Genomic DNA, 68,193 nt, shown 5'->3' on the forward strand with positions numbered 1-68,193 from the left:
TCTTCTCCAGGAATATCAACTTGGCCACCTGCATCTTGCAGCTCATGTCAGGGGAAGTACTGGGAAGTTGGACATCTCATAGACTCAAAACTCACCTCATATGTTTGCCGTGTCCTTCAGTAAAGAATGTCTTCTTACCAGAAGAACTTGAAGACATTCGACACCTAAGCCAAAGTAAAAGAAAAGAAAGAAATTAAAGCATCCGTTGTCAGTATTTAGGATCAAGAAAATGCAAATATTTGCAAAAGGCTCAAGTGAAGAAATGAAGAAACAAAGCAGGGTTTACTCTATTAAAGCTAGGGATATAAGTCTGCCTGCTTATGCACCCAACTGCTTTCCAGGTGTGCACCTGCCAGGGATTTTACCTTTCTGTATGCTGTAGGTCTCAGGCTAAAACCATCAACAGGCAAACCCAACCAAACCAAACTAACCAACCAACCAAAAAAACTCCACAAAAATCCCCAACTCAGAACTAATCTGAACTAAACTGAACTAAACTAACAAAAAAACCCCCCCAAACACCAATCCCCCACCAAACGAAATAAAAAGTAGGTGGAGAAACTTGTTCCCATAATGTCACTCCTTTGACACAAGACAGTTTAGACCTCTTTTTGAATGTGAAAGAAAACTATACGTTCTAGGTAGCAAGATTCAATTATCACTGAATAAATAAGAAGGACATTTTAGTGTCGGGAGAATTTGACCCTTACTCTTAAGTGATGTTTCCTAGAAACATCACTTCTTTTTATGGTATTACAGTCCCTTCTGACCGGGCCAAATAACAGCTCCTTGTCTGCCGACAAATACAGCCATGATTCTCAGGTATTTCGGTGTGTGGAGATGAGCAGCGGGTGAAAAGGAGCACAAGCCATCTCCTCTGAGCTCCTGCTGTTTATGGGAACAGATACGGGCCTTGGGGATGTTTGCTAAAACACTGCACTCCAGCAATCAAACTCCACACATTCAGAGTGCTGAGTGCTGAGGCACACTCAGCACTCGCTGGCACCAGCTGAGGACTGTGTGCTTCTGTGAAGCCAACACACAAAATTAACCCCTGTTAAGGTCAAAGCAATGGCATTGTTTAAGAATTAGACAAGTTTATCGGACAAAATTATTTTGATGACAGAATGTAAATTTATTTTTTGCAGGCAGCACAGCAGATGATGGAAATTGCAATCAAAGATGTCTGTTGTAGGCAAACTAGAATGCAAGGCTGATTGTTTCATTCTGAGATTTCGATCTGAACTGTATTTGTGCTGGACAAACAATAGGATATACCATTACAAGGAGAAAGAGGTGGAAATGCTTTGAGAAAGGAGGAGCATGAGCCATCTTAGCATGAAAAGCAGGGGTCTGTGCTTGCTGGGCTTTCCCACAGGCCCAGCTTTGTGCCACATGGCCAGTCTGATTCTAGTTATGAACCCTGTGGAGAGCAATAACTGTCCTGACTTAAGCAGTGGAAAAGGGAATGTGCTTGCTGGGGTAAATTGGTAGTTTTCTAGTAAATCTTTGTCTGAACGTGAAAGAATAAGGGAAGAGACAAGAATTTTATAACACCATTTGAAGGAACTGGGAAAAAACTGTGGAGTTGTTCTCTTCCTCTGGTCTGAAATCAACAACAGTTTTTAAAGTCTGATGCCCAAAACCTGGGCAAGAGAGCAGTCCTCCGTAGTATAAGGCCTATAGAGCAGGTATTTGTTTATTGGACACCAGGAGGGAGGGAGGGAGGGGAGTAACTCCACCACAAACTCACTCCATTCTTCACACAGTAGTAGATTTTATACTTTTTTTCCTTAATGTGCACATTATACTTTCCTAACCTTCATATTGCAAGACATTTTCTAATCACACGTTTATGTCAGCCCTTGGAGCACATGCACAGTCTCTGCACGCGGTGGTCGTCAGCCTCCTGGTGGTCATTTCTGATGAAGGCTCCTAAGTCTTCCTGAACTTCTCACCCCTGCTTCCTGCACGTGCTCTCTAAGATTGCCGGCTCAAATAGCCAGTGGTTAGCTTTTGCAGTTAGCCTGTCCTGCTAAATGTGCTGGTTTCTAAAAAGGGCTTCATTCACATACCCTGTTACAAAGGAACTACTTCTTTCTGCATAGCTACAGCTTTTTGCAGAGCTCAAGCATTATCTTGTTGCCTAGGCAGCAGTAGCCTGGCTTTGATAGTGCTGAACAACCAGTCTGACAGAACTTGTATTGCAGGGACATCTGATTTCATTCTACTGTTTCCTTCCAAAGCCCAGCCATGGCTGGAGGAGGAACCGAGGGAGTTGTCTTGGATCCTACACCCCAAACAGGGCCACACGTGGTCTTGTCCGCATTCTAAATACTGAAAGGTAAAGACACGTTCCACCAATGAAGGGCTGCACAGATCCCATTGATGGTAATGCCTGGTTAAGGAGCAGACCCGTAGAACATTTGGTCAGAAGGGTCATCTAGAGGGCAACTTTGGCTCAGGGCCTGTTGCTGAGGCCTCAGTCCTTCCGTGTTTTGTGGTGCAAATGAATGCCCTGGAGGGCTGGAAAGGAACAAGTCCCTCTTTAGCAGGTTGCAGACAGGGAACGGGATTAGCCCTGCCAGGCCGGGCTGGGGCCAAGAGCAGAAGGCCGGCACGCTGCGTTTGCCCACGGGCAGCCGTGCAGAGCAAGGAGGCCGCTCCTGCCCAGGGGCTGAGGTGCCCGAAGCTGCCTCCCTGCTGCGCAGCTCTGCGGGGCCCGTGGTGCGCAGCGTCCTGGGCAGCCAGGGCAGCCCAGCTGCCTTGGAGCACGAGGAGCGTCCCAGAGAAGCTGCGGCCCTTTGCTTTGGAGCTCTTTCTCCCAGTAGTTCTTCCGAGTTCTTCTTTGGACTATTTCTCCGAGTCTTGTCATTAATCCATAGACTCTGACGTGTTTTCCTTTCTCCTTGCAAATTTAAGACATCTTTTTGAGAGAAGTGACTGACGTAGCTTCTGCTGCGGGTGTTGCTTTAGTCTGCAGGTCAAGGCAGGTGATTTTAACCAAGGATGGAGTCCAAAGGTAACGTTCCAGTTTTGCCAAGTCAATAAAACCATTTACAATGGGGGTGCTGATGCTGAGCAGCTTTCCTAGTTTTTGGAAAGCTGCAACCTTAAAAAACCTAACAGGTTTTCCTACCTGAGGATACCAGCAGTAGCATGATGCCAATTCTTTGCACCTCTTTTCTGTATCTTTGGTGCTTTTAAGAGTTCCTCAGTCCCCAGCAGGAAAGAAAGCACGTGTGATAATGTAAGTGATTTGAGAGCTGTGTGTTGTGCCTTGCCCCATCAGCGTTCATGCCAAGCTGGGTACCCCACTGGTAGGTCTGTCGAGTTGAATTCACCCTAATTGTGTGCAAACAGCAGCCCAGAGATGCCGAGAAGAGCAAGGACGGTGGGTGGGTGTGCACGGACACACCCGTGGGCTGATGGCTGTGTGGGCAGAAGGCTTTGGACAGCAGTACATCTTCACTCTCCCAAGTTGGAAGAATATTTCAAATCTACATGAAATGAAAATATTTCTCAACATGTATCAAATAATACATATTAATTTATCATCTCTTCAATTTATCCTATATAGTATGATATACAATATATTTTAATAGATATAATAAATAGAATATGTCAAATTTCTACTTGATCTTTTCCTAAGCCATAGCCTGTGGGGCTTATAGACCATCTCCTAGCAGTGCTACATTTTTGCCTTCTGGTCCTACTTATTACAGCAGCGTTTCCCCTGCGAGTTCCTTCAGGGAACTTCACAAAAAGGGCTTCCATCATTTCAGCGCTTGTGAGAACTTGTTGCTTCCCAGTTGTCCAGCATCCTTCTGGATTTTGGAGCATTTCAGCACTTGGGTCAATGGCCCTTCCCTCATCCCTGCCCTGCAGCAGTTACAGTCACTGTTCCCTCGCCCTGGCTCCAGACCTTTTGCCAAAGTGCTGCCAAAGGCAGCGCAGCTGGCTCAGGATCCCTGGTTGCTGCTGCTCTCCAGGATGACCTTCAGAGGGACACTTGGAGCGCTCCCTAAAGAGCTTCCGGTGGGATGGGGGTGGATTTCTCCTCCCCGGGTGGCTCCTGGTTACAGTTCTACGCTCAGGGTGATGCCTTTTCCTGGTCTTAAAATCAAGAGTCAAACACGGTTAGAAGGGGAAAAGGGATTTTACCTTGGGATTTATTTTAAGGATCCTTAGGTGCACATGTCCAGGTCATCTGCATGGAGAATGACAGCAGTGGAAAAACTCAATTGGGAAGTACAGGGACCACCCAGAGAGAGTAGCTATGTGTGTAGAAATGGGACCCTCTAAACCCAGATTTGCAAGATTTGTCAAGAGACATCCATGACGTGGGTTCAAGCCCTGCCTGTAGCCTTGCTGAGAGTCCGCATACAGCCAAGGAGAAGGGACAACATCAGTCCCTATGAAATATTATATGGCAGGCCATAGCAGGTTCCACATATCCCAGGGGAAATTCATATGAGAAGTAAAAATGATTTGCAAAAGTGTTTAATGGCTCTGAGTTCCACTTTGCAGAAGCTCCAGAGATTCGTCGTGTTATCCAAACCAATAGGATTGGACACAGCTGCTCATCCATTCCAGCCTGGAGACTGAGTCTACATCAAGTGGTGGGACAGCGACCCCTTGCAAGCCAAGTGGAAGGGACCATTCCAAGTTTTGCTGACCACTTTTACTGGGGTCAAGGTTGCTGGCAAGGGACCGTGGATCCACTACTCCAGGGTGAAGAAAGCTTCTGCTCCCAAAATCACCGAGATTTGATACAGAGACTGATACAAATCAGAAAGATGCAGTTTAAACTGTTTTTGACGTGTTTCCTGTTTGTCCAACTGGTAACCATGGTTCAAGGTTCACCCCATGATTTGCATAAGACTGTGGTCCAAAATGTGTCCAAAATTCTTAATAAGAGCGATTGCTAGATCTGTACTCAGTTACCACCCCTAGATGGGAAGGGTCAGTGGCCATTGATTGGCATTTTAATGGAAGAGAACCGCACTGAAATGTGGGAACCAATGAATAGCACCCTTCTGCCCCCCATTACCCTGAGTAGCCTGGTAGAGCATGCCAACTATAAGGTTCCTTGTGCAATTGTAAACGCCACAGGAAAAGCCGTTCTTCCTTCATATTGTCATCAGACCCATTTCAGGGAAATAATAGACCCAAGAATTGCAGCAAAGATGAAACTGACAGGGTGGAGACTGGCTCAGTCGTTTGGGATGGGGTTGTATTGGATATGTGGTAATAAGGCCTGGAAAGTTATGCCTGTGAACAAAGACCAGGCTTGTGCTATTGGGGCTGTGGTCTCAAATATAACAATATTTGACCATCTTGAAAAACCAAATGAGAAGAAAAAAAGGTCTCTTAATCCCCTCATTGAACGTCCCACACTTTTTCATAGCATAATCAGAGCCCTTGTACCCGCTTACGGAGTAGTTGAACTGGAAAGAACAGTTGTAAACATCTCGGCTGTCATTGAACGTATTGAGCAGCATACTGCAGATGCAATTTCAGCCTTACAGGAGGAAGTTGACAGTCTGTCCCGTGCAGTTATGCAAAACAGGGTAGCTCTCAATTTCAAACTTGCTGCACAAGGAGGTGTATGTGCTATTGTCAATACCACTTGTTGTTCTTATGTGGACCAAAGTGGAAGAATTAAGAAAGATTTAGATGACATTTGGAAGAGAACTCAAATTCTACATGAAGTAGCTTCTAGAAATAACACCTTAAAATTTGATCATGTTTTTGATACCCTCACCTCCTGATTACCAAACTGAGCCCAGGTAAAAGAAATATTCATAACAGCTGTAATTGTAGTTATTATCTGTGTAATTTGCTGTGGAGCAGCTGGTTGTGTAAACAGGTTCTGCGGGTAAAGAATAGAGACCAGACAAGACAAAGTTTTGTTAGTCTCTAAAACGGGGGCAATGATGCCATGAAGATTTTTGCCTTTTCTTTTATAGCCATTATACCTTTTTACAACTTCTGTATTCTTCGTGCTTTTTGCCGACATTCTTAGACTTGTTTGTCAAACTGAGAGACGAAACATTTTAGAAGCTTGGTAGCTAGGGATCAGTGTGCCCCAGAGCCCAAGGTCCTCTCCAGAACACATTCTGTAAAGCAAGATAGAACCATGGCAGGGGAAGGTTCCTTAGAGAAGGGGGCTCACTTGAGCCTCTCCTTGGGGAACCTTTGATAGATCTGCTAATTAGTAAAACCTATAATGTTATACCCGATGTTGGGGAGACACACACATACTCAGCGGGGTGCATCTCAATGCATACGACCTGGACGTGTGCGCCTAAGGATCCTTAAAATAAATCCCCAGGTAAAATCCCTTTTCCCCTTCTAACCATGTTTGACTCTCGATTTTAAGACCAGGAAAAGGCATCAAGGGGAGTCCCGCTTTCTCAGCAGGCCTCTGCAGCGAGTCTGTAGCCAACGTGTGGCTCTGCTGGCAGCCCAAATGTGCCGTTCCCTTGCCCAGCCTGGCTGCAGCTGGGGGATCTGCTGGGCACGGCTGGGGATTTTCATGGCCAAAATCCTCCAGCACCATCCTGTTTACATCTGCCCAGTCCTTTGTACAGCACAAATCTACCCTTCTTGCAGTTTAAACATGGAAATTATGGCAGATTGCCACCCTTGCACTGCTAATGTACAAATACACAAAAAGCAACTTCAGTTTAAAAATGACATTTGTTTTAAATTGCTACACCCACGCTGCTAATACATGAACATAAAACTATCAACTGAAGTTTACAAAACTAATTTATTGTTACAGTCATGCTATGTACATATATACAAATACCCACTTCAGTTAAAAAAAATTAATTTACTGGAACCCTCTACTACCACTACACACAAATATCAACTGAAGTTTAACAATTTAATTTATGACATAATTCTACAACTGTACGGCCCATATATGAATACAGAAATACAGATATCCCTCTCTAAAGAATCCCAGATCCAGAACTAAATAAATAGAATTCTAGAACTATACAATTCCATAAATCTGAAATGTAAGTAAATACATATCAAATACAAATACATATAAAAACACACAGATGTAAATATCTATTAAATATTTCATGTGAGATATAACGAGACATCTATAATACACACATATCAAATCCCTCTATAAATATGCAAATATCAATGTACTAATATAAAAATCATTCCAACCCCATCAATCGATCTCTAGAGGTACCCAACTGAACAAGTATGTAAATATAACTACAGATGTAAACAGATCGATATACATGCATCAATATACCCATACAAATAGATATACAGGTGTCAATATCCCCATTTTTCTAACGCTCTTAGTCATACTCCACACATTTATAACTAGAATTATATCAGGAGGGATTGCAGCCGCCGATATTCCCAGCCTCTCCCTTGGTCTCTTCCTCTTGTGCAGAGCAGCTCTCCTGGACGGGGACAGCAGATGGGACACCTGGGAAGCAAAGGGAACACTGAGTCAGGATCAGGACGTTTCCCTTGGCAGCAGCTGCACTTCCATCAGGGAAGAGAAATCTCAGAGCCTCCCCAGGAGGCTTAGAAAGCAAAACCAGGCCCAGCGGGCCGGGCTGTGGCGAGCGCAGCCCCGGCGGGACCGTCCCGCAGCCCCCGGCAGCGCGGCACAGCCGGCACCGCTCCCGGGCCCTGCCGGCGCAGCTGCCTTGCCCAAGGACAGCCCCTGTGCCGCCCGGGGCAGCCGCGCTGAGCGGCCCCAGCACGGGCAGGGCCCGCTCCTGCCCAGCCGGCCAGTGCCCGCGGCCAAAGCCCACGCCACCGTTTGTGCCTGCAGCTCCCACCCTGGTTTTTGCTTTGCCACCAGCGGTTCCTGCTGCTCCCGTCAGGTGTGGGCAGCCAAGACCGGGGGCTGAAAGTGCTGCTCAGCTGGGCCTGGCCGCCAGCCCAGCCCCCAGCATGGCCACAGGGCACAGAGCTGGCACAGCAGACAAGGCAATGGGGACAGAGGCAGCAGAGTGGGGATAGATGTGGCAGAGCAGCAGATGCCTTGACAGGTACCAAGAGACGTACCTAATTATCCATTGACATAAAACATGTGAAAGAGCGGCCTCTAGAATGAAAACCTTAGCTTGATAGGTGTCACTATAAACATCTAGAAGCAGAACTAGAGGGAGAGGGGTTCCAGCTGCCCCACCTTCACAGCTTCTCCCTCAGCCCCTTCGTCCCGCCCAGAGCCATCCTCCTGCAGAGGTTCAGCACGTGGGCGTGGAGGAAGCCAAGGGCTGCAGAGCCCCTGCACAGCTGCCATGGAGCTCTTGCCAAGCCCTGCCCAGCACCAGCCCCTGCCGGCCCTTGCCAGTGCCTTGGGCTGACTCAGGGCAGTGTGGAGAGGAGGGTGGGCAGCAGAGCCTGGCACATCCATACCTGGGCTTCTTGGGCTGGCAGAGCTTCCTGCATTTCTCCAGTCTTCTTTGGTGTGTCCTCCTCCTTTCCCTTTCTGGCTGCTATTCCCTGTCTTCTGGCCAGGCCTCTGCTCGCTGTCTTTTCCTTCTCTTTTTCTCTTCCTGGGGCTAGCAGCCTACAAGCCTTTAGCCACAAAGTTGGATTAGAGAGGCAAAGGTGGGAGGCACAAGCTCAGTCCCTTCTTGTTGGAACCAATGTGGGCTCCTTTTACCTTCCTGACACAGAAAGGCTCGTCAGGGCTTCGGCCTTGGCCAGCGACTCTGGGGAGCTCTGGTGGGTGTTTGGAGACAAAGCTGGAGGTGCCTGAAGCAGAAATTCTGGAGGTGGGGGGATGGAGGGATGAGGGGGATAAGGAGGGAGGGAGGAGAGAGTGGGAAAGGGAGGGAGGGAGGGAGGGAGGGAGGGAGGGAGGGAGGGAGGGAGGGAGGGAGGGAGGGAGGGAGGGAGGGAGGGAGGGAGGGAGGGAGGGAGGGAGGGAGGAAAGCAGGGAGGAAGGGAGGCCAGAGGCTGCAGAGCTGTGCTGTCAGGAGGAGGCACAGCAGCTCCTTGGCCCCATGACAAACTGCCTGTCTCCCTGGGACACATTGTTCCAGGATTTGTGCAGCTGCCATACCTCTGCTCTTTGGACCTCCAGCACCGTGGCCTCTTCTCCATCTCCCTGCCGGGTCTCAGGCAGGGAAGGGGATGCATCCAGATTGCTTTCTGCCTGGGGCTTGTTGTCTTCTCTTCCTGCAGGGCCACTTTGCTCTTCCCTGTGCATCTCTAGAAAGCAAAAGCATGTGCAGCAAAGTGACGACTTGGAAGACAAGAACAAAGAAACCAAAACCCACAGGCAAGCCCTACACTGCTTGGCCTCTTGATGCTGAGATTTCTGGGGCCCTGAGTCCCAGGCTGGGACAAGGCTCTGTTCCTGCTCCTACCTGTGCATAGCTCTGTGGGTGCTGGTGACTCGTTGGGGCCAGCTACCTGTTCCCCAAAGATGTCACCTGAGTTCTCCAGCGGGATGTCCACCAGAGCATTCGCCTGCACACAGGAAAGCCTTGCTCTCAGCTCAGAGGCCCGAGAGCGTGCCAAGCAGCCCTGGCCATCACGGCTGAGCCTTGCCTCTGCACAGGAGGAAGGCGCTGGCTGGGGGGCAGCTCTTGCAGGCAGCTCCCGCAGCAGCCTTGGCTGGACACAGGGGGCCGCCAGGCACAGGCACCTCTGGGCAGCCAAGTTGCCTTTGGCCAGCAAGGCTGCAGCCGGCTGCTGAAGCCAGCCTTACCTGCTTGTTCTCGGCCAGCATGGCCTCGAGCTCCAGCTGCTGCTCCTGCGGTGGGCTCAGCAGCTTTGGCCCCAGGCAGACGGCCAGGCTGCTGCAGGTCATTCTGCTGCTGGACACGTGCTGGCCGATGAGTCGCAGCAGTGCCAGCAGCTGCCTGAGGAGGAGCAGCTTTGCTGCGGGCAACTTCTTGGCCCCCCGAGGGAACAGGAAGGCAGCGTCCATCAGCAGGCCCACGTTGCCCACGGCCGTCCCCAGAGCTGGCCCCAGGCAGGGAGCAGCCAGCGGCTGCTGCGCAGCTCCGCAGGCGCTCTCGGCCAGCGCTCAGGGCTCCAGCGCTCCCGCGGGAAGGATGCAGGGCGTTGCTGCCCAGCTCCTGATTTCCCCCGAGCTCACGCAAGGGAACGCTCCCCGTGCATTGCCCCAAAATCAGACTGCCAGCCAGCAAGAGCAAGCTGTCCAAAAACACAGCCCCTTCAGGAGAGTGTCCCCTTTCAGGAGAGTGCCAGGCTTCCAGCAGTGCCTGCTGTGGAGCTGGAAGCTGCTGCCCACGTTTACTCTTTGAGCTGACAGATCTTGTCCTCCCTGCTGGCCATCTGCATCGCAGCCGTCCAGTCCTCGTAGAGGTCGGTGACGAGGAGCTTGCCGGGGATGCTTCCCAGGAAGTCCTGCCATGCCAAGGGCTGCCGGTGAGCCTTGGAGCACGGTGGCCCAGGCAGGAGCCTTTGCAGCTGCAGCTCAGGAGGACTCACCTTGAGGAGCATGGCCAGCAGCAGCACTGGCTGGCTTGCCATGTCGACGTGCAGGCCGTGGTCCAGGGCCTGCCGCAGCTCCTGTCAGGCTTTGGCGCTCTCTGCTTTCTGGAAGATGCCTTCTGTTGTGGGCCCTTCCTGGTGCAGGACAGCCAGCAGCTCCTGCAGGAGAGGCGGGAGGGCAGGGGCTTGTGTGAGGAGCTGCCCTGTTCGCAGAGCTCTGCCCCAGCCTGGGCTCGCTGCCTCCTGCTGCAAAGGGGCTGGGAGCAGGAGCCTGAGGCACGGCTGAAGAGCCCAGTGCCCCATGGCTGGGGGACATGCGTGGGGACACTGGCTGTGCAGCATCCAGAGGGAGGGACGGGCAGCCCTGTGCGGCCGCCTCACCTGGATGGGCCGGGGCAGCGTGCCGTCCTCCGCGCAGACGGCTGCCAGGGGCTGCCCGAAGAGCGCCCTGCTGCAGCCGGAGCCCTCCTGCCCTGGCGCCCGCGCAGCCCTGGCTGGGCCCCGCCGCAGAGCAAAGGGCCAGGGCAGCCACCTCCTCCTCGTCCTGCCGCTGCTGCTGCTGCTGCCGCTGCTGCCGGTCCCTGCTGCTGCAGAGGAAAAGAGAACCAAAGGCATCAGTGGAGACAGCCAGGCCAGCGCTGCCACAGCCTGCCCTGCCCTGCCCTCAGCACCGTGTGGAGCCATGCAGAACCCCAAGCAGTGAGCAGGCAACTGCAAGTGTGGCTGCACCTTGGAGGCTTCTGAGAGCTGGAGTGTCACTGGGAGAAGCTGCCCCGGGCCTGAGCCTGCCCTTCTCCAAGCTGTGGGCAGCACTGCAGGCTCTCTGTCCATGCACAACCATCTCCAGTGGTCACAGTCCAGCAGGTGCCCTTGCCCATGTCCAGGGGATGCCCTCCTCAGGGTGCCACAGCTGCATGGCCACACTTGGGGCACAAGTGAGGGCAGCTCGGCCAGAAGAAGAGATCGTCTTTGCTTTTACTTGGTCTCTAGTGAGGTGGAACATTCGGATGAGAGCTGGAGCATTCTGATGGAACACTGCATGGCTCAGCTGGGCTTGCTGGAATCTGTTAGGCACATTCGCTAACTCGATGGGCATTGCTAGGGCATCTGCTCTCCTGTTCCCTTTGGCATTAAATCCTGGCAGGTCAGTGTGTGATCTCACACACTATGCATGACATAGAATGGTTGCTTTCAGTGGGAGATCAGTTGAATCAATTTCGAAAGCAAGTTATGAAGTTTTGGGTTTGCAACCTCCTTTAGTAAGGCTCTCTCTGCCCTGGAAACTACACCTGCAACATAGGCTGAGTCAGTTATCAAATTAAATGGTTCACTGAACCACTCAAATGCCCTGACCATGGCTGCAAGTTCTGCCACTTCAGGATCCTTCAACTACCTGTACATCAGACTCCCACTTCTGAGTGCAGGGATACTTCCATGTGATGACAGACTTGCAGGAATGACCGCAGGCATCTGAAAAGATTGTCAAGGCATTTAATGGTTTTCTGCTTTGAATTTCTTTTGGAATCAGTTTGAAAAGGCAGACCTGGGGCTCAGTGGTGTGCCTGCTGGGACGACAGTGCTTCCTGTACCTTACAGATGGACTGTCTCACCTCCTCTGTTAGATGCCTGGGTGATGGGAGGTCATCTTTCCCTCACAGGAGGTTGAACAGAGGAGCGAGATCTTCTGTTGTCAGCTCTAGGAGAGGCCTCACCCAATTGATGGACCCGCAGAGCTGATGGAGTTCCTGCAAGGTCTTAGGGTTATCAATTATTTTGACTTGTTGGGGAACCACAGTCTGCTCATGGATTTTTAGTCCAAGGTATTTAAATGGAGAGGTTTTCTGGACCTTTTTGGCCTGGATTTCAAATCCATTTGCCTCTAAGGCCTCAATTACCTTCCCCAATGTCCAGTCTAAATAGGATTGGTTAGGAGCACACACCAAAACATCGTCCATATAGTGGAGCACTATTGCCTTTGCTGCTAACTTTCTGACAGGGGACAGAATGCGAGCTACATACCACTGGCAGATGGTGGGTGAGTTCTTCATGCCTTGTGGCAAAACTCACCACTGCTAGCGCTGCACGGGAGCCTTTCGGTCGATGGAAGGGACCGAGAAGGCAAACCAGGGCACATTGTCTGAGCGTAGTGGGATCTGGAAGAAACACTCTTTAATATCAATGACTGCTACCTTCCACTGCCTGGGGAGCATGGAGGGTGAAGGCATTCCGGGCTGCAGGGGTCCCATGTCCTCTATGACTGCATTTATTTTCCGCAAGTCCTGGAGGAGGCGCCACTGGTCTTTCCCCAGCTTTTTGATTCCAAATACCAGAGAATTCCAAGGGCTCTTACATGGTTCGATATTTCCTCTTTTCAATTGCTCCTCCATGAGTGTGCTGAGTGCCTTTAATCTGTCATTTTTCAAAGGCCATTGATCCATCCAGATGTGTTTGTCAGAGATCCAATTTAATTTCTGGAAGGGGCACTCCGCAGTGGCCTGTACAAAAAATGTTGGGGTTGAGATGGAATTTCGACTCGAGCCCCCCACTGGGACATGAGATCTCTGCCCCGCAATGGAAATCCAGAGTCAATTACAAAAGGACGGACTGATGCTATCTGTCCCTCTGGACCCTCAATTTGGACAAGTGCCTTGCTTCTTTGAGCAGATATAGATCCCCCCACACCCGTCACAATACCTTCTGCCAGCTGCAGCTCCCAGTGTGACGGCCAGTTGTGGGAAGAAATGACTGTCACGTCTGCTCCCATGTCCATCATTCCTGCCAGGCTGATGTCTGAGCCTTGGCCAGACAGTTTGCAATTAAGCATGGGTTTGTCATTCCCAGCTGCCTCAGCCCAGAAGACAGAGGGGTTGTAGTCCTGTGGCGGACTACTGGGCATGAGAATAGCTTGGGCCACAACCTGGTTAGCAGCAAGAAAATAGGGAGGGTTAACACACTGGATATTGACAGTAAAGAACCCTTGTGGGCCCACTTGAACAATTTCTGGTGTAACACAAATGTCAGCTGGTGAATGTACAACATCTTTTAACACAAACAATATACAGTCTCTCAGACTCTCACAACTCACGACGATTCTCTGGGGTGTCACCGAGTCCATTTGAGTTGCAGTGGTCGTGGTAACCATTTTCCTGGTGGCAGTTTCTTCATTCATTCCCCCATGTGGCCCTGCCAATCCACACAGTCCTGTCAGTGTTTTGGCTGCATCCCATCGGCGGCAGGCGATGTCATTTTCCCTGGGGAGACAGCTCAGGAACCCTGATTAACTGAAGCCAGAGCTCTGCAGTTTTGGGCCAAGTGCCCTGGTTTGCCACACCTGTGACAGACCCAATTAGCATTTCTATTGCCCTGAGATGCTGTTGCATCAGCAGCGGCTGCAATTTCTATTAAGTTTTTCCCCGTTTTTAAATTTGGCTGATGAATTGGCACCAATGTCGTGCAAGCACGAATCATTTGACTTAAGGTCGGTGGAGGTTCGAATGGAAGACCCAAAACCACTCTATTACAAGCATCATTGGCATTAATCTTTGCAATTTGCGTTAGAATATGCTCTCTTGTTTTCGGATCTTCCGCTTGTTTTTCCACTACCAGCCTCAGTTTATCCACAAAATCAATAAATGGCTCATTTTGCAGTTGCCGAATCTCAGTGTAATTCAATTGAGGTGCTAATTTAGGGGGCATCATTAAGAACGCTTGCTGTGCTGCTTGCTTTACAGCATTCAGGAGCGGCTCTGGTGTATTTTGAGCCTGGTTCTGGGGCTTGGCTAATAACCCCTCACTGGTAAGGTGATCCATAGAAACCCCCGCGTTGTTTGGATCCTGCAGTAAAATAAGGAGGATCTCTCCCAGTTGCTTCCTCCAACCTTCTTCCCACATTTGAAACTTGGATGGGGAAAGCAAGCAGGAGAAAATGCTTTTGAGGTCATGTGGCACAATCACTGTACCGGTGAGAGTTATCTTAAGAAGGTTCTTAAAATACTGATTCTCCCTCCCAAATGCTTTCTGGGCTTTGCAAAGCTCTTTCAGCCCTGCAGAATCAAAAGGTTTCCATGTGGGATTACTGCCAGTTCAATCATATGTTACAGGAACAGCAAAGGGATAGGAGGGGGCTGAGGAGACTCCCGGACCTGATTTCAAGATGGTTCCAGTTTCTACCCCGTGGGAACTGGAATGGGGGGCGTGTGGGAGCCAGGAAGTCCTCCACAGGGGGCGGGGTTGGAGGACCAGGAGGCGTGGTCACAGGATGGGCGGGGATTCCCAACGCAGGGGGCAGTACCCAATGCATGGGAGGAACCCGATGACATCACATCTCGGGGAGGGGATAGGAAAGGGTTGGGGGTAAGAGGGCGAAAGGGCCTGGGGGAAGAACAAGGGGGGGAGGGGTGAACTGTGCCATGTGGTCAGCGCCATTGTTCAGACACGTGGAGTGGGGGGGGACAATGGCAAACAGCATTTAAAACAGTTTTCTGGGCTTACAACTGGGGAGGAGGGTAAGGGATACGGGGTTTGGGAAGAGGTCGAGGCAGCTTGACCAGAGCTACCCCAACAGGGTGGCTGAAAAGACTGAGAGGGGTCAGAGAGAAGGTAGCAACTCTGTGCCTCTGGGCATATCACCCCATTCAGTTTTTCCAACGAAGGGGAAGTGGGATGAGGAGCAGGAGGGGAGGAAGGAGGGATACAGGAAGAACTGCAAGGGGATTTGTGCTTTTCTTTTACTTTCTGATCCATTTTATGCAAGTCCCGAAGGACTAGAACTAGAGGAAAGAATTTTTCTCCAGAGGAGTCCCCTTTTCGCTTTAAATCAGTAATCTTATGCCCCACAGCCTTCCAGAAGGCAGGAGATTTTAAATTTGCAGGAGTCACTTGAGGAAGGTAAAAGAAAAGCCAGCGAACAAACTGTTTTAACAGACCCTTTGAAAATTTGAAACCAGTAACTGAAAGGAATTTCACAACTTGGAGAAAAACCTCTCTTTGGGGCTGAGAGAGTTTGGATCCCATCTCTCTTTGGGCACTTCTTCCGCCCACCACCTGAAAAAAAGAAAAAAGAAACAAAATATCAGGGACCAGGGATACTCGCACAAGTTTCAGACATCAGCACAAATTTGTCTGGTCCCACAGTAAAAAGCACAGGTTGGGTTCTCTGAGGCACAGCTGCTCTCCAAAGTCAGTTCAGTGCAGAGTGAGTGGGAGTTAGCAGCCTTCTCTCAGGGCACTGCTCCTAAAACAGAGCAGACTGCTCCGAGAGGCGTTAGCAGTCCAAAGTCGCTTCTTATCGCTGTCCACTGACAGCCACGATGTCGCAGGGATCCACTCGTGTGAGCCCCGTGCTTGGTGCGCCAACCTAATGAAGTTCTTGCTGCTCAGGGCACGAGCTCTGGCGTGCCCCAGGTCAGAGACAGCCCAGCTGCGTTACTTCTGCCCGCCGCGGAAGCGACTTCAGCATCAGGAAAAGAGCTGCTGGCTGAGTTAGCTAGCTGGCTTCTCGGCAGAGGAAACATGGCAGGAGCCGATGGTATCAGCTCACGTTAGCTCGGAGACAAAAGAAGAGAGAGGCTGTTCTGGTCTGGCTCCTAATAGATTTATTGTTAGAAGTTTCGCAACCCGAACGAGCTGGGAAGGGATGGAATGCGATGGGATCCTCCCTGAGGCTTGTCCGCAGTTTTATAGAGTTTGAAAACTGCGGGGAAAGGGGAAAACAACCAATGAGTTACAAGCCAGGGGGAGGAAACAATTTCACAAGAACCACTGGGGGAAACCGAGGCGGGAGTTATAACAGAGAACCAGTGAACAACCAAGTAACCGAGAATTTTCCCGAACCGGGGGAGGCGGCTTGTACCCGGGCACTGCCCAGGGGGGTGCGGCTTAGGCTTCTGAGCCGCCCATTGACCCATCCTCTGAGTCTGCCTCTTCGGGAAACTCGATCCAGTGGATGGGCTGGTGTAGTGGTTTGGTCCAAATACTCATTCCTGTTTACCTTGTGTGACATAAGAATGAGGAGAAACGCAAAGCAGGCACCAAACTTGAAAGAATATAAAGAAATTTATTAACAGACCTAAAAGAGGGAAAAAAAAAAAATAAAATCATACCACACCTTCAGAACACTTCTCCTCCCCCCCACCTTTCTCCCATCTCCCACTGACAATATAAAAAGACAACCCTTGGGATGTTCAGTCTGTTTACCACTTCCATAATTGTTCAGTCCGTTTAGGAAGAGGAGCCTCTCTTGCCCATGCTATGGAGAAATTAGCACAATGAGACAGCTGCCCGGGTTGATTCTCTGCTCACATGTGAGTCCCTTCCCCCGACATGCAGCTTTTCCCACAACTGCTTTCGAGGGTCCACTCTTGAATTACTGGGGTACAAATTTAAGGTTGAGCCATTCAGAAACAAAAGTTCTCTTCAGCCATCTCTGGGAGCATTTAATCTCTAAGAACAGAGGCCCTAATCCTTCCCTGGGAGCAAAGGGTCCTCCTCATCTTCATCTCTAGGGCTATCTCTGGGAGCATCTCTAGGAACTGAGGTCTTCTCCTTTTCCATTTGGAGCAAAAGTCCTCATCACTTCCATCTCTCCCTGTTCAAACTTCTCCTCAAATTACAGCTGCTTCAGCATCTGCCTATCTCAGCGCAGGTGCTTTTGCTCACAAGTACAAGTTGAACACTCCACCCCCCCATGCCTTCATGAAATTACAACAGGTACTCTGATACATCATAGCTTTACAACAGAATATCAGCTTTAAGCATCTCGTCTTTCTTCTCCCTCAGGTTTTCAGCTCTTCACAGCACTAAAAGGGTTAATCTCACCTAGGCCTTGCAGCTGGAATTTTGCTTATCGCTGTTGGTCACACGATCTTTTGCCGGACAGCAGGGCAGCTTCAGCTGAATCTTGGCCGCACTGGAGAGGGGGAGCCGGGCTGCTCCGGCTGCCCATAGCAGGGCTGTGGGGGTGTTCCGCGGGTGGAACAGGGCCCACCGGCTCCAGGATGGCTGTGGCGCGGCCCGGCCTGGCCCGAGCAGGGCCTGGGCTGGGCCCGCTGGGCCCCCGCACAGGGCCCACAGCCTCCTGTCCCAGCAGCAGAAACGAGAGAGGGCTCTGCCTGGGGTGTGTCTATTCTTAAGTGTGGATCACAGAGGCCACAATTTTTAGTGGCTTCAAGAATTGTCCGTATTCAAACTGGCCAGCTGATAGGCTCTGTCAGGTCACAGAGGAAGCTGTAAGCACCCCTTTGCAAGAGCATCACTTCTGGGATTATGCTTTGCTAACCCATGACAGCTGGGATTGATTGGCATCACGCTGCCCCAGCCCCGCAGTGGGCTGGGTCACACCAACAATTTCAACTGTTTGTTTCCTTACCTGAGGAAAATCGGATGGATTTCCTGTCTTTTCTTCCAATTACCATTGTTTTCAAGAAGAGGATAAAAAGCTTGATGAGTTTTGTTTAATGGAAGCTGCGCTTAAGGGACCAACAAGAGCTGCAGAGATCCTTCTCATGTAATAATCCTTAGAGATAGTATAGATAGTTAGTATAGCAAAGTCCCTCTTCCAAACTGCCTGTCAAGCTGGTGGGAATCTTCAGAGAAGCAAAACGTGCTTTTGCTGATGTAGCTGCCCCTAACTAGGTCAGCCAATCAAATCAGCTGCCAAGGCAAGCTCTGCTGACTCTTGGAAAAGCTGTGGCTGCTTTGGGGTCTGAGTTTTTTGTTGGTATAGAAAAGTCATCTCTGCCTCTCTGCCAGGGCAGAAATTGCCACTGCAGAGTGGGCTCTGGGAGAGCATTTACAGATGTGAAAGAAGTAGGTGGAGCCTCATGTTTCCTTTTTCTCCAGGCTAAACTCCTGATAGCCACAGGAGGGAGACCAAAGCTGCAGCAGCCCAACCTATTCTCAGTTTTGCTGCGGCACTTCCTGAGCTGCTGCCTGCAGACAAAGGAGGAGCGGCTCTGGTCTGCCAAGGAGCTCCTGCAGGTAAAATGCAAAGGGGCTGCAGGTCAAACAGTGTCCGAGGATGGGCTCCTCCTCCACTGAAGCCCAAGGCATCAGATGAGCCCCCTTCCTCCTCATCTCCACTCTTGGTGCTTTTTAAATGAAAATGGTGAGGAATCCTAGGCTGGGCTGAGCTGGTAGGAACCTGTAAAGGTCATCTGGTCCAAACAGCCTGCAATGAGCAGTCCCTGCAATGAGGGACAACTTGAAAGAGATCAGGTTGCTCAGAGCCCCTTCCCACCTGACCTGGAATGTTTCCAGGGAAGGGACACTTACCAGTTCTCAGGACAACCTGTGCCACTGTTGCACTATGTTCCTTAGACCTACTCGGAGTAAATCCCCTTTTCATTTAAAAATATTACCCCTGCCTTTGAAGCACTGAGCTTGGAAAGTCATGGTTCATTGTTCTTGGTTGGTTTTTTTTTCCTTTGGGCAGCATCCATTTGTAACATCAGCCAAGCCTGCGTCCAGCCTGGCACCACTCATTATTTCAGTGAAGAGGTGGAAAGAGAAGAAAAGACTGTGACAATCACGTCAGGACTGTTTTCTCCATGACCAGCTTAGTGTAGGATTGTAGAGTAGGATTGCAGAGTAGGATTGTAGAGAAGGATGGCAAATAAATAAAGTTTCTGAAACCTCAACTCATCTGTAAGATTTCCTTCCTTTTTACCCTGTGAATGAGCTCAAGATTTCCTTCTCAATTGTCCATTGTTTCTTAAAGGTGGAAAGTGACACTTATGGCTTCTTTGGTATGGTTTGTCAGTGGGGCAGGCTCTTCTTCATTCATCCTCTCCAGACCACACTGCCTTTGCAATACGGCACACTGGCCGGTTTTTGCCCAGCCATTGTGCTTGTAGTTGAGGCAGAACGGGCAATGGCATTTGCAGGCAAAAGCAGAGGAGGAGTTGTGCAGCCAAGACATCCTGTGCAGATGCAGGTGTTGAGCTGTGACTCGAGAGCATTGGGGATCCTGCCACTTGGATTTGTATCCCTAAGTGCAATCTCTTTGGCTCGGGGAGAGTCTTGCTCAGCTGAGAAAGCAGAAAGCTCAGCGAGGGTGCTCTGAAAGGTCTCGTCTGAGGCAGAGCTGTCAGCGAGCGTGAGGTGAGAGCGGCCCGGCCTTGCCCAGGCCGGAGCCCCAGCAGAGCCCACGCAGAGCCCAGAGCAGCCTGAGGCTGGGCAGAGGCAGGCTGGCAGGAGGCCCTTGGAGCTGCAAGAGGCAGCAGCCTGGCACTGGGTGCCTCTTCCTGGGAGCGGGCACATGGTCCCATCTCAGAGCCAAAGCGGCAGCTGGCTGCTGCCGAGGGAAGCGTAGCCGTGCTGGGCACAGCGCAGACTGGTGCCATTGGCCGTCTGGAGGCGGCCCAGGAGGAGAGAAAGGCAAAAGGCAGCCGAGGGCTGGTGCCCCGGCTAGGATTGCTACTCTTCTGCCGGCTGCCCTGGAAGTCCTGGGAAAGGTTAGCAGTGTGTGCAGCAGCCTGGGCACAGCGGGAGGGAGCCGGGCTGCTCCGCAGGCTCGAGCACGGGGCAGCGTCCTTCAGGCACGGCACTTCTGCCAGGGGCACCGAGGCCAACGGGAGGCAGCGACAGCTCGTCAGGTCAGATCTGCAGGAGCCAGTGCCTCACACAGCTCGGGGAGGAAGCGCCTGCAATCCTGCAGTTCTGCACTGAGTCAGAGCAAAGGTGTGGAATGCAGAGCGTTCTGCAGAAATATTCGGGGCCACCAGGCCAGCCTGCTTTGTGCTCTCCAGGGCACAGCAAGCAGTGCACCATGCAGCTCTGAGTTGCTGGCAGAGAGGTGTTAAAAAGGAACTCACTTTTGGATACAATTAAATGGTAACAAAGTCGTCGAAGCAAAGGAAAACTGCTTATGAGTAACGATTCCGTTGAGCCGGGTGTGTGCCTCCCTCCCCGAGAGCTCAACACACCCCCCCTCTAAGAAAATGGCTGCTTTTTAGACCCTTTCCCAGCCGGGACGGTCCCTGTCCCCTTTCCCAATGGGTGGGTACTAAGAAACTTAGGTGCTCTCCTGACCACCTTCTTTTCTGTCCCCTCCCCTCTCATCCTACTTCCTTTTTAGTCAGGTCTTCAACCCTGCCCCTCTCCCAGCTCACAGCAACACCCAGCAATTTAACTAGAACAGCTCCAAACCATAAATCCAACATACATCCAACAATTTTCATTCTTTGACCTAAACCCCTTTTGGCTGCAGCAAAATATTACTTCCTCTCTCAGAGGGAATCGGGGATGTGCCTGAGGCTTGTGCTTGAGTAGTGAACTGATTTGGAAGGGAGCAGAAGGCTTTCAGTAGGCAATTTGTGTTTTCTTTATTACTTTGGGAAAGAAAGATGCAATGTGGCTTCACGCAGCAAAAGCACTTGCAGGGTGCAGTGACGAAATGTTGTGTTCAATTCCCAGGGAAGGAAGGTGTAAATGACCATCAGAGGAGAATTTGAGGAATGGGTGTTACGGGTTCAGGAGGACGCCCATGCCCAGAGAACTCAAGACCCAGTTAGAATTGCAAAGCAAATGAATTTTAGTAGTCACGTTAGCAAGAAATACATACCGGCGCCTGGCTGCTGGAAAAGCCACCGAGCAGGAGAAGGAGATAGAGCATGGCTCCTGAGTGGGAGGGGCAGAAGGGCAGGACTCCTTCAGGGCATCCCCTGGATAAAAATGGCGTGCATCATGTTGTCCTCTCCCCTCCACCCCAGGAGCACACCTTATATCTCCTCCTCAGGAGTGGCCAGTTTCAACATCATTTCGTCCAGGGCCAGCTTACGAGATGAGGTCACATTGGCCCATGATCATACTCCATGCCAACAATGGCTCCATTATGTATTGTTTCTCCTTTCCCAGGATGAGTTCCACCAGGTGACCGATACCTAGTTTCATTTCTAGAAGTTAGTCCCGCTAACTAACAATACAGTCGTCTTCTGCATTATCTTGTCGATGTGCAACACTGCGGACCAAACATGTCAGGCCTCAGATCTGTCTCCTATCCCTGACACATGGGGATGTTCCCCAAATGACCACCAGAGACCCTCAGGACACCCCTACTCTCACATCAAGAACTTCTGACAAGTGGTTTAAATATGTCAAATAGTTTGAAGTCATGTTTAGCCTGTGAGTTTCAGCAAAGTAATGAGTGTGTCTTAGTTCCATGGGTAGAAGCTAGTAAGTGAGATTGCTGGGTGTGCACGTGTTAGGGAAGTGATTCCCCATGCACCCAGCGCTGAAATCAAGTGACGCCCCCTTTCTAATGCTGAGCTGGCAGCAGGGATGGATCCCTGCTTGGTAACCTTTCATTGTGGTCACTTATATTGAACAGTAAAAAAGGTTGAAATGAAATATTTCAAGCCGTTTCCCTCTGGTTTCCCTTTTCTGGGGGCCAAAGCTCTGTGCCCCAGGTGGCCTGGGTGTGTGCAGAGAAATGCAGCCCCCACAAAGCCCTTGGTTTTCCCACAAGTCATCATCACTCCTTCCCAGGTGCGCCCAGCTCTGGCAGGAGAGAGAGAGCCCACGGCGCAGTGGGCACCGTGCCCTCCCAGCCGGGGCTCTCTGGCACAGAGCAGCAGCAGCGCCAGCACCTTTCAACCCGCTCCTGGCCTTGGCTTCAGCCGGGAGCCAGAAGCCTCTGGAAATCAGCACTGCCAGTTGCATTCCCAGCTTGGAGCAGCTCCTGCGGGTGGGCAAATCCTGCCCGTTCGACTGCTTCCATAGAGGACGAAAGGCAGAGGCAGAGATGTACCTACAGAGGGGACCAGGGCGTGTCCAATAAAAGTGCAAATGTGTGGGGAGATTTGTTAGGAATTATTACAGCTGTTATGCAATTAGTGCCTTCTCTCCTGGATCTGTGCAATGCTTTGGGCCATTTTCTTGGTCTAGTTTCCTTTGCTTTGGTCCCATCTCAGTGTTCACTTGGGGTACAGGCTGTAGGTGCTTGGGGCACGCTTTGAGTTACTCTTGGAGCCCTTGAACAACAGGGTTTGGCCCACGAGGGGAGTTTGTGCTGCTTTGTGACAGAGGAGAACTTCCCAGGCTATTGTGTGTTTGCTGCAGGGAATCTTGGGTTGCTTTGCATCAATTCCCAGACCAACGCAGAGCAGCTGCTTTGTGATGTCAGGGCATGGTTGCCACGTTGTGGTGCTGTCATCAGAAGGTTGCCTTGGTGCACAGAAGGTCTCAGTGTCAGAGCAGCTCTTGGGCTTGCTCAGAGCAGGAGCATCCTCCTGGTTGAGGCCTTGTCAGGGGGCAGCTGCACTCTGACAGGAGCCTTGTTTTTTCTTGTGTTAGAGCACAGTCTGCAAACTTGCACAGCAGGGCTAAAATCATGGAGGCATTTGCTGCTGCAGTTTGCACTGTGTATGGCATTGGTTATTCTGCCTATTACCTGACTAACCTGACACGTGAGTAGAGGTTTTCCCTGGGTGTAACCCAACCTGGCTTGTGTAGGGCTTCCTGCTCTTTCTTAGTAACTGAGTTGATTTTGAAACAAAAAGACCATTAGGATGCCACTGCTTTGGTAAAGCTCCTGTCAACACGTTCAGCTCAAAAGAGGGTGTCTGTAGCCAGGGAGGTGCGGGCAGCATTTGCAAGGGAACGTGCAGGGGTTCCCTTCCCTCCACGGGAGAGTCTGTGGCAGCCGAGTCTGTCATTTCCTCAGGGGGCTGGGTGAAGCAGGACAACTTTGAAAAGGCAGCCTGGGAGGTGTTCTCAGAAGGCCTTCAAAGAACTCTGCAGTTCTGCCTGGAATTCAGGGAAAGCTTCTTTGTTTCTAAATTTTGTCATGAAAAGATTTGACTGTCTAACTCGACCCTTTAATGAGTGCTAAAATAGCGATTCTTTTTGCAATGAAGTGCAAACTCCCAAACAGTGAGTGTCTGCTCCTGAACCCCAGAGCTGCTCCTGGGCTGTTTCCCAGTCAAACTATGACATCTCAGGGGGGTTTGGGGGAAGGTTTTCTGGGCAACGGTTTTCAGTCACTTAATGGAATTAATGCATGCAACTTATTTTTTAAAAAAAGAACCTGAAGGAGAGGATAAAAAAGGCAGCTTTAGCTGTTGGGCAGAAGAGAAATATTGGGTGTTGAAGAACAATTTGCATTTTCTTGATCAAGTTTGTATTCATTTACTGGCAAAAGAGGCCAAAGCCTAGGCACAACCAAGAATATTGTCCTGCTCTCTTGCTGGCTGTGTGGAAGAACTGTGTCTGCTGGAGGGCTGTTGTGAAAAGAAAACCCTCTCTGTTTGGGTGGACTTGTTCTGCGGGATTAACCAGCACAGACGGTTTTTTCACAGCATCTGGTTCATTTTCCCTTCCCACTGCAGGTCACATGATCCGTGTATTCGTCAGTCCTGATCCTGAGGTGAGTGAGACAGGAACTTTTGATGTTCCTGGTGTTTAAGAACTGTGTAGAAATCTGTGAGCTTGGCCTGTGGCAGTAGAGTAAGGAGGCTGAGCTGGGTGGGCAGAAAGAAAATCCATGTTCATGTCTGCAGCAGCAATAGCAAAGGCATCGCTGTGTAATAGCTGCTTTTGCATTTCAGAGCTGTCTCAGAACTAAAAGCCCAGCTTTGCAGAGAGAACGTTGCTTACTGAGAGTAGCCAGGCTGCAATATCTAATTCAGAGCAATATGCAGTACTGTTGAATTAGCCCATTTTACTTTAGTTGGAGGCACTTGGAATCCCATTGCTATGCAAGGTTATGATTTCTCCTTAGTAGAGCTGGTTGTAGAGCTGAATAGAGATAAGGTTAGAAATGACATGTAACTGCCTGTCCCTCACACTCCTGCCTGTACACAGAGCCCAGAACCAACCTCAGGCTCTCCTCTGGCTCCCTCTGCTCCTGGAGAAGAGGTTGAAGAGGCTGAAGAGGCTGAAGAGGCTGAAGAGGAGAAAAATGTCCAGAACTCTCCAGCTGTGGTCAGTCATGAATCTGAACGTCCTGAGCCGGTAAGTGGCAGTTCTGGTTGGGGCTGTCTTTAGAGGAAATCAGAGCTGCAAGTTTCTGAGCGGCCAGCACTTGCTGGTGGTGGCCGAGGATGCTGAGTGCTGGAGTCCTGGCAGGACCTAGCGATTCCCCCCAGCCAGTGAGAGCTGGAACACGGCCTTTGAGCTGTCATGTTCAGGCCCCAGCTTGCTGGGATTCCAAGAGGGGCAAACGTGAATCATGAAGGCTCCCCTGTCGCCAGAGGAGGGAGCGCTCCAAAGACACCGCTCTCAGCCTTGCCAGACACGTGGGGGACACGGTGGCCTGGAGAGCCATGTCCCACTGCACAGGCTGGCCAAGTAGCTGCTGGCACAAAAGCTGTTGATGTGAGCACACAAGTGCTTTGGGGTGGTTTGTCCACATGAGCTTCTTGGGTGGGCTGAGCTGGGAGTATTTCAGAGACACACTGGGGACGGGGAGGTGCTGCTTGAAGTCAGGGACTTTGGTGCCTTGGTTGCCAGGTTGTTCTCTGGCCTCTTCAGGCAGAGCAGTGAGGAGCAGAGCTGACAGGGGCTCTGAGTGCGCCTGTGTTTTTGCTTTTGATAAGCTGCAAAGAGATGGTTGTGTTGTGCACGGACCTGTGTGGGGCCACTCTTCTCCCGTGTGGCAAAAGAAGCAAAGTGCGCAGTTGGGAGCCCTTCTTCCGTGGCAGAAGCCAGAGGCTGCCATGTTTCTGCAGATACTTTCTGTTGTGAAGTCTGTTTTTAAAACTGCATTTGAAAACTGCATTGGAGCCTAGAGTGGGGGCAAAGATGTTGCTCTGAAGTAGGTGGCACTTTCATCTTTTTGTTTGTTGGTTTGTTGGTTTTCTAGGAGGAGACTCCCTGTCTTTTCTTTCTCGGCAAACAAAGGTGCTTTTACTCAACCTTTCCTGGACTTTTCTAGCACTGGACGAGATTCTGCTAGAATTTTAGCTTGCAAGCTGGCGGTTCTGGAAGTTGCAGTATTTTTGCATGAGAACACGTAGTTTGGGGCAAGGAGATTGGTGCAGAAGGAGCTGTTCTGGTGTCCGGCCAGCCAGCAGGGCCTTGCACATCACTCTCCGGTTAACAGCGCCCGTGCCTTTTGGCAGCCCAGGGGAGCAGAATGTGTTGTATTCCAGGTATGGGAATTCAGCAGGAAATCCACACCCTTGCATTCCAGCTGGTCCTCAGAGGTCAGAGGGTCTGGGAGGGGCTCAGCTTCATTTCTGAAGTGCAGCCACTTTAACATCATCAGTCTGGTTGAGTCCAAGAGAAGAACTTGCCCCAGTACAGATGCACAAAGAGTGCAGTTCCCAGTGCAGTGCCCTGGGTCTGATCGCATTCTATAAGGCCCTTCCTGCTCCAGGTTCCCCAAGAGTGTGGTTTATTGAAGCAACAGGAGAGCAAGTTCAGGATTGCTGCTGATCAGGGCACTGGCTACAGAGTGTTGATGTGTGTAGTGAGGGAAAGCATAGCATAGGAAAAGAGAGATGATAACAGTGAGATCGATCTGTCTATCTATCTATCTATCTATCTATCTATTGATCTATCTATCGATCTGTTTATCTAAATGAAACTTCCTGGCTCTGCTCCAAGGCAATTGGAGGTGCAAAGCTCACCTAAAGACATCCTTTCAGGAGAGGAGGAGAGACATGTTCCATCAAGCGATCCCGAGCAGGCAGAGATGTTTCCCCCTCCAGAGATGGTTGTTTTTTCCCCTCAGAGGTGTTTTCCTCCCCCTGTTTATCCGTGAAAGTTTGGTCTGTCCTATGGGTGTGGAGCAATCCCATCCTCTAGGTGGGGTTTGGTGACTCTGGTCAAACATGCATTACAGGACACATGGTTTCCATCACTGGCATCCTGAAGGGTGTCTAAGTTAATTTGTTAATTGGGCCTTCTGAGGGTCTCTGTTACTGCCGGTCAGAATTCTCAGTTGACAAAAGAGGGAGGACAAGAAACACCTTGGTTCCCCTCCATATACTGAGGTGGCCATAGAGGCCCTCTGACCTCCATTGGAGGCTCTTTGTTCGCATCCTCATCTCCTGAATAATCCAGGATTTGTAACAAGAGTGTAGATGTCAGAAAGGCAGGAATGGCAGTGCAGGCCTGAAGAGAACATGAACTCCAGAAGTGTCTCTCACAAGGAGCAAGCTCCCACAGGAAGCCACCTGCAGAGCCAGGGTGGGGCTGTGGGACAGGGCTGGGTGTCAGTCACTTCTGAAAGACAAGCAGGACACGGCAGAAGAGGAGCGAGGTCCTCAGCAGAGCCTTGAGAAATGCCCCACGTTCCCTGTCAGATGCCTAAGAGTCTGTTGGAGCTTCAGTCCCAGATGGAGCCTGACTGTAGTGCCAGTGTCACTTTGGAATCTGTGCCTCCCCGTGGGCAGAGAAGGACCCGGGAGAGCAGCAGCACATTGCTTTGGGAATGTGCGAGCCCATCAGTCTCTGAGTCCTGCCCCACAAATATTTTATGGGAAGTTGAAAGCCATCTTCTCTTGCTTTCTGCGCAGCTCCTTCTAGAGAAAGAGCATGAGCAGATTGCTCTATCAGAGATGCCTTGCCAGACTCGGCGAGAGCTGTTCCCAGCCCGAGAGCAGCTGCAGCAGCTCAGGCAGCAGGTGGAAGAGGCACAAGAGAATGGCCAGGTGAGCCTGCCTAGCCAGGTGACAGAGTGAAGGGCAGGAACAGGGACATAAAACGGAGCTCTTGGGACTGAGGAGGCCAGGAGTCCCACAGGCACTGAAAGCACAGAGCCTTGTCATCTGCAGAGACCAGTGCTGGGACGGGAGGGTTCCAATGGAAGCAGAGCTGGGTAGGGAAGCAGAAGGGAGGGGCTAAATGAATGTGATTTTGAGGCTGAAAGAGGAAAAAGCTGAGCCTGATGGCAGCTGCCAGTCACTTGCTCTGCATTTGTGTGTACAGAACATCAAGGCAGAGCCACAAGCAGAGCTGCCCGAAGCCAAGAGTGACATCAAGGCAGCAAAGAGGAGGAGCAAGGAAGACATCAGAAGCATCCAAGAGGAGAAGAATCTCCATCAGCACAGGAGCGATCTACAAGAGCAGGTGAGTGTAAGAGCTGAAGCCACTCCACTTGTGAGACATCCTCTCTCTGCTTCTTTGCAGAACATCGACAAAGAGCTGCAGGCAGAGCTGCAGGAAACTGAGGCTAGGATCAAGGCAAGGGAGAAGAGGCTGGATGAAGGACTGAAAATCATCCGAGAGGAAATTAATCTTCTACTCCAAAAGCATGAGGCTCTAGAAAAGCGAGTGAGTGAAACAGAGAGAGCCGCTGCAGTCACCAAACTGGTGGTTTCTGCCCTTCTTGCTTTTCCTCTGCAGAGCAGCAGGCGGGTGGGGTGATGTCTCTGAGCGCCATCCTGCTGTGGTCTCTATCACAGCCACTCTGAAGGACACGTCCTGGGCTGCTGAATCTCAGCTGCTGCCCTGGACAGTGCGACTAGTCCTTTGGCCTTTTGGCCAGCAGTCATCCAAATGGATTCCTGCTGGCCTGTTCCTGCTCTCCTTGTTTCTTGAGGTGTTTTTGCAGGTCAGCTTGGTGACCCTGATGGATCTTGAAACAAGCTGTCTGTATCCCTTGTGAACCTGTTCTTTCCCTTTCCTCACAGTCGCTGACCCACGGCTGACAGGGATAAGCTGTAGTGTCTGACTGCTTTGTTGTGTTTGACTTGAGGTGGAAGTGTGGACATCTCAGCTGGCAGCCTGCAAAGACTTCCAGCAAGTGATTGGCCACAAAGAGCCCCAAGGCTGGCGTGGGGCACAGGAACTGTCCCAGCCGGACCTGCTGCAGCTTGAGCCCGTCCCGAAGATGGTGGAGGAAAAGAGGACTCCATGGGAGGAGGTAGAACATTAGAACAAGGAGATGCAAGTGTGTCCATAGCCCTTGGAGGGGGAAAAGAGTGCTTGGGAGGAAGTGGAATAGTCATTGCAGCAGTCATCCTTCAGAAAATCCATGAGAATGTTACAGGAATCTGGCCATGAACTCAAGTAAAATCAGCCTTTGGTTTTGACCCATCCGGTTTGAGAAGTGGACATGCAAAAAAATCCATTTTAAGAGCCCTGCATGTGGCTGACAGCATCTTCCTCTGGGCCTGCATTTGAAATGGGATCCCAGGGCAATCTCTGCCAGCCACACTTTCTGACACAACCTCATTTCTTGTCTCAGATCTACACAGGCTCTCGCATGGAACCTGCTCCTGCAGCAGCAGCAGCAGCAGCATTGTCTAAAGGAGCCTTTGCACCCCAGCCTGAGAAGTGGAGCCCGGGCAGTTTGCTCAGCTCCAACAGCGACACAGCTTCTTCCCATCAACAGGAGATGGAGGATGACCTCCTGGAGCTACTGAGTACGTCTTGTGTATTTCTTGTGTGAGGGACAGTGTATTGTGTGCATGTGTCAGCATAGCTGTGCCAAATGTTGCTCCGCAGTTTGGTGTCACAGGGACATTTAGGACTCCTCACAGGAAGTGCTGTGCTCCAAGGCAGCGAGGGAGTGCTCTGGGTGTTCCTGCTGCCTCTGAGCACAGCTCAGACTGCCTTGGCTTTGCCTGAGCTTCCCTCTCTGCTGAAGGCAGAAGCAGGGATTGTTCCTGCATCAGCTGTGACCTAGCAAATGATCTAGGCAAGTCCTCTGTGCTAGTGGCCAAACTGAACGGAATATTTGGCTTCCTAAATTCTCCTTAGACTCCTGATTTCTCAGCATTCATCAGAGCAAAAGACCTTCGCAGAAATTGTTTGGTTTTGGGGTTTTGTCTTTTGGTGGGTTTGTAAGGATTTTGGTTGGTGGTTTGTTGTTTTGGGGTTTTTTTGTGTTTGGTTTGGTTTGAGCCTTTTTTTTTTTTTTTTTTGGTGAAGTTGTTTTTTCTCCATCCTGAAGGAGCTCTTCTTCCTCATGTGTCTTATTGGTGTAATTTTGATGACTGTTACTATTACCACTACTACATCTACAGTTGGTTTTTATGACAATGCAACATTTTTGCCAATGACCACTTCTTTGAAAAAACATCAAGTGACAGCACAAATTGAGAGCAAGAGGTGTTTTCCACATGTCCCCAAAGAAAAAGCAGATACTTTATAACAATCCCTATTTAATATCCTAGTTTCATGCTTATAAGGATGTGTCCAAGAGACACATTGATGTGGCGTGGTCAGGTAAAACTGCACTGCAGGCATTTCTCAGGAGTGAGCCTCCAGCCCATCCACTGTCTATCCCTCAGATCCGTGGCACTTTTTCATCCCTGATTCCCAATCATTCCCGTGACTGTTAGAATGCCACCCGTTGGCCCAAGCCCTGCACAGCTCACTCTCTAGGAAAACACATGAAGCCCTTTGTGATTCTGCAGCACAGCCCATTGAATCTGCTTCCTGCCCATAACAGCTGCCAGTGCTGTGCTCTCAGGTAAGACCTGGGGGGGGCTGAGAACAGAGCCCAGTTGACTCTGTGTCTACCATCACCTGTTGGGACAAGAAGGGCATTGATGTGCACCTCGGTGTGTCTGATCTCAAAGCCAATCCTCTTGTGTCCTGAAAGGGGGCAAGAGCTTGGAACAGGGCTCGGTCTGGCTGTGGCTTCTTCCCAGTGCTTGTCAGTGCTCATCCTTGGGCCTTCCCAGCCCTGCTGTGGTACCTGCACTGCCCCTGACGGCCGCTGCGACTGCAGAGGCTGGAGCCTTCCTCAGCTGAGAGAGTCCTGCTGCTGCCCGGCCGCTGCAGCGCGGAGCTGCCGGGAGGCAGCAGCCCCTCGTCTGGGCCGGCTTCTGCATGGCACGGCCTGGACTCACGAGAGGCTCAGCATCTCCTCTGGGCAGCTGTCCGTGCCACGCCGGCGCCCGAGGAGCACTGCTGTCCTTGCTGCCCGTGGCCGCTGTGCCGAGCTGGGAAGGCGGGGACGTGTGCGGAGCTGAGAGGGCGAGTCCAATGCCAGCGACTGATCCGCGCAGTCAGGGGGAAGACAAGCAGTGTGGTTCTTCACATGGGACACGGGCAAGGGCATCTTTGAACTCAGCCTGCCCATAACGGCTGAGCATCCTGATGCGGAAAGCCCCGTTGGTATTGGTCACAACGTGAGCTGCTCTGGTTTACAAAAAGAAAGGCATTCTTTTGGCAAGATGCCCTCCTCTCCTGCGAATGCATCTCTCTGTGCTTTGTTTCCTCTCAAGAGATCTCTTCAGAGGACTGTAGAAAATCAGTCTCAGTGCTGGCCATCTGTGCTGCAGAGCTGCCTGGCTTGTTGCTGTTGCTGTTGTGGTTCTTGTCGCTGTTGTTGTTGTTACCCAGATGACCACAAAAGGCTCAGAGCCCCAGAGAGTGGGGCTGCCTTTTGTATCTCCTGGAAGGTGGCATGTCTGCTTTCAAGTGAGCATCTTGCACTTTGTTTCCCTCAGGGAAAATGGTGAGCATGGAAAATCCGGTGATGAAATACACTGAACTGGAAAATATCGGCAGCGGGTGAGTCCAACCACAGTTTCTTCTACAAAACCATGGGCCAGCTGTTCTGCTGGTGGAATATCTATCAAGTGTCAAGTCAGGCAAGCTGCAAACATGTTCAGACACTGGGCTTAGATTGGCCCATCTCTCAGTGCTGGTCAGAATTTGTAAGTGTGGTCAGAAGGCATTGTCAAAGACATCTCCATGCTGCCACGGTCTTGCCTGCAGCAAGGAACAGGAGCTGGAAGATCTCCTGTCTCTCAAGTGTGGGACAGCTGTGTGTTAATTTCCTTAGCATTTTTGTATGTCTCAAAATCATACGGCCGCACTAATGAAAGGAGAATCTTGCTTGCCTGAAAGAGCAGCCTAGCCCTTAGTAGCTGTCAGATAACAGTTCTCAGGAACAGTTCTTTCCAAGAGGTTGCTGAAGGAAATACTCAGTGGTCAGGATTAGAACCACACAGTTTAGAAACGGAAACTCAAGATGAAAGAATAAGCTCTCTTTTTGAGCTGAGGCACTAAAGCCCAAAGCTTCAGGAACAGGCCCAGTGCCCATGCACTGGAGAGGAAAATGCATCATGTGCCCTCTGGCAGAGCCCTCATGCCTCCTGCAGGTTTTAGGCACTTAGAGCAGAGATCTCCTGTCCGGGCTGGCTTTCACGCCAAGATCTAAACAGCTTCTCCTTTCTTTGCTGCTGTTTTGTTTCTAGGGGTTTCGGAGAAGTTTGTAGAGCATTCGACAATGCCACAGGAGGAGAGGTAAATGTCAACACCCTGCAGATTCTGCAGCTCTTGAGGGCTTTCCCCTCTGGTGTGAGTTGTGGCTGGAGCTTTGGGTCACCGGGAGAGCTGTGCTGCAAAGGCACAAGAAGCACAGACTGGTGCCAGCCTGCAAAATACATTTGGGACAGTCGTTGTCCTTCTCAGCTGCCAGAAGGAAGGCAAAGAGAGCAGTGGTTCCTTTTGGAGAAGGAAATGCTCACTCACTCTCAGTGGCTAAAACAAAGGTGGTGCCTTAGAGCATCTCACTGCTTTCTTGTGGCTACAGCTTCAGAGTCCTGAATTCTCATTTCTGGCTGCCAGCAAATACATCTGAACCTTACTGGTAGTTCCTTAGCAACCTGCAGTGCTGCACTTGGGAACTGCACGTAGGGAGGGATCTGCAAGGCGTCCCTAAGAGCCCTAAGCCCTGCTTATAGCCCAGGATGTATCCATAGAGTAGCAAGGCTTGGATTACTTCTCTGGATCCCAGGCAGAGCAGCAGAGGGTATGGGCAGAGCTTTGTGGGTGATAGTTGAGACACCATTGTTACCAAGTGGACAAGGCAAAACGTCAGTGGCCATGTGTCCTGTTTCTGGCCCACAAGGGAGCGGAGAAATGGGCTGTTGGAATGTCAGTTCCTAATTACTCCAGTGTCTAATCACAAGGCACTTTGGCACAGCTCAGCTGTGTCATTCCAAAATCACTCGCTCCATGTGTGTTGTGGTCTCGTGCCACCAACTTCTCAAGGTACTGATTGTCATTGTCATTTTAGGTGGCCATAAAGAAAAGTAGTCTGCAAGGACTGAGGAGGAAGGAAGTAACTGTCAATGAACTCATGATCATGAAGATGAATAGGAATCCCAACCTGGTCAACTATTTAGACAGGTGAGTGGTCGTGGTCTTATCCCATGAATGTTTGTTTACCTACTGCAAGCATGAGAGGTCAAAAACCAACTTTGGTCTGTGGCAGAAAATAGAGCTGTTAATTACTGATCAATTATTATTTCTCTTCTCATCTCCAATGGATGGGAAGAGAGTGCATTTTGTCTGCATTAGTCTTCCCTGGCACACATCGTTTGACAATTCTTCAAAAGCCTGCACCAGTGCTATCTTACTAAGTCAATACCCTCTAAGTTCACTGCCACCACGTTGTCTTGGGGCTTGATTTTTCTCAAGAGTCTTAAATGCTGATGAACCATCCGAGAGAGGATTTCCCTTGGACTGCAGCCCCTCTTTTCCATTGCTGTGCATGCCAGGAAGACTAGATGCTTTTTTTCCATAAACACCATGTGTGACAGCTTTTTATCTGGGCTGTTAGTAAACTGTGTTTTTCACTTGCTGGCCATCTAAGACATCTCCTTTTTCACAGCTGTGCCTTTCTCCTTGACACAGCACAGACCGCAATCACTGCACAGCCTAGAGGGAACGTCTATTCCTTTGAGTCTGTCCTCGTTTCAAAGGGACCTGGAAACAAGAATCAATCGTTGTCTTTTCCAAACAGTGGCGTAGCCATGCACATTCATCTCCATGGCCTCATTTCCTTCTTTCAGCTACCTTGTGGATGATGAAGTCTGGCTGGTGATGGAGTACATGGATGGAGGCACTCTGACTGATGCCATCTATGAGATGTACATATCTGAAGATGAGATGGCAGCCGTCAGTCGGGAGGTCAGGGATCCCACCTGTGCTTCCGAGGGCTTGGGCAGGATTGTCTGGGAAACAGGGGCTGAGAACTGGAGGGATTCCATGTGCCAAACTTTGCTTCTGTGTGGCTGCTATGCTATGGGGAAGCGGGGGAACTGCGTGGCAGTGTGCCTGCACTCCCTGTACTCTGTTCTTGTACTCTTATCTCCTGCTGTTGCATTCTCACTCTGTCTCTTGTATTTGTAGTTGCTGTTCTCCACCTTGCCTCTCTGAATGCTTGCCTGGAGCCTGTCTGCACGGCATTCCTTGCCTGTAAAAGCAAAGGTGCTGGTAGCAGAATTGGAAACTAATGGTAAAAGGGACTCATTTCTCAGAGTCCTCAGCTGAAAAGGGTAATAGTGCACCCAAAATGCTGTTTGCTTCTGAAAGGCGACTCATGTGATACTTCCAAGTCTGTGCTGAGGCCAGCAAGAAAACCTTTGCCATGCAGCCTCCCACCCAAAAGTGAGCCGCTTCACAGCAAAGGGAGGGACTCTTTCTTTCTTGGCAAAGCCTTGCTTGTCCTCTGGATGAAGAAAGCACATCCACTGCAGCAGCAGTCATTCTGGCTGCTTTGCAGAGGACAGTCTAGAACAGCAATTCCCGTTGGCTCTCTCAAAAGCTGACGTGCCTTCCCTTAGAAAGGTAGTGTTGGAGCAGCAAGCTCTTCCTCTCAATGGCTCTGTGTTCTGCCATTGCACTCTATTCCCCTGGAAAGGGAATCTTTTAGAGCTGTTTCCTTTCTTGTGGGCTCAAATCACACCACTCATTTTTATCCTCCTGTCTCTGTTTTCTCTCTCAGTGCCTGCAAGGACTGGATTTTCTTCACTCAAACCATGTCATCCATCGAGATGTGAAGAGCAGCAACATCCTTCTCAGAACTGACGGCTCTGTCAAGCTGGGTTGGTATATTCTTGGCCAGGCAGAGCGTTCCGGGCATGTGGGGTTTGGGGCTGCTTTTGAGTGACTGCCAGTTCCCCCAAAGTGGTGCTGCTGGCAGTGCAGGGACCCCTGCAGCGAGCTGAAGGCACAGTTGCAACGTGCACAGAGGTATGGCGAGGAAAAAGCCGTCCAGAGTGGCACTGGTTTGGGTCTGTGTGTGTCCCTTCCAGAGGGAGGGAGCTACAATCTAAAGGTTCCAGGGAATAAAAGCCACTTCTGGGGGCAGGATTAAAAAATTTAAAAAGCAGCCACTTCCGTGTTTCCTTGGCTAAAGTCCTGAGGAAACAGAGCAGGGACGGATTTCCAGGAGATTCAACAGCGCTTTCTCAGACTTACAGTGGGGAGTTCTTTTGCTTGGTTTCCTAATTGTACAGAACTTTTTTGTTCTCCTCAGCTGATTTTGGCCTCTCTGCTCAGCTCACCCCTGAGCAGAATCTAAGGAGCTCAGTGGTCGGGACGCCTTGGTGGATGGCGCCTGAGGTTGTGCTAGGTCAACCATATGGCCCCAAAGTGGACATATGGTCTCTTGGAATTGTGGGATTCGAAATGGTGGAACGAGAAGCTCCTCACTGGAATGAAAGTCCTACCTCGGTAAGGAGCAAATACTCACTGATCCCTCTGTCTTTTTCACCTATCCTGTGTTCTGTCCTCCATCAGACAAAATCCCATTGCCGTCTGCTGGCACTGCTTCCACCAAGGTCCCCTTCTAAAAATGGCCCTGCAGCACATCAGCATCTGCTGTAGTTTTGGTTGCATCGGTGGGGGAACTCAGGCCCTACCACATGCAAACACTCTCCATTCTCAGGCAACACTTTCCTTTGGGTTTTAAGTTGTTCCAGCTCGTCTGTCTGTGTAGATGTCTCTAATAACACAAAACACACATCTCAGAGCTGGTGTTACATTTCCAGAAAAGAAGGAAAGAAACCCAAACCAACAAAGTTTCTAAAACAGTGGTTTTCTAGAGAAGAACTGCACTCCCTGTACGGTTTCTTGGCACTTGCCTAAAACCTGGGCATGAGGGTGTAAAGGCCACATAGTGTCTTCTGCTTCTTGTGCAGTGTTGCTGAAACACTTAGTGACCATATTTCTGTCATAGCCCAAGCCACGTTCTCCACGTGACCAAGCTGCAGCCTGGTGACACGGAGAGCCTGCCAAAACCTCCCATTTGTTACCTGGCACTTTCTGGGATGGGCACATCTTTAATGCATTGACTTGAGTATCCAGAAAAGCAGAGGGCTACCATAGGGATAGCATTTCTCCTTCTGCTGATTTGACCACGAAAAGTTTTTCTTTTGCCACATCAGAGAAGCTGGAACTTGCAGACTGCTGCGAGACAGAGCTGCAGGTGGCTCCTGTGTGCCCAAACAGGCATTTTCATCCCAATACGTTTCTGCATGCATCTTAACGTGTCTGTGTTGAATGCGAGGTTCCAAATGTTTCTTTCCTTACCTGAGCAATAACTCCCTTTTCTATAATAATACTTGAAAACAGTTAGAGCAAAGTCCCTCTTCCAAACTGCCTGTCAAGCTGGTGGGAATCTTCAGAGAAGCAAAACGTGCTTTTGCTGATGTAGTTGCCCCTAACTAGGTCAGCCAATCAAATCAGCTGCCGAGGCAAGCTCCGCTGGATGCTGGAAAAGCTGTGGCTGCTTTGGGGTTTGGGTTTTTTGTTGGTATAGGAAAGTCATCTCTGCCTCTCTGCCAAGGCAGAAATTGCCACTGCAGAGTTGAGCTTAAACAAGGGGCTCTGGGAGAGCATTTACAGACTTGAAACTGATGCCTGGAGTGGCTACCTAAAACCAGAGACTAGACAAGAATAAGAGAATCAAAATAGGTATTTATTTGAACGGCCTTCAAAGATACAGCCTGGGCAGTCAAAAGGCTACATCCAAGATGGACCCTGGGTCATGAGTTCTTCACAGTTTTGTAAGCTTGGTCCATTTCCATAGCAGGGTTAATTCTCCAATTATGAGCCCAGTAATGATGTAATTAGCCCAAGTTTGCCCCTCTTCAGAGGCTTTGAGTTCACACATTTTGGGCCCTGGGACAATCGGAGTGTCCTTGGAGAGCAAACCTAGAGAGGCTTTGTTATGTCTAACTAGCACGAGAGAACAGTAGCTAACAGGCCACACAAAACTTCCGAGCTACACACTAGGCAGTACAGGACTTGAAAAATAGAAAAGTTAAAACCTAAGGCATCAAAAGAAGCAGGTGGAGTCTTGTGTTTCCTTTTTCTCCAGGCTGAACTCCTGATAGCCACAGGAGGGACCCCACAGCTGCGGCAGCCCAACCTGTTCTCGGCTTCTCTGCGTCACTTCCTGAACTGCTGCCTGCAGACAAACGAGGAGCGGCGCTGGTCTGCCAAGGAGCTCCTGCAGGTAAAATGCAAAGGGGCTGCAGGTCAAACAGTGTCCGAGGATGGGCTCCTCCTCCACTGAAGCCCAAGGCATCAGATGAGCCCCCTTCCTCCTCATCTCCACTCTTGGTGCTTTCCAAATGAAAATGGTGAGGAATCCTGGGCTGGGCTGGCAGGGACCTGTAAAGGCCATCTGATCCATGTGGTGTGCAATGAGCAGGGATATCTTGAAAGAGATCAGGCTGCTCAGAGCCCCTTCCCACCTGACCTGGAATGTTTCCAGGGAAGGGACACTTACCAGCTCTCAGGACAACCTGTGCCACTGTTGCACTATGCTCCTTAGACCTACTCAGAGTAAATCCCCTTTTCATTTAAAAATATTACCCCTGCCTTTGAAGCACTGAGCTTGGAAAGTCATGGTTCATTGTTCTTGGTTGGTTTTTTTCCTTTGGGCAGCATCCATTTGTAACATCAGCCAAGCCTGCATCCAGCCTGGTGCCACTGATCCAGTCACTGAAGAAGTGGAAGGAGGAGGAGAAAAGATTGCAGTGGCAATCCATCCATTCAGGACTATTTTCTCCATGACCAGCTTAGATGAGGATTGTAGAGTAGGATTGTAGAGTAGGATTGCAGAGTAGGATTGCAGAGTAGGATTGTAGAGTAGGATTCTAAATAAATAAAGTTTCTGAAACCCCAACTCATCTGTAAGATTCCTTTCTTTCTCACCTTGTGATTTAGCTCAACTTTTCCTTCTCAATTGTCCGTTGTTTCTTAAAGGTGGAAAGAGACACTTATGGCTTCTTTGGTATGGTTTGTCAGTGGGGCAGGCTCTTCTTCATTCATCCTCTCCAGACCACACTGCCTTTGCAATACGGCACACTGGCCGGTTTTTGTCCAGCCATTGTGCTTGTAGTTGAGGCAGAAAGGGCAATGGCATTTGCAGGCAAAAGCAGAGGAGGAGTTGTGCAGCCAAGACATCCTGTGCAGATGTAGGTGTTGAGCTGTGACTCGAGAGCACTGGGGTTCCTGCCACTTGGATTTGTATCCCTAAGTGCAATCTCTTTGGCTCAGGGAGAGTCTTGCTCAGCTGAGAAAGCAGAAAGCTCAGCGAGGGTGCTCTGAAAGGTCTCGTCTGAGGCAGAGCTGTCAGCGAGCGTGAGGTGAGAGCGGCCCGGCCTTGCCCAGGCTGGAGCCCCAGCAGAGCCCACGCAGAGCCCAGAGCAGCCTGAGGCTGGGCAGAGGCAGGCTGGCAGGAGGCCCTTGGAGCTGCAAGAGGCAGCAGCCTGGCACTGGGTGCCTCTTCCTGGGAGCGGGCACATGGTCCCATCTCAGAGCCAAAGCGGCAGCTGGCTGCTGCCGAGGGAAGCGTAGCCGTGCTGGGCACAGCGCAGACTGGTGCCATTGGCCGTCTGGAGGCGGCCCAGGAGGAGAGAAAGGCAAAAGGCAGCCGAGGGCTGGTGCCCCGGCTGAGGATTGCTACTCTTCTGCCGGCTGCCCTGGAAGTCCTGGGAAAGGTTAGCAGTGTGTGCAGCAGCCTGGGCACAGCGGGAGGGAGCCGGGCTGCTCCGCAGGCTCGAGCACGGGGCAGCGTCCTTCAGGCACGGCACTTCTGCCAGGGGCACTGAGGCCAACGGGAGGCAGCGACAGCTCGTCAGGTCAGATCTGCAGGAGCCAGTGCCTCACACAGCTCGGGGAGGAAGCGCCTGCAATCCTGCAGTTCTGCACTGAGTCAGAGCAAAGGTGTGGAATGCAGAGCGTTCTGCAGAAATATTCGGGACCACCAGGCCAGCCTGCTTTGTGCTCTCCAGGGCACAGCAAGCAGTGCACCATGCAGCTCTGAGTTGCTGGCAGAGAGATGTTAAAAAGGAACTCACTTTTGGATACAATTAAATGGTAACAAAGTCATCGAAGCAAAGGAAAACTGCTTATGAGTAACGATTCCGTTGAGCCGGGTGTGTGCCTCCCTCCCCGAGAGCTCAACACACCCCCCCTCTAAGAAAATGGCTGCTTTTTAGACCCTTTCCCAGCCGGGACGGTCCCTGTCCCCTTTCCCAATGGGTGGGTACTAAGAAACTTAGGTGCTCTCCTGACCACCTTCTTTTCTGTCCCCTCCCCTCTCATCCTACTTCCTTTTTAGTCAGGTCTTCAACCCTGCCCCTCTCCCAGCTCACAGCAACACCCAGCAATTTAACTAGAACAGCTCCAAACCATAAATCCAACATACATCCAACAATTTTCATTCTTTGACCTAAACCCCTTTTGGCTGCAGCAAAATATTACTTCCTCTCTCAGAGGGAATCGGGGATGTGCCTGAGGCTTGTGCTTGAGTAGTGAACTGATTTGGAAGGGAGCAGAAGGCTTTCAGTAGGCAATTTGTGTTTTCTTTATTACTTTGGGAAAGAAAGATGCAATGTGGCTTCACGCAGCAAAAGCACTTGCAGGGTGCAGTGACGAAATGTTGTGTTCAATTCCCAGGGAAGGAAGGTGTAAATGACCATCAGAGGAGAATTTGAGGAATGGGTGTTACGGGTTCAGGAGGACGCCCATGCCCAGAGAACTCAAGACCCAGTTAGAATTGCAAAGCAAATGAATTTTAGTAGTCACGTTAGCAAGAAATACATACCGGCGCCTGGCTGCTGGAAAAGCCACCGAGCAGGAGAAGGAGATAGAGCATGGTTCCTGAGTGGGAGGGGCAGAAGGGCAGGACTCCTTCAGGGCATCCCCTGGATAAAAATGGCGTGCGTCATGTCGTCCTCTCCCCTCCACCCCAGGAGCACACCTTATATCTCCTCCTCAGGAGTGGCCAGTTTCAACATCATTTCGTCCAGGGCCAGCTTACGAGATGAGGTCACATTGGCCCATGATCATACTCCATGCCAACAATGGCTCCATTATGTATTGTTTCTCCTTTCCCAGGATGAGTTCCACCAGGTGACCGATACCTAGTTTCATTTCTAGAAGTTAGTCCCGCTAACTAACAATACAGTCGTCTTCTGCATTATCTTGTCGATGTGCAACACTGCGGACCAAACATGTCAGGCCTCAGATCTGTCTCCTATCCCTGACACATGGGGATGTTCCCCAAATGACCACCAGAGACCCTCAGGACACCCCTACTCTCACATCAAGAACTTCTGACAAGTGGTTTAAATATGTCAAATAGTTTGAAGTCATGTTTAGCCTGTGAGTTTCAGCAAAGTAATGAGTGTGTCTTAGTTCCATGGGTACAAACTAGTAAGTGAGATTGCTGGGTGTGCACGTGTTAGGGAAGTGATTCCCCATGCACCCAGCGCTGAAATCAAGTGACGCCTCCTTTCTAACGCTGAGCTGGCAGCAGGGATGGATCCCTGCTTGGTAACCTTTCATTGTGGTCACTTATATTGAACAGTAAAAAAGGTTGAAATGAAATATTTCAAGCCGTTTCCCCCTGGTTTCCCTTTCCTGGGGGCCAAAGCTCTGTGCCCCAGGTGGCCTGGGTGTCTGCAGAGAAATGCAGCCCCCACAAAGCCCTTGGTTTTCCCACAAGTCATCATCACTCCTTCCCAGGTGCGCCCAGCTCTGGCAGGAGAGAGAGAGCCCACGGCGCAGTGGGCACCGTGCCCTCCCAGCCGGGGCTCTCTGGCACAGAGCAGCAGCAGCGCCAGCACCTTTCAACCCGCTCCTGGCCTTGGCTTCAGCCGGGAGCCAGAAGCCTCTGGAAATCAGCACTGCCAGTTGCATTCCCAGCTTGGAGCAGCTCCTGCGGGTGGGCAAATCCTGCCCGTTCGACTGCTTCCATAGAGGACGAAAGGCAGAGGCAGAGATGTACCTACAGAGGGGACCAGGGCGTGTCCAATAAAAGTGCAAATGTGTGGGGAGATTTGTTAGGAATTATTACAGCTGTCATGCAATTAGTGCCTTCTCTCCTGGATCTGTGCAATGCTTTGGGCCATTTTCTTGGTCTAGTTTCCTTTGCTTTGGTCCCATCTCAGTGTTCACTTGGGGTACAGGCTGTAGGTGCTTGGGGCACTCTTTGAGTTACTCTTGGAGCCCTTGAACAACAGGGTTTGGCCCACGAGGGGACTTTGTGCTGCTTTGTGACAGAGGAGAACTTCCCAGGCTATTGTGTGTTTGCTGCAGGGAAGCTTGGGTTGCTTAGCATCAATTCCCAGACCAACGCAGAGCAGCTGCTTTGTGATGTCAGGGCATGGTTGCCACGTTGTGGTGCTGTCATCAGAAGGTTGCCTTGGTGCACAGAAGGTCTCAGTGTCAGAGCAGCTCTTGGGCTTGCTCAGAGCAGGAGCATCCTCCTGGTTGAGGCCTTGTCAGGGGGCAGCTGCACTCTGACAGGAGCCTTGTTTTTTCTTGTGTTAGAGCACAGTCTGCAAACTTGCACAGCAGGGCTAAAATCATGGAGGCATTTGCTGCTGCAGTTTGCACTGTGTATGGCATTGGTTATTCTGCCTATTACCTGACTAACCTGACACGTGAGTAGAGGTTTTCCCTGGGTGTAACCCAACCTGGCTTGTGTAGGGCTTCCTGCTCTTTCTTAGTAACTGAGTTGATTTTGAAACAAAAAGACCATTAGGATGCCACTGCTTTGGTAAAGCTCCTGTCAACACGTTCAGCTCAAAAGAGGGTGTCTGTAGCCAGGGAGGTGCGGGCAGCATTTGCAAGGGAACGTGCAGGGGTTCCCTTCCCTCCACGGGAGAGTCTGTGGCAGCCGAGTCTGTCATTTCCTCAGGGGGCTGGGTCAAGCAGGACAACTTTGAAAAGGCAGCCTGGGAGGTGTTCTCAGAAGGCCTTCAAAGAACTCTGCAGTTGTGCCTGGAATTCAGGGAAAGCTTCTTTGTTTCTAAATTTTGTCATGAAAAGATTTGACTGTCTAACTCGACCCTTTAATGAGTGCTAAAATAGCGATTCTTTTTGCAATGAAGTGCAAACTCCCAAACAGTGAGTGTCTGCTCCTGAACCCCAGAGCTGCTCCTGGGCTGTTTCCCAGTCAAACTATGACATCTCAGGGGGGTTTGGGGGAAGGTTTTCTGGGCAACGGTTTTCAGTAACTTAATGGAATTAATGCATGCAACTTATTTTTTAAAAAAAGAACCTGAAGGAGAGGATAAAAAAGGCAGCTTTAGCTGTTGGGCAGAAGAGAAATATTGGGTGTTGAAGAACAATTTGCATTTTCTTGATCAAGTTTGTATTCATTTACTGGCAAAAGAGGCCAAAGCCTAGGCACAACCAAGAATATTGTCCTGCTCTCTTGCTGGCTGTGTGGAAGAACTGTGTCTGCTGGAGGGCTGTTGTGAAAAGAAAACCCTCTCTGTTTGGGTGGACTTGTTCTGCGGGATTAACCAGCACAGACGGTTTTTTCACAGCATCTGGTTCATTTTCCCTTCCCACTGCAGGTCACATGATCCGTGTATTCGTCAGTCCTGATCCTGAGGTGAGTGAGACAGGAACTTTTGATGTTCCTGGTGTTTAAGAACTGTGTAGAAATCTGTGAGCTTGGCCTGTGGCAGTAGAGTAAGGAGGCTGAGCTGGGTGGGCAGAAAGAAAATCCATGTTCATGTCTGCAGCAGCAATAGCAAAGGCATCGCTGTGTAATAGCTGCTTTTGCATTTCAGAGCTGTCGCAGAACTAAAAGCCCAGCTTTGCAGAGAGAACGTTGCTTGCTGAGAGTAGCCAGGCTGCAATATCTAATTCAGAGCAATATGCAGTACTGTTGAATTAGCCCATTTTACTTTAGTTGGAGGCACTTGGAATCCCATTGCTATGCAAGGTTATGATTTCTCCTTAGTAGAGCTGGTTGTAGAGCTGAATAGAGATAAGGTTAGAAATGACATGTAACTGCCTGTCCCTCACACTCCTGCCTGTCCACAGAGCCCAGAACCAACCTCAGGCTCTCCTCTGGCTCCCTCTGCTCCTGGAGAAGAGGTTGAAGAGGCTGAAGAGGCTGAAGAGGCTGAAGAGGAGAAAAATGTCCAGAACTCTCCAGCTGTGGTCAGTCATGAATCTGAACGTCGTGAGCCGGTAAGTGGCAGTTGTGGTTGTGGCTGTCTTTAGAGGAAATCAGAGCTGCAAGTTTCTGAGCGGCCAGCACTTGCTGGTGGTGGCCGAGGATGCTGAGTGCTGGAGTCCTGCCAGGACCTAGCGATTCCCCCCAGCCAGTGAGAGCTGGAACACGGCCTTTGAGCTGTCATGTTCAGGCCCCAGCTTGCTGGGATTCCAAGAGGGGCAAACGTGAATCATGAAGGCTCCCCTGTCGCCAGAGGAGGGAGCGCTCCAAAGACACCGCTCTCAGCCTTGCCAGACACGTGGGGGACACGGTGGCCTGGAGAGCCATGTCCCACTGCACAGGCTGGCCAAGTAGCTGCTGGCACAAAAGCTGTTGATGTGAGCACACAAGTGCTTTGGGGTGGTTTGTCCACATGAGCTTCTTGGGTGGGCTGAGCTGGGAGTATTTCAGAGACACACTGGGGATGGGGAGCTGCTGCTTGAAGTCAGGGACTTTGGTGCCTTGGTTGCCAGGTTGTTCTCTGGCCTCTTCAGGCAGAGCAGTGAGGAGCAGAGCTGACAGGGGCTCTGAGTGCGCCTGTGTTTTTGCTTTTGATAAGCTGCAAAGAGATGGTTGTGTTGTCCCCGGACCTGTGTGGGGCCACTCTTCTCCCGTGTGGCAAAAGAAGCAAAGTGCGCAGTTGGGAGCCCTTCTTCCGTGGCAGAAGCCAGAGGCTGCCATGTTTCTGCAGATACTTTCTGTTGTGAAGTCTGTTTTTAAAACTGCATTTGAAAACTGCATTGGAGCCTAGAGTGGGGGCAAAGATGTTGCTCTGAAGTAGGTGGCACTTTCATCTTTTTGTTTGTTGGTTTGTTGGTTTTCTAGGAGGAGACTCCCTGTCTTTTCTTTCTCGGCAAACAAAGGTGCTTTTACTCAACCTTTCCTGGACTTTTCTAGCACTGGACGAGATTCTGCTAGAATTTTAGCTTGCAAGCTGGCGGTTCTGGAAGTTGCAGTATTTTTGCATGAGAACACGTAGTTTGGGGCAAGGAGATTGGTGCAGAAGGAGCTGTTCTGGTGTCCGGCCAGCCAGCAGGGCCTTGCACATCACTCTCAGGTTAACAGCGCCCGTGCCTTTTGGCAGCCCAGGGGAGCAGAATGTGTTGTATTCCAGGTATGGGAATTCAGCAGGAAATCCACACCCTTGCATTCCAGCTGGTCCTCTGAGGTCAGAGGGTCTGGGAGGGGCTCAGCTTCATTTCTGAAGTGCAGCCACTTTAACATCATCAGTCTGGTTGAGTCCAAGAGAAGAACTTGCCCCAGTACAGATGCACAAAGAGTGCAGTTCCCAGTGCAGTGCCCTGGGTCTGATCGCATTCTATAAGGCCCTTCCTGCTCCAGGTTCCCCAAGAGTGTGGTTTATTGAAGCAACAGGAGAGCAAGTTCAGGATTGCTGCTGATCAGGGCACTGGCTACCAAGTGTTGATGTGTGTAGTGAGGGAAAGCATAGCATAGGAAAAGAGAGATGATAACAGTGAGATCGATCTGTCTATCTATCTATCTATCTATCTATCTATCTATTGATCTATCTATCGATCTGTTTATCTAAATGAAACTTCCTGGCTCTGCTCCAAGGCAATTGGAGGTGCAAAGCTCACCTAAAGACATCCTTTCAGGAGAGGAGGAGAGACATGTTCCATCAAGCGATCCCGAGCAGGCAGAGATGTTTCCCCCTCCAGAGATGGTTGTTTTTTCCCCTCAGAGGTGTTTTCCTCCCCCTGTTTATCCGTGAAAGTTTGGTCTGTCCTATGGGTGTGGAGCAATCCCATCCTCTAGGTGGGGTTTGGTGACTCTGGTCAAACATGCATTACAGGACACATGGTTTCCATCACTGGCATCCTGAAGGGTGTCTAAGTTAATTTGTTAATTGGGCCTTCTGAGGGTCTCTGTTACTGCCGGTCAGAATTCTCAGTTGACAAAAGAGGGAGGACAAGAAACACCTTGGTTCCCCTCCATATACTGAGGTGGCCATAGAGGCCCTCTGACCTCCATTGGAGGCTCTTTGTTCGCATCCTCATCTCCTGAATAATCCAGGATTTGTAACAAGAGTGTAGATGTCAGAAAGGCAGGAATGGCAGTGCAGGCCTGAAGAGAACATGAACTCCAGAAGTGTCTCTCACAAGGAGCAAGCTCCCACAGGAAGCCACCTGCAGAGCCAGGGTGGGGCTGTGGCACAGGGCTGGGTGTCAGTCACTTCTGAAAGACAAGCAGGACACGGCAGAAGAGGAGCGAGGTCCTCAGCAGAGCCTTGAGAAATGCCCCACGTTCCCTGTCAGATGCCTAAGAGTCTGTTGGAGCTTCAGTCCCAGATGGAGCCTGACTGTAGTGCCAGTGTCACTTTGGAATCTGTGCCTCCCCGTGGGCAGAGAAGGACCCGGGAGAGCAGCAGCACATTGCTTTGGGAATGTGCGAGCCCATCAGTCTCTGAGTCCTGCCCCACAAATATTTTATGGGAAGTTGAAAGCCATCTTCTCTTGCTTTCTGCGCAGCTCCTTCTAGAGAAAGAGCATGAGCAGATTGCTCTATCAGAGATGCCTTGCCAGACTCGGCGAGAGCTGTTCCCAGCCCGAGAGCAGCTGCAGCAGCTCAGGCAGCAGGTGGAAGAGGCACAAGAGAATGGCCAGGTGAGCCTGCCTAGCCAGGTGACAGAGTGAAGGGCAGGAACAGGGACATAAAACGGAGCTCTTGGGACTGAGGAGGCCAGGAGTCCCACAGGCACTGAAAGCACAGAGCCTTGTCATCTGCAGAGACCAGTGCTGGGACGGGAGGGTTCCAATGGAAGCAGAGCTGGGTAGGGAAGCAGAAGGGAGGGGCTGAATGAATGTGATTTTGAGGCTGAAAGAGGAAAAAGCTGAGCCTGATGGCAGCTGCCAGTCACTTGCTCTGCATTTGTGTGTACAGAACATCAAGGCAGAGCCACAAGCAGAGCTGCCCGAAGCCAAGAGTGACATCAAGGCAGCAAAGAGGAGGAGCAAGGAGGACATCAGAAGCATCCAAGAGGAGAAGAATCTCCATCAGCACAGGAGCGATCTACAAGAGCAGGTGAGTGTAAGAGCTGAAGCCACTCCACTTGTGAGACATCCTCTCTCTGCTTCTTTGCAGAACATCGACAAAGAGCTGCAGGCAGAGCTGCAGGAAACTGAGGCTAGGATCAAGGCAAGGGAGAAGAGGCTGGATGAAGGACTGAAAATCATCCGAGAGGAAATTAATCTTCTACTCCAAAAGCATGAGGCTCTAGAAAAGCGAGTGAGTGAAACAGAGAGAGCCGCTGCAGTCACCAAACTGGTGGTTTCTGCCCTTCTTGCTTTTCCTCTGCAGAGCAGCAGGCGGGTGGGGTGATGTCTCTGAGTGCCATCCTGCTGTGGTCTCTATCACAGCCACTCTGAAGGACACGTCCTGGGCTGCTGAATCTCAGCTGCTGCCCTGGACAGTGCGACTAGTCCTTTGGCCTTTTGGCCAGCAGTCATCCAAATGGATTCCTGCTGGCCTGTTCCTGCTCTCCTTGTTTCTTGAGGTGTTTTTGCAGGTCAGCTTGGTGACCCTGATGGATCTTGAAACAAGCTGTCTGTATCCCTTGTGAACCTGTTCTTTCCCTTTCCTCACAGTCGCTGACCCACGGCTGACAGGGATAAGCTGTAGTGTCTGACTGCTTTGTTGTGTTTGACTTGAGGTGGAAGTGTTGACATCTCACCTGGCAGCCTGCAAAGACTTCCAGCAAGTGATTGGCCACAAAGAGCCCCAAGGCTGGCGTGGGGCACAGGAACTGTCCCAGCCGGACCTGCTGCAGCTTGAGCCCGTCCCGAAGATGGTGGAGGAAAAGAGGACTCCATGGGAGGAGGTAGAACATTAGAACAAGGAGATGCAAGTGTGTCCATAGCCCTTGGAGGGGGAAAAGAGTGCTTGGGAGGAAGTGGAATAGTCATTGCAGCAGTCATCCTTCAGAAAATCCATGAGAATGTTACAGGAATCTGGCCATGAACTCAAGTAAAATCAGCCTTTGGTTTTGACCCATCCGGTTTGAGAAGTGGACATGCAAAAAAATCCATTTTAAGAGCCCTGCATGTGGCTGACAGCATCTTCCTCTGGGCCTGCATTTGAAATGGGATCCCAGGGCAATCTCTGCGAGCCAGACTTTCTGACACAACCTCATTTCTTGTCTCAGATCTACACAGGCTCTCGCATGGAACCTGCTCCTGCAGCAGCAGCAGCAGCAGCATTGTCTAAAGGAGCCTTTGGACCCCAGCCTGAGAAGTGGAGCCCGGGCAGTTTGCTCAGCTCCAACAGCGACACAGCTTCTTCCCATCAACAGGAGATGGAGGATGACCTCCTGGAGCTACTGAGTACGTCTTGTGTATTTCTTGTGTGAGGGACAGTGTATTGTGTGCATGTGTCAGCATAGCTGTGCCAAATGTTGCTCCGCAGTTTGGTGTCACAGGGACATTTAGGACTCCTCACAGGAAGTGCTGTGCTCCGAGGCAGCGAGGGAGTGCTCTGGGTGTTCCTGCTGCCTCTGAGCACAGCTCAGACTGCCTTGGCTTTGCCTGAGCTTCCCTCTCTGCTGAAGGCAGAAGCAGGGATTGTTCCTGCATCAGCTGTGACCTAGCAAATGATCTAGGCAAGTCCTCTGTGCTAGTGGCCAAACTGAACGGAATATTTGGCTTCCTAAATTCTCCTTAGACTCCTGATTTCTCAGCATTCATCAGAGCAAAAGACCTTCGCAGAAATTGTTTGGTTTTGGGGTTTTGTCTTTTGGTGGGTTTGTAAGGATTTTGGTTGGTGGTTTGTTGTTTTGGGGTTTTTTTGTGTTTGGTTTGGTTTGAGCCTTTTTTTTTTTTTTTTGGTGAAGTTGTTTTTTCTCCATCCTGAAGGAGCTCTTCTTCCTCATGTGTCTTATTGGTGTAATTTTGATGACTGTTACTATTACCACTACTACATCTACAGTTGGTTTTTATGACAATGCAACATTTTTGCCAATGACCACTTCTTTGAAAAAACATCAAGTGACAGCACAAATTGAGAGCAAGAGGTGTTTTCCACATGTCCCCAAAGAAAAAGCAGATACTTTATAACAATCCCTATTTAATATCCTAGTTTCATGCTTATAAGGATGTGTCCAAGAGACACATTGATGTGGCGTGGTCAGGTAAAACTGCACTGCAGGCATTTCTCAGGAGTGAGCCTCCAGCCCATCCACTGTCTATCCCTCAGATCCGTGGCACTTTTTCATCCCTGATTCCCAATCATTCCCGTGACTGTTAGAATGCCACCCGTTGGCCCAAGCCCTGCACAGCTCACTCTCTAGGAAAACACATGAAGCCCTTTGTGATTCTGCAGCACAGCCCATTGAATCTGCTTCCTGCCCATAACAGCTGCCAGTGCTGTGCTCTCAGGTAAGACCTGGGGGGGGCTGAGAACAGAGCCCAGTTGACTCTGTGTCTACCATCACCTGTTGGGACAAGAAGGGCATTGATGTGCACCTCGGTGTGTCTGATCTCAAAGCCAATCCTCTTGTGTCCTGAAAGGGGGCAAGAGCTTGGAACAGGGCTCGGTCTGGCTGTGGCTTCTTCCCAGTGCTTGTCAGTGCTCATCCTTGGGCCTTCCCAGCCCTGCTGTGGTACCTGCCCTGCCCCTGACGGCCGCTGCGACTGCAGAGGCTGGAGCCTTCCTCAGCTGAGAGAGTCCTGCTGCTGCCCGGCCGCTGCAGCGCGGAGCTGCCGGGAGGCAGCAGCCCCTCGTCTGGGCCGGCTTCTGCATGGCACGGCCTGGACTCACGAGAGGCTCAGCATCTCCTCTGGGCAGCTGTCCGTGCCACGCCGGCGCCCGAGGAGCACTGCTGTCCTTGCTGCCCGTGGCCGCTGTGCCGAGCTGGGAAGGCGGGGACGTGTGCGGAGCTGAGAGGGCGAGTCCAATGCCAGCGACTGATCCGCGCAGTCAGGGGGAAGACAAGCAGTGTGGTTCTTCACATGGGACACGGGCAAGGGCATCTTTGAACTCAGCCTGCCCATAACGGCTGAGCATCCTGATGCGGAAAGCCCCGTTGGTATTGGTCACAACGTGAGCTGCTCTGGTTTACAAAAAGAAAGGCATTCTTTTGGCAAGATGCCCTCCTCTCCTGCGAATGCATCTCTCTGTGCTTTGTTTCCTCTCAAGAGATCTCTTCAGAGGACTGTAGAAAATCAGTCTCAGTGCTGGCCATCTGTGCTGCAGAGCTGCCTGGCTTGTTGCTGTTGCTGTTGTGGTTCTTGTCGCTGTTGTTGTTGTTACCCAGATGACCACAAAAGGCTCAGAGCCCCAGAGAGTGGGGCTGCCTTTTGTATCTCCTGGAAGGTGGCATGTCTGCTTTCAAGTGAGCATCTTGCACTTTGTTTCCCTCAGGGAAAATGGTGAGCATGGAAAATCCGGTGATGAAATACACTGAACTGGAAAATATCGGCAGCGGGTGAGTCCAACCACAGTTTCTTCTACAAAACCATGGGCCAGCTGTTCTGCTGGTGGAATATCTATCAAGTGTCAAGTCAGGCAAGCTGCAAACATGTTCAGACACTGGGCTTAGATTGGCCCATCTCTCAGTGCTGGTCAGAATTTGTAAGTGTGGTCAGAAGGCATTGTCAAAGACATCTCCACGCTGCCACGGTCTTGCCTGCAGCAAGGAACAGGAGCTGGAAGATCTCCTGTCTCTCAAGTGTGGGACAGCTGTGTGTTAATTTCCTTAGCATTTTTGTATGTCTCAAAATCATCCGGCCACACTAATGAAAGGAGAATCTTGCTTGCCTGAAAGAGCAGCCTAGCCCCTGGTAGCTGTCAGATAACAGTTCTCAGGAACAGTTCTTTCCAAGAGGTTGCTGAAGGAAATACTCGGTGGTCAGGATTAGAACCACACAGTTTAGAAACGGAAACTCAAGATGAAAGAATAAGCTCTCTTTTTGAGCTGAGGCACTAAAGCCCAAAGCTTCAGGAACAGGCCCAGTGCCCATGCACTGGAGAGGAAAATGCATCATGTGCCCTCTGGCAGAGCCCTCATGCCTCCTGCAGGTTTTAGGCACTTAGAGCAGAGATCTCCTGTCCGGGCTGGCTTTCACGCCAAGATCTAAACAGCTTCTCCTTTCTTTGCTGCTGTTTTGTTTCTAGGGGTTTCGGAGAAGTTTGCAGAGCATTCGACAATGCCACAGGAGGAGAGGTAAATGTCAACAGTCCCTGCAGATTCTGCAGCTCTTGAGGGCTTTCCCCTCTGGTGTGAGTTGTGGCTGGAGCTTTGGGTCACCGGGAGAGCTGTGCTGCAAAGGCACAAGAAGCACAGACTGGTGCCAGCCTGCAAAATACATTTGGGACAGTCGTTGTCCTTCTCAGCTGCCAGAAGGAAGGCAAAGAGAGCAGTGGTTCCTTTTGGAGAAGGAAATGCTCACTCACTCTCAGTGGCTAAAACAAAGGTGGTGCCTTAGAGCATCTCACTGCTTTCTTGTGGCTACAGCTTCAGAGTCCTGAATTCTCATTTCTGGCTGCCAGCAAATACATCTGAACCTTACTGGTAGTTCCTTAGCAACCTGCAGTGCTGCACTTGGGAACTGCACGTAGGGAGGGATCTGCAAGGCGTCCCTAAGAGCCCTAAGCCCTGCTTATAGCCCAGGATGTATCCATAGAGTAGCAAGGCTTGGATTACTTCTCTGGATCCCAGGCAGAGCAGCAGAGGGTGTGGGCAGAGCTTTGTGGGTGATAGTTGAGACACCATTGTTACCAAGTGGACAAGGCAAAACGTCAGTGGCCATGTGTCCTGTTTCTGGCCCACAAGGGAGCGGAGAAATGGGCTGTTGGAATGTCAGTTCCTAATTACTCCAGTGTCTAATCACAAGGCACTTTGGCACAGCTCAGCTGTGTCATTCCAAAATCACTCGCTCCATGTGTGTTGTGGTCTCGTGCCACCAACTTCTCAAGGTACTGATTGTCATTGTCATTTTAGGTGGCCATAAAGAAAAGTAGTCTGCAAGGACTGAGGAGGAAGGAAGTAACTGTCAATGAACTCATGATCATGAAGATGAATAGGAATCCCAACCTGGTCAACTATTTAGACAGGTGAGTGGTCGTGGTCTTATCCCATGAATGTTTGTTTACCTACTGCAAGCATGAGAGGTCAAAAACCAACTTTGGTCTGTGGCAGAAAATAGAGCTGTTAATTACTGATCAATTATTATTTCTCTTCTCATCTCCAATGGATGGGAAGAGAGTGCATTTTGTCTGCATTAGTCTTCCCTGGCACACATCGTTTGACAATTCTTCAAAAGCCTGCACCAGTGCTATCTTACTAAGTCAATACCCTCTAAGTTCACTGCCACCACGTTGTCTTGGGGCTTGATTTTTCTCAAGAGTCTTAAATGCTGATGAACCATCCGAGAGAGGATTTCCCTTGGACTGCAGCCCCTCTTTTCCATTGCTGTGCATGCCAGGAAGACTAGATGCTTTTTTTCCATAAACACCATGTGTGACAGCTTTTTATCTGGGCTGTTAGTAAACTGTGTTTTTCACTTGCTGGCCATCTAAGACATCTCCTTTTTCACAGCTGTGCCTTTCTCCTTGACACAGCACAGACCGCAATCACTGCACAGCCTAGAGGGAACGTCTATTCCTTTGAGTCTGTCCTCGTTTCAAAGGGACCTGGAAACAAGAATCAATCGTTGTCTTTTCCAAACAGTGGCGTAGCCATGCACGTTCATCTCCATGGCCTCATTTCCTTCTTTCAGCTACCTTGTGGATGATGAAGTCTGGCTGGTGATGGAGTACATGGATGGAGGCACTCTGACTGATGCCATCTATGAGATGTACATATCTGAAGATGAGATGGCAGCCGTCAGTCGGGAGGTCAGGGATCCCACCTGTGCTTCCGAGGGCTTGGGCAGGATTGTCTGGGAAACAGGGGCTGAGAACTGGAGGGATTCCATGTGCCAAACTTTGCTTCTGTGTGGCTGCTATGCTATGGGGAAGCGGGGGAACTGCGTGGCAGTGTGCCTGCACTCCCTGTACTCTGTTCTTGTACTCTTATCTCCTGCTGTTGCATTCTCACTCTGTCTCTTGTATTTGTAGTTGCTGTTCTCCACCTTGCCTCTCTGAATGCTTGCCTGGAGCCTGTCTGCACGGCATTCCTTGCCTGTAAAAGCAAAGGTGCTGGTAGCAGAATTGGAAACTAATGGTAAAAGGGACTCATTTCTCAGAGTCCTCAGCTGAAAAGGGTAATAGTGCACCCAAAATGCTGTTTGCTTCTGAAAGGCGACTCATGTGATACTTCCAAGTCTGTGCTGAGGCCAGCAAGAAAACCTTTGCCATGCAGCCTCCCACCCAAAAGTGAGCCGCTTCACAGCAAAGGGAGGGACTCTTTCTTTCTTGGCAAAGCCTTGCTTGTCCTCTGGATGAAGAAAGCACATCCACTGCAGCAGCAGTCATTCTGGCTGCTTTGCAGAGGACAGTCTAGAACAGCAATTCCCGTTGGCTCTCTCAAAAGCTGACGTGCCTTCCCTTAGAAAGGTAGTGTTGGAGCAGCAAGCTCTTCCTCTCAATGGCTCTGTGTTCTGCCATTGCACTCTATTCCCCTGGAAAGGGAATCTTTTAGAGCTGTTTCCTTTCTTGTGGGCTCAAATCACACCACTCATTTTTATCCTCCTGTCTCTGTTTTCTCTCTCAGTGCCTGCAAGGACTGGATTTTCTTCACTCAAACCATGTCATCCATCGAGATGTGAAGAGCAGCAACATCCTTCTCAGAACTGACGGCTCTGTCAAGCTGGGTTGGTATATTCTTGGCCAGGCAGAGCGTTCCGGGCATGTGGGGTTTGGGGCTGCTTTTGAGTGACTGCCAGTTCCCCCAAAGTGGTGCTGCTGGCAGTGCAGGGACCCCTGCAGCGAGCTGAAGGCACAGTTGCAACGTGCACAGAGGTATGGCGAGGAAAAAGCCGTCCAGAGTGGCACTGGTTTGGGTCTGTGTGTGTCCCTTCCAGAGGGAGGGAGCTACAATCTAAAGGTTCCAGGGAATAAAAGCCACTTCTGGGGGCAGGATTAAAAAATTTAAAAAGCAGCCACTTCCGTGTTTCCTTGGCTAAAGTCCTGAGGAAACAGAGCAGGGACGGATTTCCAGGAGATTCAACAGCGCTTTCTCAGACTTACAGTGGGGAGTTCTTTTGCTTGGTTTCCTAATTGTACAGAACTTTTTTGTTCTCCTCAGCTGATTTTGGCCTCTCTGCTCAGCTCACCCCTGAGCAGAATCTAAGGAGCTCAGTGGTCGGGACGCCTTGGTGGATGGCGCCTGAGGTTGTGCTAGGTCAACCATATGGCCCCAAAGTGGACATATGGTCTCTTGGAATTGTGGGATTCGAAATGGTGGAACGAGAAGCTCCTCACTGGAATGAAAGTCCTACCTCGGTAAGGAGCAAATACTCACTGATCCCTCTGTCTTTTTCACCTATCCTGTGTTCTGTCCTCCATCAGACAAAATCCCATTGCCGTCTGCTGGCACTGCTTCCACCAAGGTCCCCTTCTAAAAATGGCCCTGCAGCACATCAGCATCTGCTGTAGTTTTGGTTGCATCGGTGGGGGAACTCAGGCCCTACCACATGCAAACACTCTCCATTCTCAGGCAACACTTTCCTTTGGGTTTTAAGTTGTTCCAGCTCGTCTGTCTGTGTAGATGTCTCTAATAACACAAAACACACATCTCAGAGCTGGTGTTACATTTCCAGAAAAGAAGGAAAGAAACCCAAACCAACAAAGTTTCTAAAACAGTGGTTTTCTAGAGAAGAACTGCACTCCCTGTACGGTTTCTTGGCACTTGCCTAAAACCTGGGCATGAGGGTGTAAAGGCCACATAGTGTCTTCTGCTTCTTGTGCAGTGTTGCTGAAACACTTAGTGACCATATTTCTGTCATAGCCCAAGCCACGTTCTCCACGTGACCAAGCTGCAGCCTGGTGACACGGAGAGCCTGCCAAAACCTCCCATTTGTTACCTGGCACTTTCTGGGATGGGCACATCTTTAATGCATTGACTTGAGTATCCAGAAAAGCAGAGGGCTACCATAGGGATAGCATTTCTCCTTCTGCTGATTTGACCACGAAAAGTTTTTCTTTTGCCACATCAGAGAAGCTGGAACTTGCAGACTGCTGCGAGACAGAGCTGCAGGTGGCTCCTGTGTGCCCAAACAGGCATTTTCATCCCAATACGTTTCTGCATGCATCTTAACGTGTCTGTGTTGAATGCGAGGTTCCAAATGTTTCTTTCCTTACCTGAGCAATAACTCCCTTTTCTATAATAATACTTGAAAACAGTTAGAGCAAAGTCCCTCTTCCAAACTGCCTGTCAAGCTGGTGGGAATCTTCAGAGAAGCAAAACGTGCTTTTGCTGATGTAGTTGCCCCTAACTAGGTCAGCCAATCAAATCAGCTGCCGAGGCAAGCTCCGCTGGATGCTGGAAAAGCTGTGGCTGCTTTGGGGTTTGGGTTTTTTGTTGGTATAGGAAAGTCATCTCTGCCTCTCTGCCAAGGCAGAAATTGCCACTGCAGAGTTGAGCTTAAACAAGGGGCTCTGGGAGAGCATTTACAGACTTGAAACTGATGCCTGGAGTGGCTACCTAAAACCAGAGACTAGACAAGAATAAGAGAATCAAAATAGGTATTTATTTGAACGGCCTTCAAAGATACAGCCTGGGCAGTCAAAAGGCTACATCCAAGATGGACCCTGGGTCATGAGTTCTTCACAGTTTTGTAAGCTTGGTCCATTTCCATAGCAGGGTTAATTCTCCAATTATGAGCCCAGTAATGATGTAATTAGCCCAAGTTTGCCCCTCTTCAGAGGCTTTGAGTTCACACATTTTGGGCCCTGGGACAATCGGAGTGTCCTTGGAGAGCAAACCTAGAGAGGCTTTGTTATGTCTAACTAGCACGAGAGAACAGTAGCTAACAGGCCACACAAAACTTCCGAGCTACACACTAGGCAGTACAGGACTTGAAAAATAGAAAAGTTAAAACCTAAGGCATCAAAAGAAGCAGGTGGAGTCTTGTGTTTCCTTTTTCTCCAGGCTGAACTCCTGATAGCCACAGGAGGGACCCCACAGCTGCGGCAGCCCAACCTGTTCTCGGCTTCTCTGCGTCACTTCCTGAACTGCTGCCTGCAGACAAACGAGGAGCGGCGCTGGTCTGCCAAGGAGCTCCTGCAGGTAAAATGCAAAGGGGCTGCAGGTCAAACAGTGTCCGAGGATGGGCTCCTCCTCCACTGAAGCCCAAGGCATCAGATGAGCCCCCTTCCTCCTCATCTCCACTCTTGGTGCTTTCCAAATGAAAATGGTGAGGAATCCTGGGCTGGGCTGGCAGGGACCTGTAAAGGCCATCTGATCCATGTGGTGTGCAATGAGCAGGGATATCTTGAAAGAGATCAGGCTGCTCAGAGCCCCTTCCCACCTGACCTGGAATGTTTCCAGGGAAGGGACACTTACCAGCTCTCAGGACAACCTGTGCCACTGTTGCACTATGCTCCTTAGACCTACTCAGAGTAAATCCCCTTTTCATTTAAAAATATTACCCCTGCCTTTGAAGCACTGAGCTTGGAAAGTCATGGTTCATTGTTCTTGGTTGGTTTTTTTCCTTTGGGCAGCATCCATTTGTAACATCAGCCAAGCCTGCATCCAGCCTGGTGCCACTGATCCAGTCACTGAAGAAGTGGAAGGAGGAGGAGAAAAGATTGCAGTGGCAATCCATCCATTCAGGACTATTTTCTCCATGACCAGCTTAGATGAGGATTGTAGAGTAGGATTGTAGAGTAGGATTGCAGAGTAGGATTGCAGAGTAGGATTGTAGAGTAGGATTCTAAATAAATAAAGTTTCTGAAACCCCAACTCATCTGTAAGATTCCTTTCTTTCTCACCTTGTGATTTAGCTCAACTTTTCCTTCTCAATTGTCCGTTGTTTCTTAAAGGTGGAAAGAGACACTTATGGCTTCTTTGGTATGGTTTGTCAGTGGGGCAGGCTCTTCTTCATTCATCCTCTCCAGACCACACTGCCTTTGCAATACGGCACACTGGCCGGTTTTTGTCCAGCCATTGTGCTTGTAGTTGAGGCAGAAAGGGCAATGGCATTTGCAGGCAAAAGCAGAGGAGGAGTTGTGCAGCCAAGACATCCTGTGCAGATGCAGGTGTTGAGCTGTGACTCGAGAGCACTGGGGTTCCTGCCACTTGGATTTGTATCCCTAAGTGCAATCTCTTTGGCTCAGGGAGAGTCTTGCTCAGCTGAGAAAGCAGAAAGCTCAGCGAGGGTGCTCTGAAAGGTCTCGTCTGAGGCAGAGCTGTCAGCGAGCGTGAGGTGAGAGCGGCCCGGCCTTGCCCAGGCTGGAGCCCCAGCAGAGCCCACGCAGAGCCCAGAGCAGCCTGAGGCTGGGCAGAGGCAGGCTGGCAGGAGGCCCTTGGAGCTGCAAGAGGCAGCAGCCTGGCACTGGGTGCCTCTTCCTGGGAGCGGGCACATGGTCCCATCTCAGAGCCAAAGCGGCAGCTGGCTGCTGCCGAGGGAAGCGTAGCCGTGCTGGGCACAGCGCAGACTGGTGCCATTGGCCGTCTGGAGGCGGCCCAGGAGGAGAGAAAGGCAAAAGGCAGCCGAGGGCTGGTGCCCCGGCTGAGGATTGCTACTCTTCTGCCGGCTGCCCTGGAAGTCCTGGGAAAGGTTAGCAGTGTGTGCAGCAGCCTGGGCACAGCGGGAGGGATCCGGGCTGCTCCGCAGGCTTGAGCACGGGGCAGCGTCCTTCAGGCACGGCACTTCTGCCAGGGGCACCGAGGCCAACGGGAGGCAGCGACAGCTCGTCAGGTCAGATCTGCAGGAGCCAGTGCCTCACACAGCTCGGGGAGGAAGCGCCTGCAATCCTGCAGTTCTGCACTGAATCAGAGCAAAGGTGTGGAATGCAGAGCGTTCTGCAGAAATATTCGGGACCACCAGGCCAGCCTGCTTTGTGCTCTCCAGGGCACAGCAAGCAGTGCACCATGCAGCTCTGAGTTGCTGGCAGAGAGATGTTAAAAAGGAACTCACTTTTGGATACAATTAAATGGTAACAAAGTCGTCGAAGCAAAGGAAAACTGCTTATGAGTAACGATTCCGTTGAGCCGGGTGTGTGCCTCCCTCCCCGAGAGCTCAACACACCCCCCCTCTAAGAAAATGGCTGCTTTTTAGACCCTTTCCCAGCCGGGACGGTCCCTGTCCCCTTTCCCAATGGGTGGGTACTAAGAAACTTAGGTGCTCTCCTGACCACCTTCTTTTCTGTCCCCTCCCCTCTCATCCTACTTCCTTTTTAGTCAGGTCTTCAACCCTGCCCCTCTCCCAGCTCCCAGCAACACCCAGCAATTTAACTAGAACAGCTCCAAACCATAAATCCAACATACATCCAACAATTTTCATTCTTTGACCTAAACCCCTTTTGGCTGCAGCAAAATATTACTTCCTCTCTCAGAGGGAATCGGGGATGTGCCTGAGGCTTGTGCTTGAGTAGTGAACTGATTTGGAAGGGAGCAGAAGGCTTTCAGTAGGCAATTTGTGTTTTCTTTATTACTTTGGGAAAGAAAGATGCAATGTGGCTTCACGCAGCAAAAGCACTTGCAGGGTGCAGTGACGAAATGTTGTGTTCAATTCCCAGGGAAGGAAGGTGTAAATGACCATCAGAGGAGAATTTGAGGAATGGGTGTTACGGGTTCAGGAGGACGCCCATGCCCAGAGAACTCAAGACCCAGTTAGAATTGCAAAGCAAATGAATTTTAGTAGTCACGTTAGCAAGAAATACATACCGGCGCCTGGCTGCTGGAAAAGCCACCGAGCAGGAGAAGGAGATAGAGCATGGCTCCTGAGTGGGAGGGGCAGAAGGGCAGGACTCCTTCAGGGCATCCCCTGGATAAAAATGGCGTGCGTCATGTCGTCCTCTCCCCTCCACCCCAGGAGCACACCTTATATCTCCTCCTCAGGAGTGGCCAGTTTCAACATCATTTCGTCCAGGGCCAGCTTACGAGATGAGGTCACATTGGCCCATGATCATACTCCATGCCAACAATGGCTCCATTATGTATTGTTTCTCCTTTCCCAGGATGAGTTCCACCAGGTGACCGATACCTAGTTTCATTTCTAGAAGTTAGTCCCACTAACTAACAATACAGTCGTCTTCTGCATTATCTTGTCGATGTGCAACACTGCGGACCAAACATGTCAGGCCTCAGATCTGTCTCCTATCCCTGACACATGGGGATGTTCCCCAAATGACCACCAGAGACCCTCAGGACACCCCTACTCTCACATCAAGAACTTCTGACAAGTGGTTTAAATATGTCAAATAGTTTGAAGTCATGTTTAGCCTGTGAGTTTCAGCAAAGTAATGAGTGTGTCTTAGTTCCATGGGTAGAAGCTAGTAAGTGAGATTGCTGGGTGTGCACGTGTTAGGGAAGTGATTCCCCATGCACCCAGCGCTGAAATCAAGTGACGCCTCCTTTCTAACGCTGAGCTGGCAGCAGGGATGGATCCCTGCTTGGTAACCTTTCATTGTGGTCACTTATATTGAACAGTAAAAAAGGTTGAAATGAAATATTTCAAGCCGTTTCCCCCTGGTTTCCCTTTTCTGGGGGCCAAGCTCTGTGCCCCAGGTGGCCTGGGTGTGTGCAGAGAAATGCAGCCCCCACAAAGCCCTTGGTTTTCCCACAAGTCATCATCACTCCTTCCCAGGTGCGCCCAGCTCTGGCAGGAGAGAGAGAGCCCACGGCGCAGTGGGCACCGTGCCCTCCCAGCCGGGGCTCTCTGGCACAGAGCAGCAGCAGCGCCAGCACCTTTCAACCCGCTCCTGGCCTTGGCTTCAGCCGGGAGCCAGAAGCCTCTGGAAATCAGCACTGCCAGTTGCATTCCCAGCTTGGAGCAGCTCCTGCGGGTGGGCAAATCCTGCCCGTTCGACTGCTTCCATAGAGGACGAAAGGCAGAGGCAGAGATGTACCTACAGAGGGGACCAGGGCGTGTCCAATAAAAGTGCAAATGTGTGGGGAGATTTGTTAGGAATTATTACAGCTGTCATGCAATTAGTGCCTTCTCTCCTGGATCTGTGCAATGCTTTGGGCCATTTTCTTGGTCTAGTTTCCTTTGCTTTGGTCCCATCTCAGTGTTCACTTGGGGTACAGGCTGTAGGTGCTTGGGGCACGCTTTGAGTTACTCTTGGAGCCCTTGAACAACAGGGTTTGGCCCACGAGGGGACTTTGTGCTGCTTTGTGACAGAGGAGAACTTCCTAGGCTATTGTGTGTTTGCTGCAGGGAAGCTTGGGTTGCTTTGCATCAATTCCCAGACCAACGCAGAGCAGCTGCTTTGTGATGTCAGGGCATGGTTGCCACGTTGTGGTGCTGTCATCAGAAGGTTGCCTTGGTGCACAGAAGGTCTCAGTGTCAGAGCAGCTCTTGGGCTTGCTCAGAGCAGGAGCATCCTCCTGGTTGAGGCCTTGTCAGGGGGCAGCTGCACTCTGACAGGAGCCTTGTTTTTTCTTGTGTTAGAGCACAGTCTGCAAACTTGCACAGCAGTGCTAAAATCATGGAGGCATTTGCTGCTGCAGTTTGCACTGTGTATGGCATTGGTTATTCTGCCTATTACCTGACTAACCTGACACGTGAGTAGAGGTTTTCCCTGGGTGTAACCCAACCTGGCTTGTGTAGGGCTTCCTGCTCTTTCTTAGTAACTGAGTTGATTTTGAAACAAAAAGACCATTAGGATGCCACTGCTTTGGTAAAGCTCCTGTCAACATGTTCAGCTCAAAAGAGGGTGTCTGTAGCCAGGGAGGTGCGGGCAGCATTTGCAAGGGAACGTGCAGGGGTTCCCTTCCCTCCACGGGAGAGTCGCCGAGTCTGTCATTTCCTCAGGGTGCTGGGTGAAGCAGGACAACTTTGAAAAGGCAGCCTGGGAGGTGTTCTCAGAAGGCCTTCAAAGAACTCTGCAGTTGTGCCTGGAATTCAGGGAAAGCTTCTTTGTTTCTAAATTTTGTCATTAAAAGATTTGACTGTCTAACTCAACCCTTTAATGAGTGCTAAAATAGTGATTCTTTTTGCAATGAAGTGAAAACTCCCAAACAGTGAGTGTCTGCTCTTGAACCCCAGAGCTGCTCCTGGGCTGTTTCACAGTAGAACTATGACATCTCAGGGGGGTTTGGGGGAAGGTTTTCTGGGCAACGGTATTCAGTAACTTAATGAAAATTAGTGCATGCAACTTATTTTTTAAAAAAAAGAACCTGAAGGAGAGGATAAAAAAGGCAGCTTTAGCTGTTGGGCAGAAGAGAAATATTGGGTGTTGAAGAACATTTTGCATTTTCGTGATCAAGTTTGTATTCATTTACTGGCAAAAGAGGCCAAAGCATAGGGACAACCAAGAATATTGTCCTGCTCTCTTGCTGGATGTGTGGAAGAACTGTGTCTGCTGGAGGGCTGTTGTGAAAAGAAAACACTCTCTGTTTGGGTGGACTTGTTCTGCGGGATTAACCAGCACAGGCAGTTTTTTCGCAGCATCTGGTTCATTTTCCCTTCCCACTGCAGGTCACTTGATCCATGTATTCGTCAGTGCTGATCCTGAGGTGAGTGAAAGGAACCTTTGATGTTCCTGGTGTTTAAGAACTGTGGAGCAAGCTGTGAGCTTGGCCTGTGGCAGTAGAGTAAGGAGGCTGAGCTGGGTGGGCAGAAAGAAAATCCATGTTCATGTCTGCAGCAGCAATAGCAAAGACATCGCTGTGTAAGAGCTGCTTTTGCATTTCAGAGCTGTCGCAGAACTAAAAGCCCAGCTTTGCAGAGAGAACGTTGCTTGCTGACAGTAGCCAGGGTGCAATATCTAATTCAGAGCAATATGCAGTACTGTTGAAATAGCCCATTTTACTTTAGTTGGAGGCACTTGGAATCCCATTGCTATGCAAGGTGATGATTTCTCCTTAGTAGAGCTGGTTGTAGAGCTGAATAGAGATAAGGTTAGAAATGACAGGTAACTGCCTGTCCCTCACACTCCTGCCTGTCCACAGAGCCCAGAACCAACCTCAGGCTCTCCTCTGGCTCCCTCTACTCCTGGAGAATTGGGCAAATGGGTGACAAATGTCCGGAAATCTCCAGCTGGCATCAGATGTGAACCTGAACGTCGTGAGCCGGTAAGTGGCAGTTCTGGTTGGGGCTGTCTTTAGAGGAAATCAGAGCTGCAAGTTTCTGAGCGGCCAGCACTTGCTGGTGGTGGCCGAGGATGCTGAGTGCTGGAGTCCTGCCAGGACCTAGCGATTCCCCCCAGCCAGTGAGAGCTGGAACACGGCCTTTGAGCTGTCATGTTTAGGCCCCAGCTTGCTGGGATTCCAAGAGGGGCAAACGTGAATCATGAAGGCTCCCCTGTCGCCAGAGGAGGGAGCGCTCCAGACACCGCTCTCAGCCTTGCCAGACACGTGGGGGACACGGTGGCCTGGAGAGCCGTGTCCCACTGCACAGGCTGGCCAAGTAGCTGCTGGCACAAAAGCTGCTGATGTGAGCACACAAGTGCTTTGGGGTGGTTTGTCCACATGAGCTTCTTGGGTGGGCCGAGCTGGGAGTATTTCAGAGACACACTGGGGATGGGGAGCTGCTGCTTGAAGTCAGGGACTTTGGTGCCTTGGTTGCCAGGTTGTTCTTTGGCCTCTTCAGGCAGAGCAGTGAGGAGCAGAGCTGACAGGGGCTCTGAGTGTGCCTGTGTTTTTGCTTTTGATAAGCTACAAAGAGATGGTTGTATGATAGAAACAAATTTGCTTCTCTTTTGTCTAGCAGGACAGGTGTAAAATCCTACCACATCCAGAGAGCGAGGCGTGGAAATGACTTGAAGGAGCAAGTCAAGTAAAGTAAATTCGGTGCTGGAAGAGTGAAGTTCTGTCACTCTAAATCAGCGTGATGCCTGGAGGGTTTTATACCAGGTTTGCACCTAAGCTGATGCTAAAGAAGTACATAAGGTCCAACATAGACCTAAGGTTTGCACAGCAGAGTTTAGGCTGACAGCTAAGGGAGCATAAATTCAATGGTCTTTCCAACCCAAAAGGCTAATGAGAAATGTTGGTATTTCTGCTCTCCTTCATTGTTTACACTATAGAAACATATTTTCTGAGATTTTGCAATTGCAGCTAAAAATCATGGCCAGGTTAAGTTATGTAAGTAGTTGTTGTGCCTTTAGAATTGCGCAGGTCAATATCAGTGTAGCTGCTTCTGGTCATACAAAAAGCTCTTTCAAGATACATCTTAAAGAGAAATGGGTTTTTCCTTTTCATTCTTAAGTGCAAAGCCTTCTCCAGGACGTACAGCAAACAGGTTATCTAGATTGCCTTTTCACAGTGACAGAACACTCCCCCTTTAATCTGCCTGGATTGCACAATTCTCATCTGTATTAAGGAATTTCATTTAGTCTCTGCTGTAAGTAAGTGATTTCTGTGCAAGAGGGTTGATCAAAGATAAACCCAAATTAACAAGAGTGGTATTTGTTAGGGCTCATCACACACTTTGAACAAGCCATACCATCAAGCCCAAAGCTAATATGGCTCCTTGTTAAATATTTCTGATGGATTGCACATCCTTGTGTGAAGAGGGAATTGGGATTTAAAGCCAGTATTTATGCATATATAAGCATTGTGCATGAACATTGCATGTTCAGAATGAAAACCAAATATCACCTGTACAGGGTAAACACTGCAATAACACAAACACGCTTCTCCCATCAGGTTCACAGGCAGCTTAACCAATTCTGTGCTTGCACATAGCCTGTTCTGGCATCTGGTGTCATTCTGAACCGGGGAAAGTCACACATAGATACTGTAGGACCATGAAAATCTCTCCAAATACAAACCAGTCTCCAGGTGACACGAGTGACTACAGCAACCTCCAATAACGTAGCAGGGAACCCAGATTTGTTGTGTTCTCTTTGTCATTATGGGTTTATAATTCACAGACTCCGAGAAGGGCTTGAGTTGGAAGGGACCTTAAAGACACTCTAGATCCAGCCCCTCTGCCATGGGCAGGGACACATTCCACTAGCCCAGGTGGCTCAGACCACATCCAAGCTTTGGCAAATACCCAAGGACACCTTTTCTGTTTTTCAAGGTCAGATTTCCATGCTCCTATTCACAGATGGCTCCAGTCTCATGCAGAGGATTGCTGGGTTGGTCACTCTCATCTCCACAACCCAGCAATGGTCCTATTTTGGATGGCCCCAGGGACCAGCTACTGCCTTTGTTCCTTCCGCTTTCCTTTCCAGGATCAGTGATTTACCGCTACTTCCTCCACGTCTGAGACAACTGGAAGAGATAAGGCACTGCGGATGCAGCTTCTGACAGAGAGCTGATAACACTCAGCTGAGTATTTTATTCTCCTGCCACTACGCTGTCAGGCTGCCTACACAGAGTTCCTCCTGCTTGGAAAGGGGCTGGTGTGAGCAGCAGGAATTGATGCTGGCTGGAACACTTCAAAGAACTGGACAAAAGCAGCCTTCTCTGGAAGGCCACCAGCTGCCCTTTGCCAGCAGCACAAGGTCTGAAGGCCCCTTTGAAGGCCATCCCTGCACAAGGACAGCCTGGCCTTCCAGTACCTCCGCCAGTACCCAGAACACCTTTCAGGCTTTGGGGCCGGCCCTGTCCCTCGCTCTGGAGAAGCAGGTTGCTGTTAGAGCTCACATATCCACAGTTTCTGGCTGGATTACCACGTTTTACCACAGACAGCCCTTCCGACAACAGTACACAGAGGCTCAATCTGCAATACAAGGGCATTTTTTTCCAACTTCTCCCTTGGACCAGTGTGCAGCAAGCACACCTGGGCCTCATTCAACTCTCTGTGTGGGCCAGGTGTCAGCTTCTGTTGGGAATTTAAAGCTTTTACCCTACTTTCCACAGCAAATCATGAAGCAAACTCAGCTGCACCAAAGCCCAAATTTCACTTTAAAAATTACAATTTTCATTTTCCTCTATTCAAGCCATGAAGAAAACAAACTTTACTTGAGTGAGCTGGAGGCACAGCGTCCTCCCAGATCATTCACGAGCAGAACAATACTCCAGGGGAAGACTGGCAAAGCCAGAGTTTCCTGATACTTAGGAAGCTTTGCAAAACCTTCCCACCTGTGGTGGTACTGCACCCTGCTGAATTCCTGGAGCCCTCACTCACCTCAGGTAGAGTTTGGACAGGAAGGGGCAGGAGGAGGGAAGACTTTGCAAACCCTGTCACGAGGCCAGGGCTGTTTTCATTTATGGTGACACGTTGCAGTACATAATCTTTTATTTAATGGGAGGGAGGGAGGTGCTGAAGGGCAAAAATTCTCAAGTAACAAGGACATCTTCCACTTAAACAGCAAGGTAAATGAAGGGGAAAGTGCAATCCTATCTTTCCTGGAAGGGATTTTATACACATTATTGTTGCTGAATACATGCCTAGACAGTGGTGATTTAGGGCATCTAATCAAGCTCCCACAGTATCACCACATCTGTTTTGCCACATTTTCTTTCTTGTTTTCATTGTGCACGATTTCTCCTCCCCGGGTGGCTCCTGGCTGCAGTTCTATGCTCAGGGGAGCCCCGCTTTCTCAGCAGGCCTCTGCAGCGAGTCTGTAGCCAACGTGTGGCTCTGCTGCCAGCCCAAATGTGCCGTTCCCTTGCCCAGCCTGGCTGCAGCTGGGGGATCTGCTGGGCACGGCTGGCGATTTTCATGGCCAAAATCCTCCAGCGTCCTCACGTCTACATCTGCCCCTTGCTTTGGAGAGCACAAATCACAGGACACTCATCTCAGTTGACAAATGTCATTTATTACAAATTGCTACACCCGCGCTGACAATATATAACTATACAGATCTAACTTGAAGTTCAAAAAAGTAATTTATTAGACTTCTACAACAATGCAATGTAAAACTATACAAATACCCACTTCCGTTAACAAAAATTAATTTATTGCCAACCTCTACAACAACTCACTATACACAAAGATCAACTGAAGGTTAACAACTTAATTTATTGCATACTACTACAACCGTACAGCCCATATATCAGTACAAAAATATCACTATCCTTCTCTAAATAGCCCTATGCCAAGAACTCAATAAACAGCATTCTACAACTATACAACTTCACACATATTTAAATAGAAATAAAGACATTTATAACCACCACAAGATACAGATATAGATGAAATATTAGATATTACATACTATATCTATAAATACATACATACAACAAACCTATCTCTAGGCAACCATACCAATCTCCATATCCATACAACTGAATCAATACCAATATATAGCTGTACATCTCAACACATATGTAAATACAGTTATACATAGAAATAGATCAATATACATATAAAAATATAAAAATAGACATATATACCTAACCAAATACCACTATACCTATTTAAGTAGCCATATGCCTAGAACTACATCAATAGAAATAGATACCTAGAAATCAGCATACATAGGAAACAGAACTTAACACAGACATAACAACATACATATATACTTAGATAGATAGATACACATATATATAATTACAAACATATATATATATACAGCATACATCCATAAATATAACAACATACATATAGAAATATACCTATACAAATAGCAACCTACATATAAATATCCATGTAATTATCACTATCTTATGAGCAAGTCCATACATCTTTAAACAGAAATACAAGCAGAGGGATTCCAGCCGCCCCATTTTCAAAGCCTCTCCCTCGGTCTCTTCCTCCCGTGCAGAGCAGCTCTCCTGGACAGGGACAGAGATGGGATATCTGGGAAGCAAAGGGAACACTGAGTCAGGATCGGGACGTTTCCCTTGGCAGCAGCTGCACTTCCATCAGGGAAGAGAAATCTCAGAGCCTCCCCAGGAGGCTTAGAAAGAAAAACCAGGCCCAGCGGGCCGGGCTGTGGCGAGCGCAGCCCCGGCGGGACCGTCCCGCAGCCCCCGGCAGCGCGGCACAGCCGGCACCGCTCCCGGGCCCTGCCGGCGCAGCTGCCTTGCCCAAGGACAGCCCCTGTGCCGCCCGGGGCAGCCGCGCTGAGCGGCCCCAGCACGGGCAGGGCCCGCTCCTGCCCAGCCGGCCAGTGCCCGCGGCCAAAGCCCACGCCAGCCTCACGCCCACCCTGCCTCACCGGCCCTGGGGCCTCACCCAGGCTCTCGGGTGGCAGCAGCAGGTCCCCGTTCACTGCTCTTGCTGTGCCCTTCAGCTTCTCCCTGCTGGTTCTCATCAGTCTCTGGATGTTCTCAAGGTCTTCAGGGCAGCTGTGGCAAAAGTGGAGACTCTGGACTTGGTTCCATGGCTTGGCAGACCCACAGTCCCAGATCCCGCTGTGCTCCCTGCTGGCCCCCTCCATCCCCTCAGCCCTGCCATGCCCTCGGCAAACGCACAGCCGCCTTCAGTTTCTTCAGACGCCCACAGTCCTCTCACGCCCCTCAGTCCCTTCAGATCCATCCTGTCCCCTTAGACCTGCCACCCCCCTCAGCCTGTGCCACTTCCCTGTTACCTCAGTGCCACTTCGCCCTCTGCTCCCCCAAACCCCCCAGTCCCACCAGCACCTCAAGGTCACCGTCCTTTCAGTGTCGCTGCCTCCTCAGCGCCCTCAGCCCCCTCTGGCTCACCGTCCTCCAGCAGCTCCTCAGGGCACAGTGCCTGCGGCCACCGGCAGCTCCCACCGCTCCAGGGACACCGGGGCTGCAGCTGCTGCTGCGCCCGGCCCGGCCGCCAGCTCGGAGCCAGCACAGGAAGAGGGGACAGAGGGGGCACAGGGGGAAAACAAGAGATTAAAAAGGTGGCTGAGGGCAGAAAGAGCTTAGGATGCAGCCTAGGCTATATAAACATCAATCTATGTATCTAAACATCCAAATACCTCTTATGGTATAACTGTGTACATTTACAAATATAACTTAGATATATAAATATTTTTCTCTACACATATATAAATCTGCAAATCTATAACTTTAACTGCCTATGTATAAATATAATTACATCACATCTATAACTATATATATAAATTTAACTACACAGATCTATAAATACATTCACCTATAAACACAACTCTATAAATCTATAAATACTATATGTAACTAATAAGTATAGTATAAATACTATAAATAACTATATGGATATATAAATATAACTATAGACATCTATAAATCTATCTATAAACAGAGGGATTCCACCTGCCTGATGGTCACAGGCTCTCCCTCGGTCCCTTCCTCCCACGCAAGGCAGCCCTCCTGGAGAGGTAGATCAGATGGATATCTGGGAAGCAAAAGGAACACTGAGTCAATATTGGCCTTCAGGCATCTCTCCTTTTGGAAGTAATTGCCTTTCTATCAAAGACTGTAGAAGGTGACCTGAAAGGCAGACTCTCCCTTGGGAATTTGAAGCCTGCTCTTTAAAGAACAGGGAGCATTCCAAGTTTTCAAAACCTCCGAAGGTTTGAAGTCTCCCGATAAAGTCTCAGCACCCGCAGTGCAAATGGCACCCACGAGAGCTTGAAGCACAGACAGTCCCAGCTCCCACACAGAAGCCCAGCCTTGTTCCTCCTCTGTGCTGACACAGACACCTCAGTCCTCACTGAAAGAGCTGAAGCTGAAGGGTGCTGTGAGCTGAGTTACGAACCAGCTCCATTACCTGGGACCTACAAACTGCCCTCTGCAGTGAGCAACAGCGGCTTCAACTCGACCATCAGCTCTGGCAGGAAGAGCTGGGAGGGAAAGATCTCCCCATGAGGCCTGCAGGCTGCACCAGCCTTGCTCAAGAATGCAGATCCAAGGTGCTCTCTCTCTCCTATTAGTTCTCGCTAATTTGGGGTAAGTTTTTCCTTTCCAAATCATAAATCCTTGTGTTTTATCATTTGCTTGGCCTCAGAGCTTCTGCTGCTTGTATTTTTAATGTGTCTCACTAGGCCTACCAGCAGATTGGTCATACATTGATTTAATGTTCTGAGACAAAAAGCTCAGACTTCTACATTGACTTTCTGCTGGGGTTTTGCTCTCTTGCTTCAGGAGTCACTCAGTGTTGCCTCCAGAGCACTGTCACCCTGCAGCAAACTCATCCACAGACTTCAGCTCCAAATTGGGACACCTGGGTTGGTGACACAACTCCCACAGGGTCAGGGTTATTCATGGCTCTCTGGCCACAGCACAGCACTCAGTGTCAGTGCCTCTGGAGAAGCGTGGAGGGCAGGGCTCGGGGAGGCTGTGCCAGGGCAGGATTTGACCTAAAGGCACCAGGAAGCACCAACCCTGCAGACAAGAGCTCAACTCTTCTCATCTCCCTTCCTGCCAGAGGCAGGCTCAGAGCAGCTGCCTCAGAGCTCTCTAAAGCAGTGTGGGCTCTCTCCTTACCAGGCTCCTCGGGCTCCAGGGACCTCTTTCTGCAGCTCATGGCGCCAGGCAAAGCTCCCTCTGCTGCAGCCCTGTTCCCGGCCTCCCTTCCTGAAGACTCAGGGGCAACACTACGATTGTCCTGAAAACCAGAAAGAAAGAAACCCAAAGATCACTCACTGTTTTCTGCAGGGACACAATAGATCAGAGCCTGCCACATTTTCTTCTCTTG

General features: G+C 50.2%; 4 protein-coding genes and 1 long non-coding RNA gene across 7 annotated transcripts in view; 3 read left to right on the forward strand and 2 right to left on the reverse strand.

Annotated features, from left to right (window-relative positions):
- Positions 1–7,094: 7,094 nt before the first annotated feature.
- Positions 7,095–10,187, reverse strand: LOC138102575 (T-cell activation Rho GTPase-activating protein-like). 2 transcript variants are annotated; one of them, XM_069000295.1, is made up of 5 exons: positions 9,716–10,187; positions 9,372–9,474; positions 9,065–9,213; positions 8,413–8,574; positions 7,095–7,468 (listed from the first exon to the last, which is right to left on the reverse strand). In XM_069000295.1, the coding sequence occupies exons 1-5, from the start codon at positions 9,935–9,937 to the stop codon at positions 7,277–7,279; spliced, it is 828 nt and encodes a 275-aa protein (XP_068856396.1). In that variant the 5' UTR covers positions 9,938–10,187; the 3' UTR covers positions 7,095–7,276. The 2 variants fall into 2 exon arrangements, with proteins under 2 accessions (XP_068856396.1, XP_068856397.1); XM_069000296.1 differs by lacking the exon at positions 7,095–7,468 and having other exon boundaries at positions 8,486–8,754.
- A 7,638-nt stretch (positions 10,188–17,825) lies between these two features.
- Positions 17,826–19,090, forward strand: LOC138102544 (uncharacterized). Its single transcript, XR_011147436.1, has 3 exons — positions 17,826–17,971; positions 18,307–18,444; positions 18,899–19,090. It is a non-coding gene; the product is annotated as an uncharacterized lncRNA (long non-coding RNA).
- A 246-nt stretch (positions 19,091–19,336) lies between these two features.
- Positions 19,337–37,229, forward strand: LOC138102560 (serine/threonine-protein kinase PAK 3-like). The gene is given in 13 exon segments (XM_069000275.1): positions 19,337–19,349; positions 22,642–22,746; positions 22,749–22,871; positions 23,793–23,830; positions 24,268–24,417; positions 26,928–27,062; positions 27,340–27,684; positions 32,393–32,505; positions 33,171–33,288; positions 34,106–34,205; positions 34,640–34,836; positions 36,485–36,622; positions 37,057–37,229. Coding segments are annotated over 13 exon segments (1,704 nt in total). The 3' UTR covers positions 37,186–37,229.
- A 3,761-nt stretch (positions 37,230–40,990) lies between these two features.
- On the forward strand, positions 40,991–55,428 carry LOC138102561 (serine/threonine-protein kinase PAK 3-like). The gene is made up of 14 exons (XM_069000276.1): positions 40,991–41,066; positions 42,512–42,612; positions 45,127–45,261; positions 45,539–45,883; positions 46,308–46,475; positions 46,800–46,977; positions 49,013–49,076; positions 49,766–49,814; positions 50,592–50,704; positions 51,370–51,487; positions 52,305–52,404; positions 52,839–53,035; positions 54,684–54,821; positions 55,256–55,428. Exons 1-14 carry the CDS (start codon positions 40,991–40,993, stop codon positions 55,382–55,384), a joined length of 1,911 nt encoding a protein of 636 aa, XP_068856377.1. The 3' UTR covers positions 55,385–55,428.
- Positions 55,429–64,959: 9,531 nt separating this feature from the next.
- LOC138102576 (uncharacterized) overlaps positions 64,960–68,193 on the reverse strand; it is a 5,998-nt gene continuing 2,764 nt past the window's right edge. Inside the window, exons 3-6 of one of the 2 annotated variants that reach the window (XM_069000299.1) lie at positions 67,983–68,103; positions 66,249–66,891; positions 65,779–65,891; positions 64,960–65,400 (exon numbers count right to left, since the gene is read on the reverse strand). In XM_069000299.1, coding sequence (XP_068856400.1) covers positions 66,821–66,891; positions 67,983–68,103 — 192 coding nt within the window. In that variant the 3' untranslated portion in view covers positions 64,960–65,400; positions 65,779–65,891; positions 66,249–66,820. Of the gene's footprint in view, positions 65,401–65,778; positions 65,892–66,185; positions 66,892–67,982; positions 68,104–68,193 lie in introns of both variants that reach the window. The other variant, XM_069000297.1, reaches the window with a different exon arrangement.

The sequence above is a fragment of the Aphelocoma coerulescens genome, unplaced genomic scaffold, assembly GCF_041296385.1.
Source record: "Aphelocoma coerulescens isolate FSJ_1873_10779 unplaced genomic scaffold, UR_Acoe_1.0 HiC_scaffold_87, whole genome shotgun sequence".
Lineage (NCBI taxonomy): Eukaryota > Metazoa > Chordata > Aves > Passeriformes > Corvidae > Aphelocoma > Aphelocoma coerulescens.

Excerpts from the sequence above, each read along its gene's own strand:
- LOC138102575 (XM_069000295.1), bottom strand. The coding sequence starts at position 9,937 with ATGGACGCTGCCTTCCTGTTCCCTCGGGGGGCCAAGAAGTTGCCCGCA. Across the intron at positions 9,214-9,371 it reads ACCCACAGAGCTATGCACAG|AGATGCACAGGGAAGAGCAA; the intron begins GTAGGAGCAGGA and ends TTTGCTTTCTAG. Across the intron at positions 8,575-9,064 it reads TGGAGGTCCAAAGAGCAGAG|GCTTGTAGGCTGCTAGCCCC; the intron begins GTATGGCAGCTG and ends TTGTGGCTAAAG.
- LOC138102561 (XM_069000276.1), top strand. The coding sequence starts at position 40,991 with ATGGAGGCATTTGCTGCTGCAGTTTGCACTGTGTATGGCATTGGTTAT. Across the intron at positions 45,884-46,307 it reads ATGAGGCTCTAGAAAAGCGA|GTGGAAGTGTTGACATCTCA; the intron begins GTGAGTGAAACA and ends GTTTGACTTGAG. Across the intron at positions 51,488-52,304 it reads TGGCAGCCGTCAGTCGGGAG|TGCCTGCAAGGACTGGATTT; the intron begins GTCAGGGATCCC and ends TTTCTCTCTCAG.